This window comes from Galleria mellonella, unplaced genomic scaffold, assembly GCF_026898425.1.
Source record: "Galleria mellonella isolate WM207_F2 unplaced genomic scaffold, CSIRO_AGI_GalMel_v1 utg99, whole genome shotgun sequence".
In the NCBI taxonomy this organism is placed as follows: Eukaryota; Metazoa; Arthropoda; class Insecta; order Lepidoptera; family Pyralidae; genus Galleria; species Galleria mellonella.
The window spans coordinates 3,915,830-3,987,918 of NW_026442184.1; the positions used below are offsets into that span (position 1 = coordinate 3,915,830).

General features: G+C 32.6%; 1 protein-coding gene and 1 non-coding gene across 2 annotated transcripts; both read right to left on the minus strand.

The window, feature by feature from the left end:
• Positions 1-13,030: 13,030 nt before the first annotated feature.
• On the minus strand, positions 13,031-15,350 carry LOC116413453 (uncharacterized). Its single transcript, XM_031912814.2, has one exon. The coding sequence runs from the start codon at positions 15,348-15,350 to the stop codon at positions 13,218-13,220; it is 2,133 nt and encodes a 710-aa protein (XP_031768674.2). The 3' UTR covers positions 13,031-13,217.
• Positions 15,351-33,650: 18,300 nt separating this feature from the next.
• On the minus strand, positions 33,651-33,723 carry Trnav-cac (transfer RNA valine (anticodon CAC)). The gene has a single exon. It is a non-coding gene; the product is annotated as a tRNA-Val (tRNA).
• Positions 33,724-72,089: the final 38,366 nt, after the last annotated feature.

Sequence of the window (72,089 nt, forward strand, 5' to 3'; positions counted from 1 at the left end):
CGTATGATACACTGTAGGAACTTCATACCGTGCTCTTGGGTTTGCCAAACGTCTACGTTATGTCTACAACTATAGAAGAATTGAAGAAAGAAGATTTCAAGAAACATATTCTAATTATTATTTAGTTTTAATTTAATTTAATTTAGGGTACATAATGAACGTAATTTTACAACTCTGAGATTTTTCTTCTATTTCTAATGTGATATTAACTTTTCTTCATACAACGCCATCTAACGGTCATAATTGTATTTATGATTCATAAAGTGTCTATCTTTAGTTTTTTTTTTGATGGATGAAAATGGTATGGTAACCCTGCCTGCGCTAACGGGATACGCTGGCGGAGCACCAGTGAAGGGTGATAGTTGAGAATGAAAACAGGTCAGTTAGCCCATCATGATGAATTCATCAGGAATTAGCCATGATAGTTTCCAGAGAGAACCGCGAGGATATCGACCTGGTTGGGTATATTGCTAGCAATGGGATTCTCAGTCTCCATTACTAACAATCCCTTTCGCCCGACCATCTTTAGTTACAAATAAAATAATTTCAAAGATGATCTCTTTCTCAAAAGAAAAGGGACAAAAAATCTTGAGCCTCTTCTACTAATATGGCGTTTGCAGCCGTGAACTTAGGTTGAGAGACTCAAAAAATTTCTGTCGTTTTTCGACATTTTTTTTTTTGCTGATACGTTCAGTGTCTCTTATCGAATGCAACTTTCAAATTATATTCTATTCTGTATAATCTAAAAACTTTTAAATGAATATACAAAATTATATGAACTGTGTCTCACCGATAGATCGATATATATATATATATATTAGATTATAACAGATTTTTTTTTATATACAACAGAATGGCAAACAAGCTGACGGTCCACCTGATGGAAAGTGGTAACCGTCGCCTATAGACATGAGCAGTACCATGGACATAACAGAGTATACTGTTTCGCCCACGATACCCCCCGTGCGTTGCCATTCCTGAGGACTCAGGTGTTATTCCTCTGTACCCAGTAAATTCACAAATACACAGGCGGATATATCCAACTTTATCATCATCATATCAGCCTTTCTCAGTTCACTGCTGAACATGACTCCCCCTTAGGGGATTTTACCAGTAGTTGCAACGCTTGGCAGACAGATTGGCAACTGCAATTATCCTTTGGAGATGTTTTAAAAGGGAAGCTGTTGCCCATCCCTCGTCCTTCCTTAGTTAATATATTCCATTTAGTTATATATATGTATTACTGTACAGATGCTTTCCTGGTTGAGCGTATTGGGAGACTGTGAACCTCACACAGTTGATTGAATAAATAAATATACTTACACGTGTAGGTAGGTGCTTAATTTAATAAATTATTAATAACATATTGACTCGTTATGCTAACCAGTAATTATCACACGTCCGTGTAAACATAGAAACAAGATAATTATTGTTTACTCTTTAGTTTATGTGTGGGTGTGGGTGTGCAAGTGTGTTTCATTTATTTACTAAATTAGTAATGTTGTAACGTCGGGTAAATAATTACGACCATAATAAAACTTTACTACTTAATATTATAAATGTAAAAGTGAATTTGTTTATCTCTAATTGCTTTAGCAGTTCGACCAATCGTAAAGATGATTGGACGACCCCGTACGGGCAAACGCTGTGTGGGACGACCCACCACTGGATGGAGTGAGGACCCCTGATACATGGTAGGGAGTCAGTGGTGCAGTGACTCAGGACCGTTCCTTATTTGTGGCAGTCTATAGGGGAGGCCTATGTTGAACAGTGGACAGTGTGGCCGCGGCATAGAATAGACCATTATTACTAGCAATTGGGCTTTTAAACTCAACAATTCCTTTCCCCCCAGCAATGTAGTGTTACATACTAAGTACTAATCATTCAGTCGTTGTACAAAATATGTGCTATAATAATGAAACACGACATTGTGTATCTTTAACCCTTCTTTGCATGATTTTTTTATTGATAAAATAATTCAAGGTTATATAATTCATGATCAAAATTAAAGGAAACATGGTTAAAAAAATAAATTTGACAGCTATGTTTTTTTTTCTGCAGTGAACATTAAAAAGGTATCCAGATACGATCAGTTTAAAGTGAACTTGATCTTTTATATAATTTTTGGGCATTTAATATTGTATAATATAATAATATATGATGGAAATTTCCATCATTATGCAAAAAAGGATTAAGAAGTATAAAACAAAGTCTCTCTCACTTCTTGTAAACCATGATAGTAATTTTGATATGCGTTTCATGGTGTTTACATGTTTTTTTTTTCTTTTACGGAAGATCAGTATATGTAATACCTACATCCTAATTAAAGTTTTATAAGAATAGAATGTTTTGTTTTATAATAGATTTCATCCATGTAAAACTGGAGTGCTAGTTTTATGCTAATTAAGTAAAAACTACTGCACTAAGAAAATAACGGCTATAAAAAAAAATAATACATTAATATTTATGTCGCTTTTAGCGATAAGGCCGCTCATTGTTTTCTCAGTGTCATCTTTTCTTGTAATTGTTTATCTACATATATATATATTAATACGTGAAGCAAAAACTTTATACCCTTATTTACGAAAATTGCGCCGACGGAGGAGTATGAAATTTGACACACTTATAGTTTATATAGAGGAGTGCAGAATACTATTATTCTTTTTTTAAATTATATATATATATATATATATATATATATATATATATATATATATATATATATATATATATATATATATATATATAATTATTAGATACTATTCTAAATACAAGACCACGATACGACTTGTTTTCTATAGATCTGAATTCTGGCCCATAAAAATGATGGATGAAAGACGACTTCATACAACTGAGATGTAAATGTTACGACGGATGTGTGAATAAGATTAAGAATGATTATATGAGACAGAGTTTGAAATTAGCACCAGTAATAGAGAAGTTGAGAAGTAGTCATTTGTATGTATGGGCACGTGATGCACAGGGAAGAAGAGAATGTGGTAAGAAAGATATTATGTATGAATATGGATAGTTATAAGTGCAAGGGAAGATCCAGAAAGAGATGGACTGTGTGAAAGATGACATGGCTAGAAAGAGAGCAACTAGTGAGATGACTGGAAATAGAGTTGAATGGATGGAGAAAACATTACGCCGACCCCAAATAGGTATAGAAAAAGACCTGTATGTAAGCATTAATTTAAAATGAAATAAATTGTATTATTAATATGTAAGATAAAAAGTGGTAGTTTATATATAAATGTGTGAAGTATACCTGTTTTGGACTCCCTATCAAAAATCAATCAAATGTAACTATTTTAGAAATACTTTATTTTTCAAAATGTGTGGGCTAACGTTGTCTAAGTGTATATACTTCAAATCAACAGGATTATTAATATTTGCCGAGATAAAGCGCTGTAATAGACAGACAGATTAACGGACAGATGGACAAAGTCGTACCATAATGCTGGAGCTACACTATAATGCCGATATCGGTTCGATCTCGGTCTGGTAAAATATTAATGCGTACAAAACAATAGGATCGACTTTGAGGCGTCGTTCCAATGAACCTATCTCTACAATTAAAGTTTCAATTTGATATCACAGCGAAATCTTTATTGTAAGGACCTATATGAAATAATTTACTATAGATAATGTTATTTAAAACTATATACTTGTAGTTTATGATGTCCATAAAATAGTAATTTCGAGAATTTATAAAATTAAAACATTAGATTAAGAGTCATATTGAGAGAAATGGTACTTCAAAATCGGCTCCAATGTGTATGTTCATACTACAGTCCAGTTCCGTTCCGTTTTAGTCACGTACAATCTTGAACTATTTCTACTGTTCTAACTGTACCATACCGAGATCAGACCGAGATCGAACCGAGACCGGCATTACGAGTACAGTGTGTACCCAGCCTAAACACTCCATTGTACCATTTTGATATGGAACGTTAAAAATAACTAAATACAAGTAATAACCATCCAAATATTGAAAAGTATTTTTAATTATATTGTTTCGATTATTTACTAAATACACTAACTAAAAAAAACAGATGATGAAATAGTAACCAGTAACCTAAATTCCGGTATTTTTATAAGAAAGTATTAAAGCTATAAAATGTACAAAAAATGACTCGTTACAGTCGTTTTTCACACAAATAATGTAAAAGATTATATACTTTACGCACGCAAGCGTATACGGGCAGAATACTTCTAGAGTAATTCTACGGTATGAAGACTTTTCAAGTTTGGAAAAACAAAAATAATTACGCTTCCAGAATATTTCCGAACTTTAAAAAACAAACTTGTGAAATGTTATTTCTGTTTGAGAAGGATGATAGTCATTTCTTATCTGTGATGTTTCGCACACGCGAAAGAATGATCAGAATCGGTTCAGAATTAATGAAAATATTGCATCACATAATCATAGTAAAGAAATAAAAGCCTTCTCTTTTAATATCTTACTAATATAATAAAATTGTAACTAGATGAGGTCTGTACGTGGAAGATATTTAAATAAAATTTATATGAGCTATAAAGCAACAGTAAACAAAACAACAATTTTCAGAAACTTCAATTTTCAGAAATTTTTGTCTGTCTGTCTGTTTGTCTGTATGTTTGTTCCGGCACCATATAAAAACTATTGCCACAGTAAACAAACTAACAATTTTTAGAAAGTTTTGTTTATCTGTCTGTCTGTATGTTTGTTCCGGCAACATATAAAAACTATTATGCAAAATTAGATACAGTTTTCACTGTTATGCTCCTGAAGGTGTAACTTAAAAACTGATGTGTTTTATTTTGATACGCCATCTAAAAGTGCAATATTTTATTAGTTTTCCCATTTCAGAAATCCACGCGTACAAAGTAAGGGGCAAAAACTAGTCATATTATAAAATGTTAAAAACTATAATATAATGAACGATTCGCTGTCTACAAATGAGATAAAAATTTTGGAGAAAACTATAAAAAATCATATTCTTATGGTAAAACCATAGAAACATCTACAATATCTATAAGTTACTAAGATCGCCTTTTGTACTTCTTGAGTATATATATATAAAACCGGTTCCCAAATTGAACAAGAAACTGTGATGAAAAACAACAATTAACGGTCACCCATCCAATTTGACAAGCCCAAAAGCGGTAAAATGTACAAACAGCTCATTAACAATTTTGATTTTTGATATTGACTCGATTAAATTAAAAACACAATTTTAAAGCAATAAACATGTAATTATACAAAGGTCGTCACTAATTAAAATTGTTTATGACAGCTTGTAACTAACGTCAAAAAAAATTTAACAAGAACACTTTGCAAACAAGAAGATTCAGTTCCACACAATTAAAAAGTGTGTTCCATAAAAAAACTGACTTTTGACAGTTCGACTGACACAATTGTGGGGCAAAACAGGATTTTTTTTTCGAAACCAGGCTACTGAACCGATTTTGATAAATTTTTTGTGAAACTGATCTATAAAAAAAAAAGAAATTTCCCAAATCTGTTTAGAACTAACGCTAACTGTGTTAGTTGTAAACCGATAAGTATAGTTCTAAGGTAGCAAACGTAAATAAATACAACCGAACTGAGTATCTCCTTTTTTTAGCTTCGTTAAAAAATAGAGACGTTAGTTGCGGCAAAATCAGTTATTAAGATTTAAAAACCATACTACTAAATTGATTTTGGTGGAATTTCTATGGCACTAACCTTAACCATTCAAATTAAAAAAAAATCGTTTAAAAAATTATACTAATAATTTGACTCATTTAGAAATATGGTATGGAAAACAAAAAAAAAATTGCTATAATTGAAAGATAATATATAATTTAAAAACTATGAATAGTAAATAGATGAAAAATTGTAAAAAAGCAAAAACTAAAAAAATAAAATGCATTTAACACCTTAGACCACAGACATAAGTAGTAGGCACAATTACTAGGATAGTACTACTACTATATATAGTATCTTCTATGGTACTATTAAAAGAATCTTTATAATAATATAAGCTAATACTTTGTTGCCATGTCGTAAACATTTTGTTTTTTAAAGTGACGCTAGATGTCGTTAAACAAATATGTCTCTATGGAAGTTTTTAAAAACGGTCAAAAATACATTTTGAATATAAACCGTAGATAAAAAGCTCTAAAAGAACTGTATAATAATTATAACTAGCTTTATATGTTAATTGACCAGGATAAAAAATAATCTTTGCCCTTCACCCCATACAGTACCTGTATAACAAATATTTGTCAAGCTGTTAAAGCTTCAAGAGGTAATAAACAAACTCAAACAAACACTAATATATGGGCATAAACAAATATACATAAATAAATAATAAAAGAATATTTATAAATTGAGTGACAGTAAAGTTGGGCCCAGCAAACGATGGAAAATTCTATTCAGAACTTCCTCGTTTTGACGTCTCATTCGAATTAGGTTTACCGCGTCGCCACTGACCGGTTCACATGCGAATTTGAACAGAAATAGACGAATAACAAGCGTATTTTTAATTAGCATACAGATGGGTTACACTTGGACCGTTTTAATATTTAAAATTCTATTTAAATATGATAATTGCCGGACCTGTGTTTTAACTTGTAGACCATTTTAAATAAAGCCGCTCGCTAGATCATATATCTCTAGATAGAGTATCTGAATACAAACGCTTTGCTTTGGCAAATCAACAGTTTAATGTTTTTGTTTTTGTGTAACTGAATAAGAATAATGGAATGTATAATTAATTAAATAAAATGTAGGAAACGTGTATGTGGGAGAAATGTATATTGTATGGTTAAGATGTAAATGAAAAACAATACGAAATTCTCATGTTTATATTTAATAGAAAAGGTTAAACAAAGCATAATTATTCGTAATTGCTTATCTTTACCGAACTATTTTGATCGATAATTCGGTAAAGATAAGCATTTACTTATTACTTTGATCGGTATCGGAGAATAGGCTTGAAATCTGTAATCAATATCAGAATCATTAAAAGTGATCACCATTCTGATTAATACAACCATAATGTCAAATAAATATTATTATTATTATTTTTAATACTAATATATCAATTTATTATACAATATATACATTGATATGTTACATAATTTTTCTCATGTAAACATATTACGATCAAGAAATTAGTTTGTATATCAGTTTGAAAGGTCCACGTGATCAGGGGAATTTTCATTCGAATTACTGGCAACACAAAGAAAAGATTATTATTCTGGAGCGTATTTGACACTCGACGCTCCATCTTCACTTATTTAATCCACGCCGCTAGTGATAGGCATAATACATAGTTAGTAATAATAAAATTAAGGATGTATCTGATTATACACATTCCAACCTGTAATATTATAGAAATGTAGTCGCATATGTACATGTTTTATGTTAATACCGCAAGTCGACGAACTATTTTTCTAGGAAATTAATTCATTGTGTTAATAGTGATTATAATAATGATTACAGTAGGCAATAAAAATAGTTAAAAACTAACACATTCCAGTGAGTGGCATTGACACGTAAACGGAAAATGTTAAATAATTGCAATATCGTTATATACCATACGTTTCTTTTGTTAAATAACGTAAATGTAATTTTATTATTATTATTATTATATTAGCTATAAACTGTCCACTGCTGAGCATAAGTCTCTACCATAAGGGGGTAGTTGCCATCTTGACAGGCGGGTTGATATCCGCAGTATATTTTTTAAATCACAAAGGTGGCAAACATGTAGTAATGTGAGAAATGGCAATGCATGGGGTGTATCATGGCGAAACAGTATGTGTGTGTACTGTTATGTCCATGGTACTGCTCATGTCTATAGGCGACGGTTACCACTTTCCATCAGGTGGGCCCGTCAGCTTGTTCGCCATTCTAAGTCGTATAAAAAAAATAAATAAAAAAAAAACATTAAAGTCGACTAAGAGAGGGCGTGGGATGGGCAGCAATGTCTCCCTTAAAACATATCTAAAGCATAACTGCGGTTGCCAATTCACTTGCCAAGCGTAGCAACTACTGGCAAAACCCTCCAAGGGGGAGGCGTATGTTCAGCAGTGGACAGTTAAAGGCTGATATGATGATGGTGATGAAAAAATAAATAAATAACTTCAACCTATATTCACTATTACTAGCGGATGAAGCAAAGTCAACGAGTATAGAAGAGTTTACGACAGTTTCTCTACGTTCTCTCTCTACCTTCTAGTTAAACTTTATTACAGTGTTAAAATGGTTCTGTTTGTTTGTATGATTACGTAATAAACGCTGTTATTCCTTTTACCGTATTGTTAATAAAGTATTTAACTAGTATACGTTACTTATAATCGTATATTTTATTTCTCTCGCAACAAAGGTTAGAATTAAATTTATATTATATAAACAATCTAAATTAGAAAATAGGATATTTGGTTTTTGCGAGAGATTGAGTTTTATACTAGGTTACAGAATCACCAAGACCTCATCCTGTTTATTTTCTGAAACATTTATTTATTTATATGCTTTTGTGCATTCTCTTATAGTATGGATTTTTTTTAATCTTTATTTTATCGTTGCCTTAATATGTACAGTAAGGATTTTTGGACCATGGACATAACAGAGTATACTGTTTCGCCCATGATACCCCCCCATGCGTTGCCATTCCTGAGGACTCAGGTGTTATTCCTCTGTACCCAGTAAATTCACGCCATATCCCACCTTTCAAACCAAAACTCAGACATGCAAACACAACTGCTTCACGGTTGAAACACGAATGGGACAGAGGTACCCAAGCAATCGACTTTTGTAAGAGAACTGTGTATTTTTGTATTAAATAAAAATGAATAAAATATAAACTGCGACATCACCTCTTTATATTTTTAAAATGTAACCGAGGCGACTAGAGAAACAAAGCATAAATACATCCGTGCATGACATGGATATAATGAATTGGATATAATATAATAATAAAATACTTATCCTAAGCCGCCGAGTCATCGTGGTAATCCTTACTAATATTACAAATGTGAAAATGAGTTTGTTTGTATATTGTCTCTCAGCGCCTTAAAGATTTAACTGATCACTTTGATATTTTTTACACACATAGTATATGGGATGGAGAAGGACATAGGCACCTTTTTATTACGGCCAATGAACATATCTTGGCCATACAAATATGTATAATCAATGTTAATTTATATAATGTTTGTTGATTTATATTTATATATATATAAATCCTACTCCTAAGAGGGCCTACAACTACAACTGAAAGTGGGAGATTAATACTTGTTAAGACGAATAAGGCTAGTTAATAAACCTAACCACCTAACTTGAACTTTATAATAAAATATATTTTTGGTTTAATATTTTTATTTTTTTGATATATATTTTCTACTTTTTTAACCGACATCAAAAGAAGTGTATTCTTAACTTATTAATTTAAATTGTGGAATGATTATAGACAATAGAAAAGGCAAAATGCTGGACCGCCTTACACAAAATGACGACTTTTTTAAAGAGCGTACTAGAAGGAAAAATAGAGGGCAAAAGAGGAAGGGGAAAACCGAGAAATAACTATATGGGACAGATAAAGGAAACACTAGGTATAATGTCATATAGGGAGGTCAAAGATAAGGCCTGGAATAGAGCTGGCTGGAAGAGAATACATGAATGCCCCGACAAGAGCAAACTCTTAAATGGGAAAAAGGATCGATCCCATATTAGTTCGGTCAATATTTGAAATGTCTTTAAAAAAATCTCATTCGATTTGAAAATATACAAAAGACGACATTTTTATTATTCCCTTTTAGAGAAGGGTCATAAATATTATTGGTATACCATTGTATATTTTATAGACCCGCCTAGGGAACCCTAAAACTACCAAAGACCAAAACTGGTCAGGTTCAACGTTCTCCACTCATTAGTTTTTGATCACACCCATAACAAAACCATAAGGTCGTATCCTTTTCACGAGAGCCGACCAAAAATACTTCGAATAGTCAAGGGGCTACGGTACACTTTAATTTGTACGCAGACGAGAATTTTTTTGTTACAAGCGTACTACAACTGGTTTTCTACTTTTAGACGGTTAAAATGATAAAATTCCTCGGTCGGGTATAGCTATAGATTAGGAAATACCTTCTAACTTGCGTTGAAATGTTTATAGAGTTAAAGCCGGTTTTTGTGACCATTGCATGTCGATAATTTCGTTTAGTTTAGATATACAGATTTGTAGAAAACTCATTCTTACAGTTTTGTATTTGAGTGTCAAATTAATTAATTAGTTTTTAATTTTCAATCTACGACAAGAAATACATTTAAAACTAAACATTACAATGTAAAACGTCATTGATAGTGAAGGTGGAATCTATTTAGTTGCATATATAAAAGATCAAACATGATTTGAACTTATATTAGGCGAGTATATGTATACACATCTTAAAAGAAGAAAAGTGATTGCTAATTTTGCTCAATAAAAAGAAAAAAAAAATTAAAACTATTTATTTTATATTTTTCTTCATAGTAAATGTTAAGATTCCCAAATAATACTTATTAGGTTTAAAAATTACATATCTATTGTTTTCCTATTTATCATATCATCCGTTAACTGTCCACTGTTAAACATAGGCCTCCCTCTATTGGGGGCTTTAACTTGTATTTGCCATGCTTGGCAGATGAGTTGGCAACCGCTGTTAGGCTTTTGGTGATGATAAGAGGGATGGTCCTTCCCACACCTTGACTATTAAGTTTCCTTAATCCCTTCTTACGACACCCTCGTCAAGTTTTGCCAGTAGTTGTCAAATTTTACCAGTTACTTGGTGACAAGCGTGGCAACTACTGGCTAAAGCCCTCTTGTATGAGAGGTCATTTAGCAGTGGACAATTAATAACTGATATGATGATGATGATGATGATATCAATTTATCTTTTTAAGGAACGGAATTAAAAAAAAGATCTAAGTTTACGTTTACTATAATAATGTTCTACCAGAGAGAAACTTTGTACAAAAGTCGTTTGCTTGGATATCTCTGTCTCATTCGTGTTTCAACCGTAAAGCAGTCGTGTTTGTACGGCTGTGTTTCGGTTTGAAAGGTGGGATATGGCGTGAATTTACAGGGTACAGAGGAATAACATCTAAGTCCTCAGGAATTGCAACGCATGGGGGGTATCATGAGCGAAACAGTATACTCTGTTATGTCCAACATGTTGACGGTTACCACTTTCCATCAGGTGGGCTGTCAGCTTGTTTGCCATCCTAAGTCTTATCTTATCCTAAGTCATGCTATTGCTTGTCTCCATCTCATCTAAAATCTTCTTCGATTGAAGTAGATGTAACACTGACTCTTATATTATGAATAATAAAGTATATTGATGAATCTAATTCATAAAGCTGAAGGTCCTTCAAGAAGCATAGACAAAAATGTGAAAAAAAATTTTAACTCGCCATATATAGTAACGCTGATAAGAAACTTAATTAATCCAAATGACTGCGTGAGGCTCGCCCCCCTGCCACGTTGGATTCTAATATGTTTGCTAAAATGTGGGCAAGTCGAGTATTATGCTCGTTATAATAGTAAGAAACGATGAATATTAGATAATGTCGAGTAGTTTAGATTTACAAGTATCAAGACTAAATATTTTAGAAGAGTACAAATGAAAAAATTTAATACTAGCTGAAACCTTTTTTTTTAACGTCTGGAAAATGCTTTATTCAGACTCATACACCTTGTTGGAGGTGATTGGGTACTGTGGGAATCCCCCCTTAAGGTGGGGGTGTACCCACCAAAAACCAGACGATATACCCTCGAGGTGTCATATGCCAGAGACATGGGTTCGCTTTTGCACTCACCACATCTCCGACGGCATACTACCTGAAACCTGAATTCTTACTAATGTTGTCTATATGAAAGTGAGTTTGTTTGTTACCTCTTAGCGTTTTAATTTTTAAATTAAATATACCTACACATACTATTTGGAATGGAAATGGACTAAGGTACGATATATCCAGGTCCATAAATATACGAGTATCTTGATCATTGTGTATCGGATATCGCGTATAAAAACTAGTTTAAACAGGCATAATTTTAATATAGTATATATTCTTTGTACCGAATCATTAGTATAACACACGTACGATGGTAGCCTTATCATCATCTTAAACAGATTTTCCATTATAATATACTTATACCCGTGTAAGGTAACAGTTTGAAAAGCTTGTTAGTACAAATTAACATACCAATCAGAATTAATTCAATAATAGCCCTCACTCGAACTAGTTTCCATGGTAGGAAAGTGCTGTACCCCAATCGTGGGATTATCTGTGTATGCTATATAATTGCTTAATAAAATCTAACCCTAATATTATAAATGCAAAAACGAGTTTGTATATTTGTTATCTCTCGGCACCTAAACGACTCAACCAATCATAATAAAATTTGATATACAAGTACTATTTAGGGCGAAGGACATAAGTCATTTATCCTAGTCAATCACCAGGGGGTCCACCATGAAATGAAATTCCGAATTTTTCGACTCAATTTCGTATTTTTGTTCATACGGAAATCGGCTCAATAATTGGAGCTTAATATCTTGCTCATCATAAATTCTACCATGGTAGTCAAAATAGAAATATCCTTCATATTTGAACCTCTATAATATTTAAACGGTATGTATTATGTATTTTTAACATCAAATTTGAATTTTGTTCGGCTCCGAAATTTCAGAAAGTGTTTCATGGTAGCCTCCAGATCTCAGTCACGTAGACGAAATTTCAAAAGCTAGTTCTACATACTGATATAATTAAAACAAATTCTCTGACCAACGACGCATTTAATGGCACTTATCACATTATACATTATATTAATACATTTAACTCTTCACTTCTGCGTAATAAGTGTCGCTTAAATCGTTTGTATATTTCTGAAAATTTTATTATGATACGTTTGTTCATCGGCATCTAAAAAGTAAGAGTGGAAAAAGTATAACATATTGCAGTAGAAATTTTAAAAATATTTATCGAACTTAATTACAAGCAAAGCGCAATAACACATTGATCACATTAACGTAAAATTATATTAATAAGTCGACTCAAAGATCATATCGTTACGTACAAACCATGATAACTATATTCGAATACTGTATGATAAATTAGATTTCGATCGTTTCAATCGTTTAATTACTTTGCAATACATACATAAAAATGATATTGATATTCGTAAAATACATTCCATCTCTTAGACTATACGACAAGGCGCAGGATACTGGGAGTAAACAGATACCATTTTGGGAGGTTTTCTACCGCAGGCTGGTATTAATTCACACATTGGCTCGTGAATGCAGTTTGGAATAGCATCATATGGAAAATAACTTTCATTCATGAGCCGACCAAGACATTTGGGTATCATAATACACGGCGGGACATGTCGACATATCATCTTCGTTCTAGGCTTAACTTGAGTACCTATATTGTCCTTTGCAGTCAATATGAGATACTTGTTCCTACATAAAGGTACTTCCATGCATTTAGGTGTATGCTCACATGATCTAACATAAATTTTCTCGTTATTTAACAAACATTCAGGTATTTTTTGACACATAGGTACGTGAATACAAGAGTTCTCAAGTTTTGGATCGTATTTAGCTTTGTAGCAACGCCTCACGATCTCACAAGGAGGTTTGTGGTTACAAATACTTTGTGTCACTTTCTCAGTTTTCTCCTCTATCTGATACTGTCGCTGTTCAGCTAATGGGTATTGAGCCGATTGATTGCTGTTTCTTTTCAGACTTTTAAATCTCTGACACAGTTTGTAGAAACTAGGCTTTATTTCTTGAGTCATAGACCAGGCCGGTACTGTTTGTACATTATGCGAAGATAAATTAAAACAACCGTTAATTAAAATACACGGTGGATTATGGATACAAAGGATTTCGCCATTATATTTGTTAGCTAATTCTTGAGTAATTTTATCGTGTGGTTCTTGACATGGTCTATTTACATCGTCTGCTGGAGGTATCAATGATGACGTAAAATCTTTAGGTATTTTTAGAGCTATTTTCTTTTGTAAACATTTACATTGGACAGTTTTCGATTTAATATCTTCCTTGTCTTTCGAAGATGATAAACGAGAAATTTCTGGCGGATTTTCATCACGTAGTTTGTCAAAAATATCTTGTTCTGTATTAGTGTTACAAGTACATGATCTATCAGATGTACCTTTATCACATTTTGTACAACAATATGTAGTCGCGTTTTTAGTCTGTACGTTATACTGTGAACATTGTGAACTAATATTATTATCGTAAGGTGTCTTATTGCTATCTGTTTTATGTATATGATAACGTTTGCTTATTTTGTCAAAGACATATTCCCAAAATGCAGATGAATTTGAAATCGCGATACTCTGACTAGGGCTCCCGACACAATCACTCCCTGTCGCTGTACTTTGATAATTTTCTGGTGTTGACAATACTTGGTATCCATATTTGGACGAACATGGCTCATTTTCCTCGAGGGAATAGTTTTTAGACTGAGTTTTTAATTCTTCTTTCACTATATTGCATTGAGTTTTAAAAGATTTTCCTCTTGTAGGAATAATTTGACGACGTTCATTTTCAAGTGATGTAAGACTAAAACTGGTGTTAGAATGTACATTTCTAGTAACTTTAACTGTACCTTGCGGAATTCTAGTCTGAAAAAATCTTTTTTTATAATAAGGGACAGTACTTGTATCATATTCTTTACATCCCTCGGCGATATACACTGGTTGGACTAAATAACTTTGATGGGTTTTATTGTATTTCCTCAATTGTTTGTGTTTGCAAAAAGTACAATATACTTGACAACTGTTATCTCTGTATGTGTTTTTGGTGCGGTTTTCCGTGTTCGTATGTTTCGAGCTATTATTAGTACGAGTGAAGATATTGGACAAGCACAGTATTAGTTTGTGCCGCATCAGTGAACATTTTGATTTCGTTTGTTTTATTTCTTTGCAATTCATTTGATCACCTCTGTTATTTGTCGAAATATTTCCACTGTAATCATTGTGATTATTTCTTCTATTCGCCTTTAATTTAGTTTCATTAATTTCAGTTGTGTCATTAATACTCGCGTAATGTTGCTGTCTCCACATATAATCATCGTTATCATTTCTATATAATTTATTGTATTCATGCCCAGGATTAGCACTTCGATGAATAATGTTATCTTCCATTTTATACCATTTCTTAAGCAATGTTTCATGTAATTTAGTACAGTCTCTTCTAGAGTTTACAAGTTTACCAGGTTCATCGAACTCCGAACTGTCCGAATGTTCTTCAATGCAGCCGGGGTCATATGTCATTAGAAATGCGGCAGGATTATAATTCATTTCGAGGCTAACTGCCTAACAACTCGTCTTCCTTAGATGGCATCGTTTTTATGGTTTCCACGAAAATTACGGTGTTCTTAGTCGCATCTTTTTAATTTAGAATAATGATTTTTTTTATTATGTCCGTCAGTCAATGAGATGTCAAATTTGATTTATGTCACATTGTCACAAATAGATAAGTTCTTAAATCTCTAATTATTAACCTTCTTTTGAAAATATTGTAAAATTGTGACGTATATTTAGCTCTATGTATTATACATATACTCTAAATTGATTTCAATAGATATTTCCAATATTATTAATCAAGTTAAAATTCAATTAAAGTCATTGTACCAGAGAGAGACTTCGTACAAAAAAAACATGTCTATTTGGGTATCTCTGTCTCACTCGTTTTTCTTTCTTCACTTCAAAATTTTCAATATTCTATCACTGCAGTAGCTATGCTTACCTTTTTTTTTCAGTTTAAATGTTGGTAAATTACTGGACACGCAGGAATTTTTTATGCAACTTAGAATGGTAAACAAGCTGACGAGCAACCTGATGCAAAACGGTAACTGTCGCCTATAGATATGAACAGTACCATGGACATAATAGAGTATACTGTTTCGCCCATGATATCCCCCATGTGTTGCCATTCTTGAGGACTCAGATGTTATTCCTCTGTATCCTCTAAATTCTCTGCCATATATAATTATAGTACCGTAGTCCTCTGATATAGCAACACATGTGTGGTATATCACCATAGTGTATGTGTGTGTGTGTAGTGGTGTGTCATGTCAAGAAGTGATAGTTACCACTTTCTAAGAAATGACTTGTTTGCCATTCTAAGTAGCATAAAAAAATCAACACGTCCAGTATAGATTATTTTAATTGTAGACTGATAATACTTTTTAATTGTAATGATGATGACAATGATAACGATGATGATGACCTGTAACAAACAGATCAACAGATTAATTTTTCCATTAATAATATTCGACTATTTATATTGATACTTCAGTAAGTCAAATGACAGATGGATAAGTAGGGACGATCGTTTTGATACGAAACATTTGCAGCGGGCCACAGTGTAACGTTCTAAAACAAAGCTCCATTATTATTATTTATAGATATTAAATGCTGAATTAATATGCAGAGGTGATACGTCATGGTGGCACCGTTGCGCATTGGACTCAAGGGGCTGTGTATCGCGACGCACAGGGGTTGATCGTTTAAATTTTTTATTTTAGTTTTCATAAAGCTGACCTAATAATCATTGTTTTTCCCCCTATAGGTTACTTATCGAATCAAAAATTATCACTAATTGGAGAAAACTATATACATTTACAAAATTTCATTAAAATCCGTTGTTTGTTGTAGAGAACAACAAAGAGTTTTCGTTCATTCATTCATTCATTCATTCATTCATTCAGTCTGTTGAGCAGTTTCAGAGATTAGCGTGACACAGTTTTTAGATATTGAGATTATTTGTTAAATAAAGACTAAATCTTTAATAATTGCTAATGAACTATTTATGAGTCTAATTAAACCCCTATAATTTGCGAATATGTATAGATTTATTATTTCGTTGTCGTATTATTATTCTTGTCGACTATGTTATTTTTCCCCAATTTGTTGTATATAAAATCTGTGAACTGTAAAACTTGTTTGTATGCTTATAGTAATTTATAATAGATTTGTATAATATTTTACATTTAAAAGGTGGTCCAATAACAGTAAAAATTTATATTTTTAGTTTATAAAGTATGCTATAATTACTATGTATATTATTTCATGAATATAATAATAAATAATAATTTAGGTGTAAGTGTTAAGAAGTGATTACAAATTTAGAACAATCCTATGTTATATTCTTTATAAATAACTTATAATAAAAGTGTTTTAATGTTTCAAATTTATTATTGATATATTTGCGAAGTGGTACAAATAGATACTAAAGTAAAAACCTTGTTTCACAAGGTTAACAAGACCTGACGAGCCTAGAGTTGCAGGTGTTCATGGCCTATACGCAATTTGTGGTGTATAACACCATCAGATAGGTTACATCGTTTGTCATGTCCATAGTATAAAAATACATTTAAATATATTTATTTTTTATGACATCTATAACAGAAATTTTAATGTTCAGTTTAACGACTATCTAAATCTTATATCTTGGTACTTCATTTTATTTTAGTGTCAAGTATTATTCGATAAAGAAACCATGTCACTCATATAAATATATTTATAAAATTCAACACGTACATACCTATTTACATATCAGGTTCATCACGAAGTAGGTAGAGATTACTATAGTAGGAATTTACTTTGTAATTGTTATATTTTTTCTGATTAATTAAAAGATGACTTGAATACTTATCGGATAATAATATATACAAATACAAATGTGCTAAAATATTTATTTTCTCAATTGAAAAAAAAAATATCCTATGCAAAACGTAGGAATATGGACTACTACGTTTACTACAACAGCAGTAGTCTACAAATATCTATGACTGCTCCATCAAGAATTACAATCAAGAATGTATGTTTTTTTTTAATAATCAACTTGATTATTACATCGAACTTTTTGTAAATATAAATGAACCGAATAATTGACTAATTGGTTTCGCTGAGGATTCGTTAAGGTCTATTAAGTTCCTTCAAATATATTCCTAAATATTTTGTATCATTTTTATTATTCAACTTAACTTTACATTATAAATATATACTTAGTAATAAATACAAATTCTTGTATCCCAATTTAGACAAAACAGTTGACCTGTTTTTTGTAAAGCATTTATATTTTAGACATGGAGACCATCATATAATCTACCCCTCTTATTTATACAAACTAAAACGTCCTACAAGCCTATTTTAATTATTAATGCTTTGTCACTGTCTTTCAAATTGAGAAACTAATGTAAAAGAAAAGGACAAAATACTTGTATAGTTAAAATAGGTTTTTAAAAGGTTTGTTGTTTTTATACAATAAATAAGGGAGTAAGATAATAATTAAAAGGACTATCTACCAGTTCTTCTGGGTGAAAGTATCAAGATTAGTGAATCGCAGTACAGAACTATAAGTAACGCGTCACACTGTAAAATAATAGGAGCAGAATGAAAAAATTGAACCGAGGTGAATGCCGGAGCACGTAGGTGCGTTTTAGAAATAATGAATCGGCCGAAAGGGTTCAGAATTTTAATGTAATGGGGGTGCAACCCTCCGTAATCATAGGTGATCTACGCCGGCCGTCTTTGTCCTTTTTTTTTTATTCTAAATCCAACAGCTATTAAGTTTCGGCCAGTGGTTTCGTCCTGATATTTCTTTGTTGCATTAACATTCAAAAACTTACTTTAATTACTTATCTTTTTTTTTTTTGTATAAACGACTTCATTTAAAAGGGTCAATTCCTCTTTTTGAGTATAATTTAATCTATAACATTGCAAAATCTAAATTTTGATAATAGTTCTTGTATTCGACAGAGTTGTCTCCTGTATACCTATGTATGTATTATATTAAAATAAAATAGGACAAAATAATGAAAATATGTCTATAAAAATGCTTAAATCTAAGTTTGCTTGAATAAAAATATTTCTTCTTTCTTCTTGTCTATTATATTTATAATTATTTAGTAGCTTAATATTAAAATTATTATTTTTACAAATTTATTTTAAGCGATACATTACGAATATTTTTACAATTTTTCATTTATTTTGAAAATAATTGATAAATTTATGTACTTAAACATTTAATAATAAATATGATTAAGCGATATATCTACATTTATATCTTTTACGATGAATTATATCTTATATGACGATGATAATATCTTTTACTATGCGTTTTATAATAGACTCGCAAAATCTACAAAATTAAAATATAAAAAGTATAAAAATCATAAAATATTATAAAACTGAAACTTGTCCATACTTTTTTCTATATACACTTTAAAAATATATTCTTTCATTAATTTTATTTTATAGTAAAAAATATTGACAACAACATTTCGGAGAGCCACGTGCAAACGTATTAAAAATGAAGTACAGTTTAAACAATTCAGCTTTTTTGGTCCCCTGCAATGATCCCCGTTGTCCTCCAAAACAGATCTTGCAAGATTATAACGTGCCGATCAGTTATGGAAAAATTAACTTTATCGCCTATGTAATAAGTGTTATTTTGCTATAGTAAAATCAGCTATTATTATAGAAATTTATATAACTACTCTGGAAAGTGTCTACAATAATATAAACAAAAAGAAACACCACTAAGATAACAGAAGATTCGTTTGTACTAAAATAACTAGCGAAAAATAATTAGTTTTATTACAAACCTAATCGTTCATCTATAAAAAAATAACATATAAGTACTGGCGACTATATTTTAAGAAAATTAGAACCGCATTAAAAATACAATTCGAATTTGGAACGTCGAAACGTCAATCGTGAATTAAATTTGATTGGTCGGATCCCAGGGGGCACTGAGAAACGAGGGAAATCAGGGGAAAATAAAACTTTTATTACGTCATATGTGTTCTACGACCAAATCAAGTTGAGCTTGCGCGCCCTAGTTGTTAAGTAGGAATGTGAACCGTTTTTTCTTGCACTAGGGGTTATTTTATGTTGGTTATTTGTTGGGACGTGCAGGGTAACCAATCATGAGTCGATGTCGCGATTGATTGGCAAAAAGGGCGATTTGCGAATGCTCCCGTACCTACGTGGGGGCGCGATCCGATAATTTTTGGCATGTGCGCCATGTGGGTGGGACTTGTGGCGAATATGTAGGTTTTAACATAGAAAAAAAAAGTATTATTTTTTTATCTATGGTTTTAACTTGTTACTTTTTTAATTTTATTAATCAGCTATGGAAACAATACTATGAATTTATATAACTTTTTTAATGGTTTAGAATGGAATGGTAACCCCGCCTGCGCTATCTGTATACACTTTGGTGGCACCAGTGAGAGATAATAGGTAAGAATGAAAGCAGATCAGTCCATCGTGATGAATTGCACAAGAATAAAATTCTTACGGACGAACGGAGGGGCAAAGTCGCATCATAAGAGTTCCTTTGTACATTCTGAGTACGGAACCTTTAAAAGCACTAGAATACTAGAATCTTACTTGTTACGTATATCGTGTTATGTTACAGTAATATTCAATATTTGTAATAAAACATTAGTCTTTTTCACATCACTATTTATAAAAATGGCGGCCGTCACCGCAGCACCTACGCAACTTAAGCGTTGTTTACACGGGCTACCGTTAGTAAATAAATAAGAACTTGTGGGCGCCTTTCACAATTCAAATGTCACTCCAATCCCACTTTCCCACGAGTGATACTGTGGCCGTAAAACTGGAATGTAGTGAATTATGGATTCGTATTTTTTCAAGTGTAAATCGTAAAGCACATATACTTTTAAATAGTATTATTATGAAGGAACTATAATTTTATTGGATAAGATTGAGAATTTTTAGAACAAAAGTAAGAATATGTTTTTGTGCTTGTTGATATTTAAAATATGAACAAACGTGAGATGATCCGTTATAATATTTTAAAATGTAAAAAATGCATCGTATAACCACAAGAGTAAAAAAGTCTTTTATAATTTAAAAATGGACTTAAAGTACCGCATTTTTTATTTAGTAAAAACAAAATCCATGCTTTAAATATTAATTGATCTAAAAGCTTGTTCTTACTTTACACTAAAAGATAACATTAATTTAAAAAAAAAGGGTATAATTTTATTTTTATTACCTACTAGCTTTTACCCGCGACTTCTTCCACATGACTGAGATATGTTTACTGACCAAAATAAAAAGTAGCCTATAACCTTATCTATCCAATATAAACGTACGTACGTGCGTGTAAACCAAATTTCATAGCGATTGGATAAGCTGTTAAAACGCTATATGGTGACAGTAACGAACAAATAAACAATCTCACTTTCACATTTATAATAATAGTAAGGATATTAAAATGTTTTGAAATATAAATAAATAAATATGAAGACCTATAGTAGATAGGCATAGTCTAAAGATCTTACACTGCAGTATAGTATTGTCAAATAATTCCCACGAATTATTATTATCTCTAAATTCGAAATGTTGCGATACTGGTAATCTTAAGTTTAGAATACGCTACTACATTATTGATGACCGAAATCTATGTATAGTAAGGTTTTGCATATCAATGTAATAACATGAATTGTGCTATGCATATAAATAAATAAATCGATTGCGAAAGTAAATTTTTTTACACAATAGAACGATTTGAGTCGCAAAATTTCTCACGTCCCGTGCGGCGTATGCAAATCGCAACATCTCAGTTCCCAATGTGAACGAGGCCGGTAGCTCAGATATTCAAATATGGAACACAATGTTTCTTTTAAAAATAAATTTGCATTTTTAACAAAAGTATTGTGAGAGTCGTCAGGGCTACTAAATTTACGGTAAATCTACATTGCAACATTTTTATACAGTTATACTTAGTACTATAAATACAGTAAAGTGTGTGGTAAAAACTTGTACAAAACCACTGATAATGAACAATAGACGCTTTTGTACGTAAAATTGTTATTAGTAATTCAAATGGTAAATATCTGAATTTGATTTTGATTTTTACACGTCACGTGACTAACAATCTTGTAAACTATACGAGTATAGAAGTGTTTAACTTTTTAGTTTTTTTCTTAATATGTTAAAATTGGAGAAAGGGGGAATAAGGACTCTGTTAGGTGGACCTACACGTCATCGCTCCTATAAGACGTCTTGTTAGAAAATTCGACAAGATAGGTCAAATGGCCTAACTGCAGGTTCCTCCGCTAGCGTAAATCTGTAGCATTGGACGTCAATAATCAACCCTACTAGGTCAACCTCCATGCGGTTGGTTCCCTGGAAACTATTGTAGTTCTTGTAAAATTCAACAGGATGGGCTAACGGGCCTGCTGCCAGCCTCATTTATCATCTCTCACTAGAGCTCCGCCATTTTCATTCCATTAAAAAAAAATAGGGCCGGACACAGATACTATTCCATTTTCATTGTAAAAAAGAATAAAAAAAAATTATTTTAAATCTACATACAGAAATATGTTCTTTTTTCAAATACGTCACATTGTTGTACTCTTGAATTTGTTTTATAAAAGACCCAATAAAATTAATCGTAATTTTACGATATACCGTAAGTATTTTGAAATACGAAATTATTTTTTCTAACTTTATTCCCTTCATTAATCGTAAATCTTAACATGGCTATATAATTTAAATCTTAATGCTTAGTAAAATTCAAAAAGTTGATGGGAACCAATAAAACTAGATAGGAACCGGTTAAAACCGGTATACACACGGTATTGTGATGGGCGCAACTTACGGTAAAGTAATAAAAGGCGATTAAGCTCCGACTTAGTATTTGGTACACGAGCTTTATGGCGTTCTCTTATAATAATAAATTATTTATATGCATAAATAACTATGTGGCTATGTAATTAAAGTAGTATGCGAGCCCAGGACTAGAAATAAAAATTTATAGGAGATTATGTCTAGACTAGCTTCTAACTATCACTTGGTCTGCGTAGAACTAGTTAATGTTTTGGTAATTATTTAAAAAAGTAATATATATTATCAAAAGTATCAGAAGAATTCAAAAAATAATAGGAAACAAATTTTCGAGGCAAATTTTCTGCGATTAAATAACAAATTTACAAAATAAAAAAAAAAAATCGTCTATATGATACTACTTGTATATTATCATATTAGCTGTTAACTGTTAAACATAGGCCTCACCCATTTTTTTGCCAATAGTTGCCACGCTTGGCGGGCGAATTGGCGACCGCAGTTAAACTTTGGTAATGTTTTAAGAGGGGCGCTGCTGCTCAACCCTCGACCGTTAGGGTGGAGGGATTGTTAATAATGGAGACTGAGGAACCCCATTGCTAGCAATATACCCAATCAAGTCGTCCACGTGGTCCTCCCTAGAAACCATCATGCTGAATTCCAAGTGTATTCATCACGATGAACTAACTGACCTATCTTTTCATCCTCACCTATCATCACTCACTGGTGCCCCGCCAGTGTATACCGATAGCGTAGGCAGAGATACTATTCCATCATTACCCATTAACAAAAAAACCTCAATTGTTAAGTTCTCTTAGTCGCCTCTTACGACACCTGCGGTAAAGGAAAGGATATCACATTTATTATAGATTTTTTTAGACAAGATTAATATCCTAAAGCATATTAACACAACATGAATAATACACAATTTAATTAAAGTAATACAATGACAACTATTAAAATAAATAAATTAAAATTAATTATTAATATATATAATAGTAACCGCGTGGTCCCGGCATAGAATAGGCCACCCCTTCCTTTCCAGTGGAAGTCGTAAGAGGCGACTAAGTAAGGGCGAGGGACGGGTAGTAGTGTCCCTCTTAAAACATCTCCAAAGTCTAACTGCGCTTGCCAATCCGCCTGCCAAACGTGGCAACTACTGGCAACCTCCCCCCCAGTAGACAGCTAAAAGTTAATATAATGATGAATAGGTTTTTTTTTAATTTTCCCAATGGATTCTGAACATTGTATTCTGCTGATCTGATGTGACCTGTAACTTAATAATAAATACACCAACATATATATAAATAATATTATTATTGTTTTATAAGCAGATGTTATTACATTGCAATAATTTTCTAATAATAGGATGCACAATATGTAAATTTGCAACTTGAATCATAAAGCGTTCATTAAAAAAAATCACCATCACAAAAAAGGGCAGATGCTTGCACGACGAGAAAAAACCCTTTATTTATAGATTTTCTTCAATTTCATTGTAAATGACAATAATTTTTTAGTATTAGAAAAAAAAAAACGTTAACCCTTGCTATTTGTTTTTTTCGAGTTAATTTCGACTGTCTAGAAAAAATACGGGTTCGAATTAACGCTGCGTATGCAAATAAGGAATTCGTGCACGAGATATTGTATTAAAAACAACGGCAGTGAAGGGTTAGATCAGGGGTCAGGGTTCGGTTTGCGAGCATGCATGAGTTTTTTTTTTTTAACAAAAATATTATTATTAAATGTATTGATTTTTTTATGTTTGCCACACGTAACGTAAGGCATAATATTAATTTTGTGATCCTTCGAAAGTTACAATGAGTCAATTTTTTTTTATATATTTGTTTTTTATATTATGTTAATAATATTAATTATGCATTATGAAATTTAAGGTACTTCGAAATTAATAATGACTTAAATCATATATTAATATTTGTTAATAAATAATGGTCATAATATAATGAGTTAAATTATTTACATATTTATTATTTCATACTGTTAATATTAATTGTGCATTATATATATATATATATATATATATATATATATATATATATATATATATATATATATATATATATATATATATATATATATATATATATATATATATATATATATATATATATATATATATATATATATATATATTTGAGATACTTCAGAGGTAATAATGATTAAAATAATTTATATTTAGTTTTCTTTACATAATATTAATACTATTAATGTTGGATTATAAATTTTGAGATAACTCGAAATTTATAATTAGTTAAATTATTAACATTGTTTTTACAAAATTATATTAAAATAATCAAATATTATTTATGTAATTCATAGATCATTAAATAAATAAATAATAAATAATAATAAACTTTATTAACAAATACAGGGTTGCACAGTTACATGTTTTTTGCCCTAGCTTACAAATTAGGGTAACCTGTGCCTTGTAAGCTAGTTCCTTCCAACTTATAGCTTATATAGTACCGACTATTTTATTAATACTAAATAATTAAATTGTGTTTTTAAAACAATTGTGACAAAACTAGTTATTGTGATTTAAAAACTAAGCTACTGAACCGATTTTGATAAAATTTCTATTTTCTTTCACATAAAAATAAATATTTTTCAAATCGGTTTACAGTTGACGGAGTTATATTAAAAAAAATGGATCCAAATTTAGAATCTCCTTCTTTTTGAAGTCAGTTAAAAATAAATATGCGTGAACTTAATTAAAGTTACTTAAGTATACAAATACCATTTTTGAATATTCTTTTTTTATTATATTTCATTAATTCGAAATTAATTTTTGTTCCTATAATGGAAACTTTGACGTTGTGTCAATTCACTTTTTAATAAAAAAATATTTCATCATCATTGCCATCAGTCTTTAACTGTCCACTGCTGAATAAAAAATAAATGTTTGTTATTTGTAAGTAATAGTACTGGCCTCCCCCTTAGGGGGTTGGGCCAGTACTATTACTTACAAATAACAAACATTAAAAATTAAAATACCTACTTATCTATATTTTTATAAGAAATAAATAATTTATTTTGCGTGCAACGTTTAAACGAGTTTCTATCGACATATATAAAGCGTCCGGTTTGACAGGACAATGCGAGAGTTCTGAAATTCAATCGGTTAATTTCAATAGTGCTAGTAGACATGTTTTATTTATTAATTGTTATAAAAACTAAGAAATAGTTCTTCGGAGGCCACAGACTCTGTAATAGTCGCCCGATTGGGTACCTCTGTCCCACTTGCATTTCTGCCGCCAAACGGGTATGCTTTGACGGCTGTTTTTTCGTTAAGTTAATAAAATAAAATTACCTGCAATGCAATTACAGAGAGGTAATATACTACCATCAGGGGGAAAGGGATTGTTTGTAATGTAGACTGTGTGTGTGCAATATACTCTGTCAGGTCGACCTCCACGTGGTCCCTCCTGGAAACCATGGTGCTTAATTCCAAGTGTATGCATTACGATGGGCTAACTGACCTGCTTTTTCATTCTAACTTATCATCCTTCACTGGTGCTTCTATTATCATCTATTAAAATAAATATCCTACCATCACACATACTATGCTATGTCACCATAGTCCGTGGCATTGTCCATTAATTCATTCCGTTTCTATTATTCTGTTTTATCATTAACCTACGATGTCCCACTGCTGGGCAAAAGTTTCCTAATCTTTTTCCAAAACTTTCTGCTCAGCGCCATCTCAAACCCTTTCAAGTCTAAGTCGCCACATCATCACTTCCTGGGCTGGCGACACTGTATTTGTATGTGGGGTATTTTGTAAAAAAACCTTAATATATAATATATTTCACTATGATATATTTTTTACGCGACCATACACAACTTACACACACACACACACAAGGTGATGGAAAAGCACACACACACACACACACACACACACACACACACACACACACACACACACACAAAAAACACACACACGCACACACATACATTCGTATTTTACAATTACTCATGTAAAGGACTCTATCTAGATTTTGAATATATATAGATAGTGACGTCATGCTTCTTGTAAAAAAGATCATCTATCTATACGAACTAGTTATATATTAACATGGTGTTGTACCTAATTTTTTTATACAACTTAGAATGACAAACAAGCTGACAGCCCACCTGATGGAAAGTGGTAACCGTCGCCTATAGACATGAGCAGTACCATGGACAGAGTATACTGTTTCGCCCATGATACCCCCATGCGTTGCCATTCCTGAGGACTCAGGTGTTATTCCTCCGTACCCAGTAAATTCACGCCATATCCCACCCTTCAAACTGAAACAGCCATGCAAACAAAACTGCTTTACGGTTGAAACATGAATGGGACAGAGGTCTCCAAGCAATCGACTTTTGTACAAAGTCTCTCTCTGGGAAGTCAGTACATACATCAAGTGATTTATTTCACGCCCATAATTAAATTTTGAATATATATATATATATATATATATATATATATATATATATATATATACATTTATATATATATATATATATATATATATATATATATATATATATATATATATATATATATATATATATATATATATATATATATCTGGATGAGTGGCGGTCTTCCACCGTGCGTTTTTCAAGACACTTTCTCCCACGCACAACCATTCTTTGGAATCAACTTCCAGCAGCAGTATTTCCGAACCGAAACGACAACATAACCTTCAAGAAAAGAGTATATTCCTTCTTAAAAGGCCGGCAGCACACCTGCAATGCTGCTGGTGTTGTGGGTGATCATGGGCGGCGGTAGTAATTTACCATCAGGTGAGCCGCATGTTCGTTTGCCCCCTGCGTTGTAAAAAAAAATCAAAATCTAAGATGTCAAATATATGGTAAGATAAAGTCCGGGGAGGGTGAAGATAAGTAATAGGCTCTAACTGCTGCCATTAGTAGCAATAGGGTATCAGGTCGAACTTCATGCGGATCGCTCTGGAAATCATCTTGGTTAACATTTGCCGAATTCGTCAAAATGAGCAAACTAACCAGCGTTCATCCTCACCTATCCTCTTTCATTGGTACCCCACCAGCGTATTTTGATAGTACAGGCAGGTTAACATTCCATTTTCACAGGTTAGTCAGGCAGGTTAACATTTTCATTACATTAAAAAAAATACCTCCGTTGTGGGGGGAAAGGGATTGTTAGTAATGGAGACTGAGAATCTCATTACTAGCAATATATCCAACCAGATCGACCTCTTCGCGGTTCCCCCTGGAAACTATCATGATTAATTCCTAATGAATTTATCATGATAGGCCTGTTTTCATTCTCATCTATCACCCTTCACTGGTGCTCCGCCAGCGTATCCCATTAGCGCAGGCGGGGTTACCATTCCAATTTCACCCATCAACAAAAAAAAAATACCTCCTTTGTAACAAATTCGTCATAGAGCTCAATTTCAACCAAATAGTTTTATTATGAATCATTCAATGATTGTATTTAATCATAACAAAAAATATACTATCAGAAATTTTAATTAATAAATAGGTAGGTATATTAAAAACACCGTTGATTGGACAAAAAAAAAATGTTTTCTATAAATCGACGTATACAGCTTTAAGCATTCCGCCCTTTGTCTATCTCATTCGCTTTAAGAGAGACAAAGACGGGACGATACGTTGACGTGTTCGGATATTATACAGAGCAGTAATTAGGTACCAATAAGGAAAATGACTACAGAGTACATCGTGAATCACAGATACACGTGTATGAGAGACAGAACAAGATTTATGTAGTGTAATTAAATTCAAATTGTACACACACCTACCTATTGTTCTTCTGATTTAGGTATCTTGTTGTTTTATAATATAATATATACATACATATATATGTACGTAATTCTGAGAAACAAAACAAAAATTATCTATTTTGATATACATTAATACGGAAATGGTAATGTAAAGATAACATATTTAATGCGTTAATATCCTAAATATTAATACATTAATGATAATAATATCTACTTATCCTTATTTAATATGAAAGTGCGTTTTTTTTTTTTATTATGGGTGATAATGAAATAATAACCCCGCCCGCGCTATCGGTATACACCGGCGGGGCACCAGTGAACGATGATAGATGAGGATGAAGCGGGTCAGTAAGCCCATCGTGACGAATTAAAAAAGAATTCTTCACGATGGTTTCTAGGGGGAACCACGTGGAGTCGACCCGATAGGGCATACCGCCAGCAATGGGGCCGTCAAACTCCATTGCTAACAATCCCTTTTCCCCCTGAAAGTGCGTTTGTTTGTTACTTCTTGGCGCCTTAACGGCCGGACCAATCGTTATGAACATACATACATGTAGTGTTTATTATGGTGTTGGCATATGCTAATATTTATCTCGGTAAATAAACTTATTTCAGTTACGTGGACGAAGTCGGGATTAAAAACTAGTATGATGATAATTAAGGGATGGGCAGCAGAGTCCATCTTAAAACATCTAAAGTCTAATTGCGGTTGCCAACATTTGATATAGTCAGCAGTGGATAGTTAAAGATATGGTGATGATAAAAATTTACACAATTAAACTATGAGAAAAAAAAAGTTCCTCAAGGAAACAAGAAATTAGTAATGAAAATCAGACAAAATTTGATATAGTCTGAGAAAGTTCCTCCAAAATGTGTTAGAAGAAGGAAAAAACAAACGATAGGGTTTTATTTAGATTTTTTCCTTCTTTTGTGTTAATATATTATGCATTCGACAAGCCCTCATGCTTTCAGTCGTCTAGTACGAAATATACATGACATGATAAAAAGTATGTTTTTCGCGGTTCCCCCTGGAAACTATCATGGTTAATATATATATATATATATATATATATATATATATATATATATATATATATATATATATATATATATATATATATATATATATATATATATATATATAAGATTTCTTTATATTTCGACAGGACTACAAATAGATATTTTATGCACATACACATATATACATTTTTTTTAAGTTTTTAATCAATAAATAACTATAATACATTTGAGATACACCTATCTGTCAGAGACTAATAAACAGGTAATATCAATTAGTGATACCATAAATCAGTTTTATCTAAGGTGAAAAATGGATTTTCGACGTTACGAGGTGACTTCAAACAACGCCCGTGCTATGGTTATTTCACATTATCACCTCTGTCCACCCACGCTGTGGTACAAAGCGTGAAATTCTTTAAATAATACCTATAATAAATATCAGAGCAATTTTTCACATCAAACAATTATTTTATTTATTAATTAATTTACATATCTGAGAAATAAATCTTATATTAATAAGTTTAAACTTTTTTTCGACATTTTTATACATTGAGCTTAATTTAGTGTTAAAAATTGTAAATAGATCTATTTAAATTCATATCTGTGGAGTCAACTCTAGTACAATTTATGTAAAAAAATCACAATCGTAACCCAATAAAAAAAAAGAACGTTAAAATTGCCAGTTATGTATCTGGTTATCCAAAAATCGTTTATAAACCCAAAATATTTATTTAAATCACAGTATATTACTAATAAATCGTAATTAACGAAGTTCAAAACTTGTTTTATAGGTTTTTTTATAGATACATTGGTATTTATATTAGTTTGTCAGTTAAATTTTTTTTTTATTTTAAATTTGAGACTAATAATTGAAAAGGGAAACAAATTGATACTCGTGTTTCTACCCTAAAACAGTTGCGTTTGCATAGCTATGTTTCGATTTGAAGGATGGGATATTGCAGTGAATTTACAGGGTACAGAGGCATAACACCTAAATTCTCAGGAATAGCAACGCATGGAGGGTATCATGGGCGAAACCAATATACTCTGTTATGTCCATGGTACTGCTCATATCTATAGGCGACGGTTACCACTTTCTATTAGGTGGACCGTCAGTTTGTTTGCCATTCAAAGTTGAATAAAAATAATATTTTTATTGTAATTTATATTTAAGTCTGGAAAAATAATTCAGCGCCATCTAGCCGATAAGCTAGAACTTTGTGGTACTGGATATTCAATAGACATACTTTTTGTATAATTGTTAATTAAAATTGTATTAGCACAATAGTATTACACAAAATATTATTTCTAATTCACATTAAATTATATGTAAATGAAACTTGAGGTTCGGTTCTTAAAATACTAGAATTGAAATGTGTAAATAGGTTTAAAATATGACAATAATGTTGGTATAATCACATGACTGTATAGGCATAATCCCTTTGCCTTGGATCAAACAATTAAAATAAAATAGATTTTGTCCAATGTAATAGAAAAGGCAGATCTTCCTACATCTTCTATAGCACTAATATAATACGTTAGAGTGGGAAAGGGATTGTTAGCAATGGAGTTTGATAGCCCCATTACTAGCAATATGCTTTATTAGATCGACCTCCACGTGGTTCCCCTAGAAACCATCGTGAACAATTCTTGTTAAATTCGTCACGATGGGCTAACTGACCTACCTCATCTTCATCTATCATCCTTCAGTGGTGCCCCGCCAGTGTATACCGATAGCGCGGGTGGGGTTACCATTCCATTATCACCCATAAAAAAAATATAGTACGTTAGGGTGGGAAAGGTATTGTTAGTAATGGAGACTAAAAATCTCATTGCTAGCAATATACCTAACCAGGTCGACCTCCACGCGGTTTCCCCTGAAAACTATCATGGTTAATTCCTGATGAATTCATCATGATGGTCTAACTGACCTGTTTTCATTCTCATCTATCAACCTTCACTGCCAAGCATCAATCCATTTTCATTCAACAAAAAAATTACGTTATTATAAGTACATGATTTTTTTTATTTATACCGAAGGTATATTTATTTCTATTTTACCATACTTTACCTAATCTAAAAAATTCAGAAATATTTCTCAAGGAATCAATTACACGTATTAGAACTTAGAGTAATAACAAAATGAAACCGGAGCAATATTTAACCCTAAAACTATCTTATTACACATTTTATTCGGCAACGGTTAAAATAAAGGGCCCGCATAAGTGCGCCGTCCAAAACCGGTGCACACTGTGCATTCTTTTGTTTTATAATGTTGTAAAGAGCACCAAAAACAATAGAATAATTGTTCAGGCGCCCCGCCAAGCAGACTTCTATTATTTTATGCAAATTATTTTCATTTCGTACTATTTTAGTATTGTTTAAACGATGCGGGCTTTGTGCGCACGTGTGTACGACGCTATTACGTTGAAGTAATCGAATCGTGAACTATTATTATTACTTACTAGCTATATTCCGCGGCTTCGCCCGCATTATTTGGTATATAGGGTATTAAATGTGCTAAGGTAGGATATAATCTACCCGTGTACCAAATTTCGTTCAAATCCATTGAGTAGTTTTTACGTGAAAGATTAACAAATATCTATCCATCATTACAGACTTTCGCATTTATAATACTATCTTATCATTTTAATACAATAATATTGTAACTCGATGTCGTCTGTACTTACATGGTAGATATTTATAGAATTAGCAATATAATGGACATAACAGAATAGACTGTTTAAATAATCATATAGAAATGCGTTGCCATTCCTGAGGACTTTTACAAAGGTGATTCTTCCGTACTTGTAAATTCACGCCATATTGTGTTTCAAACCGAAACACAGTTGTGCAAACACAACTGCTTTACAGTTGAAACACGAATGGGACAGAGGTACCCAAGCAATCGACTTTTGTACAAAGTCTCCCTCTGGTGAGACTTTCGCATTTATAATATTTACCTTAGAATTAATATACTAACATTGTAACTCGACATTGTCTGTACTTACATGGGAGATATTTAAGAAAAATCAATATAAGTATTAATAAGAACAATTGAAGCCAAAATAAACATTTATAGAAATTTTGTTTGTCTGTATGTTTGTTCCTGTATCACGTAAAAACTACTACACTAATTTAAATGTAGTTTCTACAATTATGTTCCAGAAGATGTAGTTTAAAATCTGAGGGCTTACCATGAAATGTTTTTCAAAATTTCAGAGCCAAACGAAACACAAATTTAATGTAATAATTACATAATACTTACCATTTAAAAACATTAAAATATTATTCCTTTGGACTTTTATGGTAGGATTTATGACGAACGAAATGTTTAGCTTCATTTACTGGACCGTATTAAGTATGAACGAAAACACGAATTTGAGTCCGAAACTTCGGATTTTCATTTCATGGTAGGCCCCCTTGTATCTGTTTTATCTTCGTACACACTAGTACGTACGAAGAATCTACGTGTACGAAGTAAAGGACAAAAAGCTAATCAGGACTTAAAATTTCAGGGTCGGCAACGCACACTAATACCCCTGGTATTGCAGGCGTTCATAGGCTACGGTAACCGCTTACCATCAGGTGGGACGTATGCGTGTTTGCCACATCAGTGGTATAAAAATACGTTCCATAACGACGATAACATCACCTTCCTTCAGGCGGGCTGTCAGTTTGTTTGATATTCTAAGTAGCATAAAAAACAATAGAATTAGTTGTGGTAATTTCTAGTGGCAACTGCGTGGAGGTCGACCTGACAAATTATAGTACTACGAGGCCCCTAATCCTCGCTACTAACAATTTCTTATCCTACCCAATAAATATGGTTTCTGAAAAGATTTCTTCCATGAAAACTCAAATTGTAGAATGAATTTCCTTCCCATAATTTTTCAGTATTATCTAAAAATAGTAAATATATTTGTGTTAGATTTAACTATATATAAGTCGTTATATGTATATATGTATTATAACTATTTATACTTTATATTATATGTAACTGTAAGTAGTTATATATAATATAAAGATGGTGTATCTATAATTATCGTCTAAACGCAGTAATAATTAAAATAAAAAAATTGTGGCCCAAACCAGCTATTAATTATTAATGAAATATTAATAAATTTTAATTGTCACTAAAGAACAAGTTAAATAAAAGGGCAAAAAGTACTGTTTCCGCCCGGGATCGAACCGGGGACCTTGTGCGTGTGAAGCACACGTGATAACCGCTACACTACGGAAACTTGATATCAAGCGTTGAAATATTGAAACATGTACTTATCACTTTATATTTTATATATCATGTTAAATTTATAAAATAAATACGCAGAATTTAGTACAGAAAAAATTGCAATTACATTGGTGATACAATTTATATTAATTATAATAATAATCTATTATTATTTTAAGAGGAATAATAATTCTAAACGATTAAGATAAGCCACTTGTTCAAAGTTTTATTGCGCAATAAAGAATAAATAATAATAATAATAAAGATAATTTAGTGATAAAAACCAAAAAGGGATGTTGCGTTGATTTGGCTATTTGGATAGGATAGAAGAAATTAGAATTGCAAAGGATCCCAATTGGAAATAAGCGTGACAGATCTATACTCGTATGTATACGTATCAATACAATCAAGATTTTGTTGTAACAAAACTAGAATCGATTTTGATAAAGTTTCTATGAAACTAATCTGTAAAGAATTTGTCAAATAATAAAAATATAAACACGAAGAAAAATCAAACGAATTAAGAATTTTTTTTTTCAAAAATCGCTTAAAACCAGCACGTGGTCCGGCCATCAAAGCCGCGAGGAACAGCTTACGTCCAATAATTTAATCAACGTCATTTTAGCGCTCCCAAATCGTATATAATTTTGACGAGTATACATTTTTAAACCGCTGCGCCGTTAAAATGACGATTTATTGTTACCAACGCAATGATTACTTATTTTAGAACGGGACACGTAAAAACATTACTTTTTTAATACCTTAATACACTATAAATGTAAGAATGCTAATTTGAGTTTTATGTGAAGTTTTGTGTGATTTTATTGCAGTTATAAAAAATAAAATAAACAAAATACTTAAAAAAAAAAACTCCTTTGTGCAGCAAGAGTTGCATATTTTTTTTTTTAGTACGTTTGTTCCGTTGTGGAACAGGCTAAGGTCGGAGACCATGCTGCCTAGAGTGGCATAATTTAAAACGTTAAGTGTAACAGTTTTTTTTGTAATAGGCTTACGGCTTTGGATACCTTTTAGGCCATATTTAATTTCTATTATATTCATTACAGCGAATATTTTTCTTAAAAAATGAATATAATTGAATTCATCTTGATGTAATTATAGTGTTTTAATAGTGTGGAGGATAAATTCATAGATAATTGGATATGTTTCTGTGTTTTGAAGGGTAGATGGCAGGAGGCGGGGTATTTCTTAATTTTTATATAAACTTATTAAGCCATCTACTAATACAAGACTTTGTAAAGCAAAGGTCGGACATTGCATAATTATACGTGTAACAGTTGTGTTTGCTTGGTTGTGTTTTAGTTTGAAATATAAGATATGGCAATAAAATTACAGAGTATAGAGGCCTTAGTCGTCAGGTATAGCAACTTATGAGGGGTATCATGTGCGACACAGTATACCCGGTTTTTTTTATGGGTGAAAATGGAATGGTAACCTCGCCTGCGCTAACGGGATACGCTGGCGGAACATCAGTGAAGGGTGGTAGATGAGAATGAAAACAGGCCAGTTAGCCCATCATGATGAATTCATCAGGAATTAACCATGATAGTTTCCAGGTGGAACCGCGAGGAGGTCGACCTGGTTGGTATATTTCTAGCAATGGGATTCTCAGTCTTTAAGTACAATCCTTTCCCCCCAGTATAAAAGTTACGTCCATGGTACTATTCATATTTATAGGTAATAGTTGTTACTTCGTGTTACTTAGTTATTACGTGGGTCGTCAGCTTATTTGTCATTTTAAATTGTATAAAAAACTTTCGTGTATTACGTTCATTGTACAAATTCACATGAACCATTATCTATGTGCAGTATTTTTTTTTTATTTTTTTAAATTTAGAATTTTATCCTAACGAGTTGTCGCGCTTATTTTTACATTTAACCTACAATGCTGTTTAGTACGACGTTACTTTTTTTTTTAAATAAGTGATGATGAAATAGCAACACTGTTAGTTTCCTCTGTCACGGTGTCAATGAGAGATGATGTATGAGGATTTTTTTTATACAACTAAGAATGGCAAAAACAACTGCTTCACGGTAGAAATACGAATGGGACAGAGGTATCCAAGCAATCGACTTTTGTACAAAGTCTCCCACAAAAGGCGGTTTTATTGCTAAGCAATCTCTTTCAGACAACCTTTGGGTAGAAAGAATTAAAGAATAAATAGGTATATTCCACATTATATTTCTTTTTGTCAGTCATATAAATCAATAAATACATAATTTATTACAGTAAACAGAAAATAAAACCTTAGAGCAAAAGCAGCAATTGCATCTCCATTATAGGTTGTCAAGTACATTTGTTTTTTTATTCAGTAAAATATTTTATCAATGACATGAAAATTTTATAAAATTTTAGAGCGTCATTACAAGAAATAGCATTTTTTTTTATTGCATTCACTATTCCAATCTACGCATGCTTGTATACCTACTTTATTTTTAGGCAAAGACCGTATAGTCATACTGCTAAATGTGCATCTACTTAATTAATGTGAGAATACTATGTCGTCACTGTTGTCACATGGAAATTTATATTGAGTCCTACATAAAATTAAGTGACACTTTAAAACCTATCATTTGTCTTCGTTAACTTTTAACGCACCCAATGTTTATGGACCTCTCGCTACTGACTGATCCATTACATTGCACAGTTCTTGTTACAGTGGTTATTGACAGAATTGTTAATTTCAATTATGTGAGATACAAACGTTGTGTATTCTGGGGGCATTTTATTAACGTACATGTATAGAAATAGCTTATTACCTTCTTTTACGACTAGTGAATGTTTTACATATAATTCTTACTGGCGATTAGATTGTCTAATTAGATTTTAAATATCGATAGAAAGCGCCATAAGGAAGTGTCTACCTAATTGGTATAAATATTTATGGGTACTATTGTTTTTATTTATGTGATAGTTGACTACAATCGATTAGACTTTAAACAGATCGCCAGACCCTTATTTTACGATTGTAAAGGTGTGTGATGTTTTTCATTTATTTCTTTTTTTTTTATACACATGTCTAAATGTGTTTGCGCTTCTCTTGTCTCACCTGATGGTGAATGATGATAAGATCTAAGACGGAGCGTGCTTACCCATAATTAAAACTGCTTATTTAATATCGAATTGATGGGAGAAGGGATTGTTAGTAATGCGGACTACCAATACTATCAAGTCGACCTCCACGTAGCCGAATTCCAATGATGAATATATCATCATGATAGGCTAACTGACCCGTTTTCGGGGGGAAAGGGGTTGTTAGTAATGGAGCCTGTGAATCCTATTGCTAGCAATATACCCAACCAGGTCGACCTTCTCGCGGTTCTCCCTGGGAACTATCATGGTTAATTCCTGATGAATTCATCATGATAGGTTAACTGACCTGTTTTCATTCTCATCTATCACCCTTCACTGATGCTCCGCCAGCGTATCCCGTTAGCGCAGGCGGGGTTACAATACCATTTTCACCAATCAAAAAAAAACTGACCCGTTTTCATTCTCACCTAACATCCTTCAGTGGTGCCCCACCAGCGTATACTGTTAGTGCAGATGGGGTTACCATAACATTATCATACATTAAAAAAAAATCGAATTGAAGAGTCTCAAGTCATATTGTACCAGGAACACAGAAGCAGGAAGAGCATGCTATTCCTTAACAGTTAGTATTAGAAATAATAAACCAAAGTACTTCCTGTGAATTTCGGGAATTTTTACCGCATAGGAATAGATAGCTGGTGTTCGATGGTAGAAGGGAGGTGACAATATCAGATAATGCAGATTCTGGGTGCACTCTCTAAAGTGTAACCTGTAAAACACCTATAAGCGACGACGTTCCAAAGTCTGAAATCTGGACTTGATAAGTATTTTTTTTTTATACAACTTAGAATGACAAACAAGCTGACGGCCCACCTAATGGAGAGTGGTAACCGTCGCCTATAGACATGAGTAGTACCATGGACACAACAGAGTATACTGTTTCGCCCATGATACCTCCATGCGTTGCCATTCCTGAGGACTCAGGTGATATTCCTCTGTACCCTGTAAATTCACGCCATATCCCACCCTTCAAACCGAAACACAGCCATGCAAACACAACTGTTTCACGGTTGAAACAAGTATGCAATCATTTCACAGCCTCAAAGCTGGACGCTGAGTCGAGTCAAAGACGTCTAGTTGATACTTGGCAGGTCCGTCTCAAAAATGATTCTATGTAAGACCAAACTTCAACTTGGTATCAGAAACTATTTTAATGTAAAGTACTGCTATTTTTGAAGTTATTTTGATAATAATGCTCAGCTTCTTAACAATTACTGCTATCCTCTCAATTGTTATTAATTGAAGGAGATTTTGTGTAATGTGCACATAAAAAATACAGATAAATTTAGAATCTTCTTTTTTTAATTTCTAAAAAAGCCTTTTCTTTCCAACCAATATTTTTTTAAAAAAACACTGGCTGAAAAGAATCCTATTTATCATCCGATAATTATATTTAAATTTATACCTGTCACGTAATTATGTCACAGTGTTTTGGTAAAGAGTGAAGAAACACTGTAAAGGGCATTATTTTAATTAGTACAATTTATAGCCCATTGCTTACCATAAACAAACGAAAGATGCGCCGTAAATACCATTTGTTGCATACGCCTGTCCACCCTCTATATTGACATGTAGGCGTGAAAGCGCCTTCAACGGCACGCGTGAGTGTATTTTTAAATAATGTAATTTATTTCTCAGCTGGTGCTATAAATGTAATAAAATATACCGTGTAGTTAATTTATTTCTTTCAATTTAGATAATTACTAAGGTTTGATTTCTCTGAATTTGTTAACTAATCTAATGGAGGGCAAGCTGGGATAATGCTCAAGAAGGCATAAGTATAGGACGGCAAAATTGAGGTCTGCTGAACGTTAAAAAGGAGGGCAAATACTTTGATATGCAAAAATCCCGTGTCACAATGTTAATTTACGTAAATTTTCCAAAACCATGCAATCGATTTTAATGAACTAATGTATTGTTTGCTCCCAACTTAAGAGATAAAATGATTTATATTCCGTAAAGAATTAAAGATTGTGTTATTTAAAAAAAAAAAAAACGAATTTAGTCGTGTCAAAACCATATGATTTAAAAACTAAACTATTGAACCGATTTTGATAAAATTTCTATAGGACCAATCTGAACGTACATCTTTTCAGATAAAATAATTTTCCGAATCGATTTATAATTAACGGTATTATGAAGTAACAAGCATAAAAAAAAAAGAAAAGGAAATACAACCGAATTGAGAACTACCCTCTGTTTGAAGTCTGTTAATATACATATAGCTCATTATAACTCTAAGCGGTTATTTACCGATTATGATAATTTAAACAGTCACAAATAATCATAACATATCCTCACGCTATGTACAAGTAGAGTGAACAATTATATTTGTCCGTTTTATAATATTTATCGCTAATGGAATTTACCTTATCGCTTACACTTTACGAACTTAATTCCTTTGGTCATTTACATTTTTGGACGATAATGATCTCTATACGCCTTATATTAAAGTATTTTCTCCCCTCAAGGGCTGTATAATATTATTTTGAATAATGATATTGATATGGCGATTACGTATCTTATTGGAAACTTAGACGTTTTAATTAAAGTGTTGCCAGTGAAATTTATATTAGACACCATTAAACTGGAATAGCAGCGGGGTTGCCATTTGCAAACCTATTCTATAGTAATAGTCCTTTAAAAGGACATAAGAAACAGTCATTATGTATTTTATTCCTACCCATTTTTAATTTAAATATTATTTTAAACTATCTAAATGAAAATTGTTATATTTCCATTATATATATATATATATTTTAAATATTTGGTATTTAAACAGCGATATTTCCGAACCTATACGACTTCGTTACCTTCAAGAAAAGAGCATATTCCTTTTTAAAAGGCCGGCAGCACACCTGCAACACCTTTGGTATTGTGGGTGATCATGGGCGGCCGTAGTCACTTACCATCAGGTGAGCCGCATGCTCGTTTGCCTCCTGTGTTATGAAAAAAAAAACTTGTATAACTTATTCGTTACTATATTATTATATTGTTTATCTTACATAAATTTTTAAGTTTAAAATCAAAAATATTTCCTATTTCTGCTTAATAGTTCTTAAATGTTTTGTTTTATTTTCATAGTAGATTCAAACTTCACTATACCACGTTTTTATAGTACATCATTATAGTATGTTTTATACATAGACTTAATCCGATATAGATGACGTAAATATATCAATATAAATATAAACAAAGCGTGTCATGTATTTATCCAAAAATAGAGGCAAAAAAGACCATTTAAACAATTAACTCCAATTTAATACTATGCTGTTACAACCCTAAACATCTATTACAAGAGTGATACGTAAAATATTTATTAATTGGTTGGAATCCGGAAAAAATATCATTTTCAAGATATTGTTAAAAAAAAGGGCAATTCGTGATACAAACATGAGTTATGGCTACAGAGGTATTTCTTTATTACTTTGTCACTTTTGCTTGATATAATAATTTATGGGCAGTTCATTAAAAATAATAGGCACCATTTTAATGGCGTTGAAAAATGTTGTGTATTTTTCAAATTGAATAAGCACGATATGTTAACGAATAGATGGGTTATTGGTAGTTCTGAATATTTATTTTATTGAAATCCTTTTAATATTATGCATGCGAAATTTTATAATGATAAATGGATGGATAGATTTTTTTTTATACCACTGAGGTGGCAAACAAGCATACGGCCCACCTGATGGTAAGTGGTTACCGTAGCCTATGAACACCTGCAATATCAGAGGTATTACGCGCGCGTTGCCGACCCTGAAGAAACCACTTTACCCCCCTTTTGAAGAACCCCATGCTGTAGTCTCATGGGAAAACCTCGGCAGAGAGCTCATTCCACAACCTGAATGTTCGTGAGAGGAAACATCTGAAACCGCGCAATACGCGACCATTGAGGCTGTAGGACATGAGGATGAACTCCCTGTCGATGGCGAGCCGTACGATGGTAGAAAGTGGCTGTGGGCATCATATTGAAATAGATGGATGTTTATTACTCTTTCACGCAAAAACTACGGTACGTATTTAATAAAATTTGGTACATGGGTAGGTTATATCCTTATTTAGCTCATAGGATACTTTATATACCAATTCATGCGAATGAAGCCGCGGAATACAGCTAGTATACAATACGAAGTTGGATGGATGAAACCGGCGATCCAAAAGTCTCCAAGAAACGGCAAACAAGAGATGTATGTAAAGATAGAATATAGATAAAGCCTATTGTATTCGATTCTCATACTGCCTACTCCGTATGAGGCTCGGTATGAAGATGGATAAATATAATTGTATCTTACGCCTAATTTCATTTATAAAAAATATATAAATATATTTGTAAATCAAAAGTTTATAGGTTAATGGTTGATCCAACAATTATTACTAAACCCAAAGGTTAAAGATGAGATAAAAGCTAAAGAAAGCGAAGTGTCTGTCTCGATTTTTAACAAGTTCGAATCATTCCGACAAATACTTGGCGTGTTAATTCAAAATTCTATTAAATTTTCAATGATGAAAAACACCGTTAACAAAACTATTACAGTATCACGTTGTATTCAACTATAATAATAATAATAACATTTCCACAACAGTAAACAGATGCCTTATATTAATCGAATACACTTATCCGACCAGTTTGAGGCATTTATACATGTGTGGTTCATTCAGTCGTGACTAATATTTATTTTTCTTTTTTATAAAAAAAAACAAAACCATTTTCAAGTTTCCTAATTGATAACAAGATATAATATTACCAATTATACTTAATTTTTAGGTTATCCAACATGCCAAAATGCTTTTACGCTAACTTCAAGCACGAACAACCGAGCGTTAACAAAATGGCGATCGGATTCGAAATTCGAACAACATTGGAATTCGTAAATCGAAGTGTCCCTGATATGGCGCGCAATCGGCATACGGATTTCGCGTCCGATAATTTAGGTCAGAGCAATTGCTTTGACAGCCGACGCCCCCAGCGATCACATTACCGCTCCACGTCTTTATTTGGATGGTCAATTCTGTATTTCTGTACGAATTCGTTTTATTTGAGCTCTCAATAATATATGGCGAGCGCGTCCCTGTATTTTGTTGGTTAAATGTTTTATTTTCTTATCGTAAATTGTGAAGGCTGTTGATTTCACGTCAGTAAGTTATCATTGAAAACAATTCTTGTGTGCAGTCGTGTTTAGCAAGGTCGTTGAGGGAAACGATTAGTATGGATGTTGACGATGTGTTGTTCACTGTTTTTCCATCGAGAATTCATATATTTATATCTTATATTATATATATATATATAGAGTCTCGATCCGCAAAACGGGTCAATTATTGTCAACTAATTGGCAAATTAGTTGACTCGTTTTTTTATCAATGTTCTATATATTTACGGATAAAATGTATCTTGACGTGTTATTAAAGAATAAAATGAGCGTTTATGCATTAAAAAGATGCAGAATTAATATAACAAAATAAATATAGATGTTATAAAGGAATCACTCATAACTATTTATCATGCAAAATTGTATGAAAAAGTTGACCCGTTTTTCTCGAAGCATTTCTATGAAGACACTCTATCTATATAAGCTAAGATTTATATCTATATGTATACCTATCTACAAGCAAGTAATTTACTAATTCGGCACACTCACGAAAAATTATGTTACCACTTTTATGTACTTTCTTTTTTTTCTTTTTGTTTTGTATATGTAATCTTTTATTTCCTTTTTTAAGTATGTACCAATATCTGATGTTATGTCTGTGCTGTAAGTGATGTAAATAAATTACAAATGTATTCATCTATCTAATGCAATTGTTATATGTAGTAACAACTGTAACTCATTAAGCTTAATTTGTATAATTTTATAATAAACTAGCCGCCCGTCCCGGCTTCGCACGGATTTCTTTACATTTTAAAAAGTGCCTATTAAGGTTGCACACGCGACGGAAGCTTAAAAATGGAGTAACCTCTCCCATTTTCCCAACATTTCTCTTCACTGCTCTGCTCCTATTGATCGTAGCGTGATGAAAAGTATACTATAATCTGCCCAGGAGTATGAAGAATAATTGTACCAAGTTTTGTTAAAATCCATTCAGCTGTTTAACTGTAATTAAGTTATTCATTTGGATATCCGCGTATGCGGATACCCGGCACCTCAGGGGCGAAAAGAATTGTTAGCAATGGAGTTTGACAGCCCCATTGCTAGCAATACGCCTTATTAAGTCAACCTTCACGTGGTTCCCCATGGAAACCATCGTGAACCAAGGTTATGTTGTCGTATCGGTTCAATACCATTCAAGAAAAGAGTATATTCCTTTTTAAAAGGCCGGCAGCACACCTGCAATGCCATGGTATTGTGGGTGATCATGGGCGGCGGTAATAACTTATCATCAGGTGAGCCGCATGCTCGTTTGCCCCCTGTGTTGTAAAAAAAAAAAATAAAAAAAAGAACAATTCTTGTTGAATTCGTCACGATGGGCTAACTGACCTACTCCATCCTCACCTATCATCCTTCACTGGTGCCCCGCCAACATATACCGATAGTGCAGAGTATACTTATATTATATACGTAGACACAGTGTCTCCATACAAATGCTTCGAGAAAAACGGGTCAACTTTTTCATACAATTTTGCGTGACAAATAGTTATGAGTAATTGCTTTATAACGTTTTTGTTTATTTTATCCTATAAATTCTGCACCTTTTTAATGAGCAAGAACTTATTTTATTTATTAAATAATTAAATATCGATACGTCAAGATACATTACGTGCATAGGTATATAGAACACTGATAAAAAACCGAGTCAGCTAATTTGACAATTAGCTGACAAAAAGTTGATCCGTTTTTGAGACTTGATGTTCTATCTATATAATCTAAGTCAATAAAGTTTATTTTATTAAGTCAGATTATATAAGATAGTTTATTAATAAATAAATATAACATTTTTATAAACTTTCACATTTCTAATATTATTAAGAAGCCAAGAAAGAAGAATTTTTATTTTTCTGTAATAAGCAATAAATAGTACATCGATGCCCATAATATCCAATTTCTATATTCAAAAGGTTTTTTTTTAGATTCTTATCGAACTTATCAAATTTCCTAATAAGATTCAAAATATATAGAATCCATCTTTACATCACCAAGAGCTACGGATTTATGTCTGTTGAAACTATGATTTACAATACAAACACGATTAAATGTCAATATCTTAAAATACTCAAATTTCAAGTTAACTTTACATTTATAATTACTAAAGTTGTAAATTTATGTAGTTAAAATGTAATATAGATGCGTATATTTTTTATAGATATACATTTTCATTTTGTAACAAAATTTAAGAAGAAACTAAGAAATTCTATTTTTAAAAAATGAGATTGGGTTCCATGAAAAAGACCGATTTTAATTGTGACAAAACCACAAATTTTGATTTTAAAACTAAACTATTACTGATTAATATATTAAGTACTTTATTAACTTCTAACTTACTAATATCTATTTATATAGTTTTTTTTTTTTTACAACACAGGGGGCAAACGTGCATGCGGCTCACCTGATGGTAAGTGACTACCGCCGCCCAAATTTATTTAAAGACTAATTTAAAAGTATATTTTTTTAGATAAAAAATAATTTTCCAAGTAGACTTATAACTGATCGAACTGTGAGGTAGTAAATATAAAAAAAAAATAATAGAATCGATAACCTGCTTCTTTTTTTTAATTTAATTAGGAAAATTAAGTTTTATAAAAATATTTGTTTTGGAATAATCCTGTTTTCCAGTGCGTGTGTGGCGTTCACGAGCTGTGTAGCGGCGTGTTGCTCACTGATCGGGCATCGCGTCGTGACGCCGCGCGTCATTATTTTAATCGCTAGCTACACAGAAAGCTATGCTAAGCCAACATACTTCGATTAGCTGTGGAGATTACATAATCTTCAAGAAAAGAGCATATATATATATATATATATATATATATATATATATATATATATATATATAATATAGATTGTTGCGCGGACTATTAGTTCCCCTGCTAGCATATATACCCTGTCAAATCGACCTCCGTGTGGTTCTAACTATCGCGATTAATTCTTGGTGAATTCGCCATGATAAGCCCATTTACGTTCCCATCCACCCATCCACCTTCATAGCCCGCTAGCATAAATCGATAGAGCAAACAGTGTTACACTTTTCTTCTATTAAAATAACTTAGTTTAGATTAGCATATTTATGTAACTGCAAAGTCTCTTCAAACTTTAGTTCAGACTATAAACTACAGAGCTAAACTAAAAAAACTAACTGAACTAAGGTTACCCGCTAACCGTGGCCCTTTGCATAGATGTGAAAAAAGTTTCTTACATGTAAAGATGAATGACAATTGGCGACAACTATCTCGTGACTACATCTTTCCGTTATCTTTTGTTTCTAATGTGAATCTAGATAGTTTAGTTTACGTAGTTTTAATTACCTTACATATAAAGACGTTACATAAAAAAAAAACATTTGCTGTGGCTCCACAATTCCAGAGCACGTCCTTTAACACGGTTAGTAAAGTGAGTAGACGAAATTTGGGTCGCTTAGCTTATCTTTCAGTGTGACTAACTCTTTTAAAGTTACTGCGTGACCATTCCGAAAAGAGGTACATTTCGGCAATACTTAAAGGCAGTATTACACTATCATATGTTCACAATCATATTTACATAAATTTATTAAGCCTGTGATACACTTTCAGCATCTGTAGAATGTTTTACAATATTTTTTATAGTTTAGGAATAAAGGAAAGATCATATTTTGTTGCTATACTATAAAGTTAAGATATACATGAACCTATAAACAAAGATGGTGTGATAAGTCCCTTACGGTCACTTCGTGAGTCCTCGTTTCAGTAATACTAAGTACGGCAACAGATTATATCTACGATCACTTTGATGGATTATTTTGTGATAGAATAGTTGCGATATCCACAATTCTAAGAGCGTACAATTGTTACAGATAAAATTATATCATGTCACTTGAGAAGTTGCAATGAGAGCAAGGCCAGCACTTTGTTTTGTGCACAATTCCAATGCGCTTTTGTTAAGATAAATTTACTCAAATTTGAAATAAATACTGAGAACTTTATAAAGTCAAAATAATAGATTTTTTTTTAATTTAAAAAATAAATTGATTGTTGGATAAGATAAATAAATAAGTTACATTGTTTTTAAAACTTGTTAATGATTAATTTTTTAATGATATTTATATATTTATGTGTTTAATGGCAATTTTATGAACTTACTTACCTTTACAATTGTCAATTGTGGAAACAATTGTCAGTAGCGACACACACACACACACACATACACACGCGCGCACGCACGCACGCACGCATGCACGCACACGCACACGCACACACACACACACACACACACAGAGAGAGAGAGAGAGAGAGAGAGAGAGAGAGAGAGAGACACACACACACTTGTTAGTGTGAGGAATTCTATATTTTTATCGATTTCCGACTTATAAGACAACACACTCGTATATGTCTCTAGTAAAAAAATCTTATTTGACTGATAGAACACACTCTCAAAAAATACTATTTACTACTAATACTATACTGCTACTACTATATTGTTTTAGATATTAAAATTCATAGTTGAAGATATATTTGTTTGCAAATACGATCTCTTGTTACATTTTCCGATCCAGCAAATCTAAACACAAAAGTATTATGACCCTTTCTAATTCTATACAAAGGCACCATCTAATTTTGTATGAAAAACGGGGGACAATGGCCATGCTAATGTGTAAATATCTCGCTCGTGTCCATCACTGCGTATAATGTCAATGTGTGGAGATATTAAAGATTAAGGTTCAATAGATATGCCATAGAGTGCTAGTTTCAACGATGTCTGCTTGGGAACCTCTGTCTCAATCGTGTTTCTGCTGTGAATCAATTGTATTTGCATGACCATAATTTGATTTGAAGGGAGAACGTGACAATGAAATAGGAAGCTACAGAGATATAATACCTTAGTCCTCAGGAATGGCAATTTCTGTTATGTCCACGGTACTGTTCATGTTTATAGGCTACGGTTACCTTTTTCCATCAGATGGGCCGTCAGCTTGTTTACCATCCATTAACGTAATGTTACTGCCACGATATAATAGAAGAATAAAATACAAAGACATGTTCACGATATTATCGTTGAAAATTAAAAGCGTTGCGTCATATCGCATACATTTTGCACTATTACAAAAACAAGATATTATGCCTTACTACAACACACAATGTTCAATCACAACACGGTACAATACGATTGGTAACACGACATGGAGAGTAAAAATTGAAGGTATCAAAAACCCTTTTCAACCGATTTCACAAAGAAGGAGGCTCCGAATTCGTATGTTTTTTTTTTTATATCAGTTATAAACTAATTAGATTTTTTTTTAACTGAAAGAATATATCAAAATCTGTTTAATAATTTAGTTTTGAAATCAAAATAACTGGTTTTGCTACAATTAAAGTCGGTTTTATTTTGTGGAACACAGTCTTAAATTGTAATATTTTATTTGTTTTTGTTAATTGTTTTCTTCTAACATTGTCAGAATAAAAGGCAACCACTGGCAATCTGCAACATATGTATGTATAACAAATATATATAATATATTCATAAAAGAAATATATATTTTTACCAGAGGGAGACTTTGTACAAAAGTCGATTGCTTGGGTACCTCTGTCCCATTCGTGTTTCAACCGTGAAGCAGTTGTGTTTGCATGGCTGTCTTTCGGTTTGAAGGATGGGATATAGCGTGAATTTACTGAGTACAGAGGAATAACACCTAAGTTCTCAGGAGAGACAACACATGGGTGGTATCATGGGCGAAACAGTATACTCTGTTATGTCCATGGTACTGCTTATGTTTATAGGCGACGGTTACCACTTTCCATCAGGTGGACCGTCAGCTTGTTTGCCATTCTAAGTTGTATAAAAAAATATAAAATAATTAAGTACGTCTATTACTTATCTACTACGCAAACTAATAGTATAGTTAAACTAGATGGCGCTATATCGAGTAAGATCCACGATAACAATAACAGTCAACTAATGATATTCGTACTTCCAGCTACCTCATCTAGAAATATAATAAAACGTTTTTCCAGCAAAATTTTATGTCCATGTGTATGTGTGGGGTAGACGCAACGACCCGCGATAGAGTCATTTCCTGATTTTGATGTCGCAATGTAATGATTACGTTATGTATATGGTAACATCGCAGAAAGTACAGCAAGAGGACGTTATTTACAATTAGTATTTTTTTCTATTATTTCTTCAACATCCTGTGATATTCAAGGCTACTTAGAGAACTTAATATTCGCGGAATGGGCAGCAGCGCCCCTATTAAAACATCACCAAAAACCTAACTGCAGTTGCCAATCCGCCTGCCAAGCGTGGCAACTACTGGCAAAACTCCCCCGTCAGCAGCAGGCAGTACACGGCTGATATAATAATAATATTAATTCAAGTTGTGACAAGAAAATTTTTAAAATCTATTTTATGTCCTATTTTTGCCTATAAGCAAAATTTTCAAGTCAGTTCGTTCATCATGGCAAATTCCCTGAAAATTAACCATGATGATTTCCAAGAGAGGCTGCGTGGAGGTCGATCAGGCAACTAGTTTCCGTTATTGACGATCCTAGTCCTTCCCCAGGGCTAAGCCGTTGCACTCTAACAGAGAGAATAAACAGTTAAATTACAAGGTATGGAATTATAAAGTCCTCTTTATTTATGAAAACGTCAACTATTCAACTGTTTTGTCTCTTCCTTTTATGTTACATTTTTTATTTGTAAGAAAGTGACAAAATATTGTAATGATTAAAATAGGTTTGTAATAGATTTTAATTTTTATGAACTAAACGGTTAAGAATGGCAATACATTATACAATCATCATCTTTAACTGTTCACTGCCGAACATAAGCTTCCCCTTGGGGGGTTCTGCCAGTAGTTGCCACGCTTGACAGGCGGATTGGCAATTGCAGTCAGGCTTTGGAGATGTTTTAAGAGGAAAGCTGCTAGATGACAAACAGGGACGACAGTATGCAATAAGGTCTACCAATGGTGTCACAGTGTAATCTGTAATATTCATTATGCTTTGTAAATAATAGATAGAGACTACAGTATGGGTTTCTTCGAAAAGGGTACATTAAGGTTTTTTCAAGGTAGCAAAACACGCACATAACACCCCTAGCTTTGCAGATGTCCATAGATGTCCATCCATTATTTGCCACCTTCGAGGTATAAAAAGAAACAGTCAGCCAATTATACCAGAGGGAGACTTTGTACAAAAGTCGTTTGCTTGGGTACTTCTGTCCCATTCGTGTTTCAACCATGAAGCAGTTGTGTTTGCATGGCTGTGTTTCGGTATAAAGGGTGGGATATGGCTTGAATTTACAGGGTTCAGAGGAATAACACCTGAGTCCTCAGTAATAGCAACGCATGAAGGGTATCATGGGCGAATCAGTATACTCTGTTATGTCCATGGTACTGCTCATGTCTATAGGCGACGGTTACCACTTTCCATCAGGTGGGCCGTCAGCTTGTTTGCCATCCTGTCGTATAAAAAAAAAATTATGTTAAAAGTCAACCGCATTTGAGACGACATATTGCCTGTAGTTTACGCTAAGTGGAAGAAGCTATTACTAAGTTAATTTACTGGGCCAAAACAATTCTACTAATTTGGACCGACAGTATATTCATTGGCATCATAATTTCAATGGTCCATTCATACAATTGTGAACGTAATTATTTGCATAATACGAGGTTTGTCCGGAAAGTACGTATAAAAGTTTTTTAAAAATTTTATTTTACAATTATTCAGGTAAATCAATTTTATCCCCTTCAAAGTACTCCCCCTGTGACATAATGCACTTGTGCCAACGCCGTTTCCACTGTGAGAAGGCTCCTTGAAAGTCCTCTGGTTGTAGGTTTCTCAGCTGCCCCGTCGTAGCTTTTTTTATCTCATTTATGTCCCCCAAATGCCGCCCCCGAAGTACCAATTTGGTTTTTGGGAACAAGAAGAAGTCACACGGGGCCAAATCCGGCGACTAGGGGGGGTGTTCGGTCACCGTAATGGAATTTTTACTCAAAAACTCACGGACAACAAGAGATTTGTCGTGGTGAAGAATCCAACGCCCCTCTCGCGCCATTCTGGACGAACTCGTGCCACACGATTGAGGCGTTGAGCACATCGACGTAGAATTTTCCATCAACTGTCTGGTGGAGGGACGAATCTTATATATGAACATCGAAAAAAACAATCAACATTGTCTCGGCCCTCTCTGAATCTTTTTTATTGTGGACGGTTGGTTCCTTCACAGCATCATCCCCATAAACTGTTCTGAGATCGGCAAAAATTTTATTCTTATTTCGAGAGAAACTTGATTACGACGCGCTGCTCTTCAACATATATTTCGTTAGGTAACTTCACAGAGTGACAATTAACGGCGGTCAGACCAGAACTATTGTTAGGGACATAAGGAAGGGTCCTGCGCTTACCTGGCCTCCCCACTCCTCTTTCTCGCATTTTTTATATATATATATATATATATATATATATATATATATATATATATATATATATATATATATATATATATATATATATATATATATATATATATATATATATATATATATATGTGAAGGAATCTTTAAAATCGGTAAAATAGATTTTGAGTTTATCCATTATTTATAGTTTAATATTTATAAATAAAATCTATTTACTAACGTAGCAGGTAAGCGAGTACATAATAATACTAGCAGAACATCGACTTCTCCATATAAAATAAATAATTTTATTTCTTATTTTTGTTTTATTATTTTAATTCATAAAAAAATATCCATTTTTTTATGAATGCCTAGAATTAGTTACTCGGATATATTTGAGGTTAAAAAAATGTATTAATTGCCTTAGATAAATAGCATAGATGATAATGATGTATCTGTGATGATGTGTCGTATGTGTGTGTGTGTGTGTGTGTATATGCTAATCAAATCTCTCTAATAAAGAACTAGCTTTTGCCCGTGACTTCGCACGCATGGTATAGTGTTCCTATTTAAGTTGAAATTAAGTACTTATGTCATAAAATTAATATAGATATATTTCAAATGCGTTGATAGTCAGGACACACGATTTTATAAGTATAGATAATGTAATAAACGTTATAAATTTGAAATTGTTTGTGAATTCTAATTTCAAAAATATTCTTGGTTTCCAAATTTGAAAATCTGTAGTTACGTCAAATACTTGGCGTATTTACTTATTTTTATCTTTCCTATAACTGGCTTTTTGTCTACTTTGGACGCGTGCATTTCACGAATAGGATAAAAAAGATCGACCCCTTATAAATAATGTATTATAACATGAGTAAAACATAATAGTTTTTAAGTTAAACCTTCAGTATCATAACTGTTAAAATTGCATACACTTTGATAGAGTACTGTTTGCGTAATTCCGGTACAAATAGACAGGCGGTTATTTTTTTTTTATTTCTAATTATAATTATTGTTTTGGCTTCTATAGCTTTATTGAGATCTCTTAAATTATCCTACTTATTTATTGTGAACGATATAAATTAAAATTGTTTAAAGATAAATTATGTATAATTTTTGTTTTATTTTCTTATAGTTCTCTATATTTTCCATATACTGTGAGCTGGCAACAAAGTGAACGAGGATGTGTCTGGTCGGAACGACGCCTAATGTCGACTAATTTCAACCAATATATTCACACTGTCAAACTTATTGATCCTTTCAATATGTTTAATAATATTCTAGATAAAAGTAATTGCTAAATAACCACAAGTTGTACAAAAGTCGATTGCTTGGGTACCTCTGTCCCATTCGTGTTTCAACCGTGAAGCAGTTGTGTTTGCATGTCCGTGTTTCGGTTTGAAGGGTGGGATATGGCGTGAATTTACTGGGTACAGAGAAATAACACCTGAGTCCTCAGGAATGGCAACGCATGGGGGGTATCATGAGCGAAACAGTATACTCTGTTATGTCCATGGTACTGTTCATGTCTATAGACGACGGTTACCACTTTCCATGGGTGGGCCGTCAGCTTGTTTGCCATTCTAAGTTGTATAAAAAAAAAAAAAAATGTGATTTTCCTGCATTCTATTCCTGTATTCTATTTTGACTTTATTTTCAATATAATTTTACCAGCTAAATTTACCATTCGCGTGAATCACTATGTAATGTATATTGTTTGCTAATATACCAAATTTAGACACTAGAGGGAGACTGTATAAAAGTCGTTTGCTTACCTCTGTCCCATTCGTGTTTCTACCGTGAAGCAGTTGTGTTTGCATGGCTGTGTTTCGGTTTAAAGCGTGAGATATGGCCATAAATTTACAGAATACAAAGGAATAAAACTTGAGTCCTCAGGAATGGCAACGCATGGGGTGAGGGGGGGTATCATGGGCGAAACATTACTCTGTTATGTCCATGCTACTATTCTATAGGCGACGGTTACCACTTTCCATCAGGTAGGCCGTTATCTTGTTTGTCATTGTAAGTGGCATAAAAAAATTTAGGATGTAATTTATCCGTGTATCAATTTTCATTCAAATCCGTTCAGTAGTTTTTACGTGAAAGAGTAACAAACGTGCATCCATCGTTACTACTTTCGTATTATAATATAAATAAGATCTAGGACAGATAGTCTTACAAACACCAACAAGCTGATGACGCCGACCTGATAAAAATTAGTAATTATCGCCTATAAACCTCTCATGTTTTTCCATTCCTAAGAACTATGGTGTTACACTCCCATATCCTGTAATTTGCCTGCCGTATCCCACTTTTCAAACTTCAAACCGAAACAGCTTTAGTACAGTCACTGACGTTATATAATAGAAACACGAATGGAACATAGGTACCCATGCAGTCAACTTTTGTACAGTCTGCCACTGGTTAGTAAAAGAATTTTCTACAGAAGACATGTATGTGTAAGTTTGTTTGTTACCTCTTGGCCCTTTAACGTTTCAACCGATTGTCATCTAATTTATAAATGGACAAAAACAATGGCTTCATTTTATCCCGGACAATTATAATCCTCGTCACGTACACGAAGTCGCAGGTAAAAACTTGTATTTTTTATACGGAAATAAAATGTAAGCGCCTTAACCAAATTCGGGTATCGTCATCCGTAAATTTGTCGAAACTCAATAGATAATATCCGAAATCACAGTATTGTGCGTAAAATTCATGACCCGTAACATTTTTGTATCTGGAAACAATGACTTGTCATATTGCTATTCGATTTTATGTTCTATGCCCATAGCCATAAGGACGTCGTGTTCCCTACTAGTGATGTGCCAATTTGTGGACATTAACTGTTTTCGGTGATAGTTCCGTACAATTGTCTATTGTTGCTACGTTTATTGGATGTTTAATGTTATTTATGTATTGATGGTATCTATCATTCTTTATTTTGGTATGTAAATTTGTAAATCACGAAGTACTATTGTATTTTAAAGCGATTTTTTCAACTAACACTAACCAACGTCGCCATATTTATTTTATATTATCAATCATTATCTCGTCATCATCATATCAGCGGGTTATTGTCCACTGCTGAACACTACTTAGACTTAAGATTTCGCGTTAACAACAAATTCTTATTTCTACCGTGAAGCAGTTAGTGTTTGCATGGCTGTGTTTCGCTTTGAAGGGTGGGATATGGCTGTGAATTTACTGGGTACAGAGGAATAACACCTGAGTCCTCAGGAATGGCAACGCATGGGAGCGACAGTACTGCTCATGTCTATAGGCGATGGTTACCACTTTCCATCAGGTGGGCTGTCAGCTTGTTTGCCATTCTAAGTTGCATAAAAAAAAAATATATTTTAGAGATAAGTTTAGAGAAATGGTGTCACAAAATTGACGCGTATGTCCATTCTAAATACTGTGATTATGTTTGTTTGTGTTTATAGAACAATTATGAAGTCAGAATTTTGTATGCCAGATTCTGGTGAAGAGGGTGAACGGTATTTAGATATTTTATAACACTTTTCAAATAAAATAAAGTTACATAAAATAGTAAAATAATAAATGTTAAAGAGTATTTGTTTGTTACCTCTTAACGCTTTAACCACGGGGGGAAGGAATTGTTAGTAATGGGGAGTTTAGTCCTTATTGCTATCAATATACCATATCAGGTCGACCTCCACGCGGTTCCCCCTGGAAACTATCGTGACCAATTTATCATTGAATTTGTCACAATGGGCTAACTGCCTTTTCATCCTCACCTATCACCGCTCACTGGTACTCCGCTAGTGTATACCGAAAGCGCAGGCGGAGTAAACATGCCATTTTCACGCATAAAAAAAACCGCTGTAACCACAGATTAGAGTGCCCAATCACTATGAAATTTGGTATACATATATTATATGATTGTCTTAAACTGATTGCCACCTCAAAATATAGCGAATACTAGGTTTTATCCACATCTTCGTTCGCGTGATGGGGATATATTCACTGAGAGTGATAAAAAGTACCCTATGCCCTTTCAAATCCCATATACCTCAAATCATCCTCATTGCAGGCAGTCAGTGGATGCAAGTGGCTCAGGACCGTTCCTTGTGACAGTCTATGGGGGAGGCCTATATTCAGCAGTAGAGATATAGATAATGGCTGTAATGATGATGATAATGACCAATTTAAAATATTAGGTTAGGAGGTAAAAGTTTATAGAAATAGCGCTTAAAAATCTACTCTATAGGCTACTTTTCGTTTACATGGATTAAGTCACGTGTAAAACTAGTGATAAAATTATATAATTTATTATTATATCACTATTATTTAAATAGACAATAAATTTCATTTTAAAAGTATAATTATTGGTATAATAAAAAAAAATCTAGTTCCTTGGATTTTTAACTTTATAAGTTTTTGATATTTTTATAAGAGTTTTAGATACAGATTAAATACAGAAGATACCATTTATACCTAATTTAGTTTTATGCATTAGTCATAAATGCAATAAAAATGTTTTAATGGTTGTAGTAAATATAAAAAAAAATATATATATAATTTAAATTTAAAGAACATCGTATAAATAAAAATTAAATGCTATTCACTGATTAGCAGATAATTTACGAACAGTCAACCGATTCTTGAGTTTTGTTTAAACAAAAATTAAATAAAATTTTTAAACATATAAATGTTCAAAAAATGTTGTTAAAATTTTTGGGGAATGAAAAGAAATATGATATTTTAACAGGGCGTAATTGTTTAAATACTATTTTTATTTTAATAAATATGCAATAAAATTTAAACTATGTACATATTTATAGAATATTATTAGAATTTTATTGTACCTACTATGACATTTAAATATAAATTATTATTTATGAATAAATAAAATAAAAAAGTAAAATATATAGACACAGACATTAGGACAAACAGACGATATGAATGCATTTATTTGTTTTGCGGAAGGAGAATTAATTACTCGACCATCCCACAAATTAGAATTACAATAATTATAAGCATAATAAACAATGAATTTTATATTAAAATTATGATAAAGTGAATAATATAAAAAAATGTAAATTTTTTTTTTAATATTCTTAACAATAAAAATAGAAAAAGAAGATTTAAAATACATATTTTCTTTTTTTTTAATCCTAATGAATACTAATACTAATGGTTTTATAGGAATGATTAACCTTAATCAACATACTGTATTCAAAACAAAAAAGTTTAAAACACGTTATATTTTAAAATGGTATCACAGTCATAAATGGTTTCATATTTTGCATATGCCAAAAAAAGTTAAAAAATAATCAACCAAATGTTGGAATACTTTAATTGAAATTCAGTCAGTTACAATGACGTTTAGCCGACTCAATTTTGACACTTTATACTCTACCTAAATAAACTAAGCTTATAATAATATAACAAAAATTGTAACCAGAACAAAATGTGTGTTATCTCTAGTATCTTATGTTGCAGCAAAACCGGGTAGCAACTATGTAATAAACTGTGTAAATTCCTAACGGTAGATTTTCTCTAAATTATTCACGTCACTCCCCAGAATTCGTAGATAAAGCCATCGTAACACTGCGTGTGCGTACTCCATAAAGTCCAGTTTACACTCACCGACAATGCGTTGACTGCAATACGACTGAGATATTTATTTTTAAAATAACTGCCCACTCCTTTTTTAAACATTTTCTTTCATACAAACCTTGTTCTGATATATACAAAGACAGTAAAAAAGAATTAGCCAAATAAGTGCAGTCGTTCTTAAGTGATATTTATTTAGCTTTATGATAAAGAAAGTATTTTTTTTATTTATCAATTTATTTTTATTTATATATACATTTTATTAGTCAAAATATATTCACTATTTATTTATTGACCAATGTCATAAAGGAGCCATCTTAATTATAATGTACATTTTTTTTTTTTACGATACTGTAATTAATATTTTAATCAAATTTAGATAATTTTTACAACCGAAAATGTTTCCCACCCAACATGTGTAGGATAGCAGAGTGAGAGACATTAGGTTCACTTATTACCATAATATTGAAAAAAAAAGAAGTATTTTTATTCAATTAAAGTTAAATTTAAGCATTTTTGAATAGATTTTTTTTTTAAAACAATTTTTTTTGAATCGTTGACCACGAAGACGTTCCTAATTTTGCGTTAGAGTATGCAATGATTTTTTACATTTTGGGTGCTCAAAACACCTTTGTTTGGCGGGTGGTGTGCGAACTTGCATTGTCATGGTGCAGTATCATACGAAGTCTTGAATTGTTTTTTCGAAATTCGGTGATGACTTGTGGCAAACAAACAGTGGTATATCAGTCAGTGGTAACCTTTTCACCCTTTGCCACAAAAAAGTTGAATGACATAAAACTATATATGTAATATAATCTATTATAAATTTGTGTGAATACAAATTATTAAGCAGTACTCATAAAATTTAAGATACAAATTCATAAAATAAATTTCTCACGTTGAAATTCTAAATTCCAGAGTTCTACTACAGTCCTAAGATATGGTGCTGTATCACTAAATACAGAGGTGATCTCCTCAAAGCACTGAAGTCGCGATATTCCCCTTTGAACGTTATAAAAAATTATCGCGCGCAAATTTTCCAAAAATGGAAATATGTAATATTTCCATTTTTACAACCGACTGGTCACTTTTGAAATACACGACACAATAAAACTATTCCACCAATCTGAAATCATTCTTTTGTTTTCGAATTTTGAATTCAAAAAGATAATAATTCCATATGCTTTTTTTTAATAACGGCGGGAGATTGGCAAACGACACGACTTAAAAAGCAGTCTTACGTATTATTATCTTTTTTTTTTGTATGATGTCAACAGTAAGTATTCAAATATGCTGTGACGTCTATAACACTTATGAGTTACCACTCTTAAGCACTAAGGTGCCTCTGTACTTTATAATTGACACCGCCATATTCCACTCTTCAAACCGAAGTAGCAAGCATAGTTTTAATAAAGAAACACGAATGGAACAAAGAATCTTTTGCAACCAACATATTGCATATCTCTAAACAAAATAAAAGTCACTATTTACGTATACCTATTTTCTCCGTTTACTTCTTCTAAATCTAACCAAATTTTAATTTCACTGTTTTTTTTTTGGATTTCCTATACATAGTTTGTGTAGAATTTATATCCATATGAAGCCAAGGGCGGATTACAACTATTTCCTTACTTATACATATAAATAACTATTAAACTGAGTTTGGTTTGTTCTTTAGACAACAAATAGCATCTTAGCGGCTTGATTAATTGTCATGAAATTTGGTACACAGATAGTATTTGTGGCGGAGAAGAAAATAAACTAATGTTTATACCGCTCAATGAATATATTCATATAGAGAATGTGAAAATATTTGATTTTTTGTATGTATATTCGTTTGTTTGTTTGTAATGGATAAACTCAAAAATTACTTAACCAATTTAAAATTTTTAAGAAACCAATTAAAGTTTTTTTTTTTTTTACACTTGTGTAAATAAATTTTAGGCGAGGTGATAGGTAAAATCGACTTCAATTTTGACGAAATTGGTTATTTTGACTTTAAATTTAAAGTACTGCTAATAAAATTCCTATAGGGTCAATCTGTAGATCCTTTCAAATGAAAAAAAAAAAAATTCTAAACTAGTTTATAACTGACGTAGTTACGAGATAACAAACAACAAATATAAAAAAAAAATACAAACGAATTGAGAACGTCTATCTTTTTATAGTCGGTTAAAAACCGTGCGAACCCAAACCGAGTAGTTAGTAATAAAGTTACAATCGTAAAAAAAATAGTATTTGTCTATGGATATAAACAGAGCTTTAGTCTTAATTAAATAAATGAACGGTAAGTGTGATTACCATCAGTTAACCATCACGTCCATAAAGCGTAATCATACATTGTACGTATATATTTACAATCATATCTGATGGAGTTTTTCTATGGTGCGTTTAGTTAATTACGCTAGTTCGTTCGCAGGTGTTGTGTGTTATAAAATTATTGTAAGGACTTTCTTGGAGCATTTTTGCTGTATTAGTATAATGCGCCACGAACGTACTGTGAAATGAGCTCCCTGCCAAGGTTTTCCCTAGAGTCTACAGTATGGGATTCTTCGGAAAGGGTATACTCGTATTAAGATTTCTTTAAGGTCGAAAATGCGCACGTGACATCCCTAGTGATGCAGGCGTCTATAGGCTACAGTGACCGTTCACCATCAGACAGGCTGTATTATTGTTTGCCACTTTTGTGGTATAAAAAAGTTGTAATATTATACAACTTTTTCATGTATATTTTTATACTTTCTAATATTGTAAATGTGAAAGCGAGTTTGTTTGTTAATTAACTGATAGTATTTTAATGGCTCAACCAATTGTGATGAAATTTGGTATACAATATTACTTGTGATTGGGAAGAACTTGACTTATCCCGGTATCCCGCTCACGCGGAAGAAGTTACAGTTAAAAACTAGTTAAATGTAAATTAGAAAAAATTCAATCGTAAAAAAATTTCTAGTTGTATTTGGACAAAAAATATAATAGTATGAGACATGACAAATAATATATCATGTTGAATAAATAAAATTAATAAGAATTGGTTAAAAAATTTTAAGTAATTAATTGAGAACTTTGTCTATTAGAAAATCTATACTAATATTTTAAGTGATAAAAATTTATTGTTAGTTTGTTTGTTATGGATAAACTCAAAAACTATACAAGTGATTTAAAAAAAAATCACTTTTAGAAAGCTACATTATCAGCCAGTAGAATAGGCTATATATTTCCGAAAATTCTGTGCGAATTTGGGCTGGATTTTTAGTTTGGAAATATAACACGTAACTTACATATGACTAATAATAATTGATAAACAATATTACAATATAAGCTTTTACCCGCGACTTTGTCCGCCTAACCGGGATATGTTCACTGACCGGGATAAAAAGTGACTTCTAACCTTTTCCATCCCATATAGTACTCATACGTGTATACCAAATTTCATAGTGATTGGTTAAGTCATTAATACGCCATAAAGTAATAAACAAACAAACACTCTTTCACATTTTTAATATTCCTAAGTAAACAAAGTTCCACAGAGCGCCGACAACATAAGGGCATCATTTACCAACTATGTTATTTTTTGCAAACTAAACGAAGCAAAACCTATGCAAAATATACTAACTAGGTCTACGTACTTGTAAAAGTAGAGTAAATATATAATTGTTGTTCTACCTGATTACTATTATTAAAGCTGATTGTGCCAGAATATAAAATGCTACACCTACGTCGCGGGTTCGAATCCCGAGCGGAGAATGATACGGTAACAAAATGCCGGATGTGACGTGGGCGGTCCACTGAACGCATTGTCATTTAAAAGCTTGTGCTTTTGGGGTGACCACATGTTGTGTATTAGGTAGAATTTTGAAATTAATTTTTACATAACTTAGTCACCTTTAAACTTGAACATTAACATCGCTGTATTATAACGGGCTTCTTAAAAATTACACTCTTCAGTGTATTTCAGTGGCCAATCTGGAAATCACGACAACACACTTGGTAAAATGGGTTTTTCGGAAGGCCTGCGACTATGGACCGCAATTGCAGACCATGCCTCATCTTCAGTCTTGTCGTTTGTGTTCTTCATCCTGCACGACGGAAACCTGAACAAGGTGACTAACTGCATTGTGCAAATCTCTAAATTCTGATACAAATATATTTAGGCGGGGGGAAAGGGATTGTTAGTAATGAAAACTAAAAATCCCATTGCTAGCAATATACCCAATCAAGGTCGACATCCTCGGGATTCCCCCTGGAAACTATCATGGTTAATTCCTGATAAATTCATCATGATGGGCTAACTGGCCTGTTTTCATTCTCATCGATCACCCTTCACTGGTGCTCCGCCAGCGTATCCCGTTAGCGCAGGCGGGGGAGTTACCATTCCATCTTCATCCACCCAAAAAAAAAAATATTTAGGCTGTCTATTGACTCAAAAGAAAAAGAAGATTCCTGAGAACTAAGCCACTTAATCGAATCACTAAGCCTGGCAAGCAGCAACTACTTAACGTAAGGAATATGCGTTTGTACAGTTTCCCTTCAATTTGAATAATTTATTTAATACTGAGGAAAATTGTTATAATCTTTTAAATTTACCACAAGAATATTTTTTAAACTAGCCCTGTCTTCCTGTTCCACTCGCATCAAAATAAAATAAGACTCTAAAAGAAAATCAATATATCAATATTTATTTCAATAATTTTTATATAATTAAAGAAGTTTGAAGTTGGCGATCAATTAAAATAATTTATTATTTTTGAATTATACTTCCTCGTAGTAATGCACGGGAATGTCTCAAGTTTGTGACGACATATGGTCACATTGTTGGTTGGAACAAACCCTATTGTCTTGTGTGAGTGCTATTAACAAAATTATTGTTTACCTCTTCTATCTCTGTTCACCCACTTATTACGGACTCTTCCGCTCTCGTTTGTTCTGCAACAACTAATTAAATTTGTCATTAATATGCATTCGTTTTGCTATAGTAACGTTGAATTATGTTGTAATATTAAAAGCTTGATTAATGTAAAAATTATAACTAAACGACGTCTGTACATGGAAAACAGTTTAAAAAAATTAATGTGAGTGATCTTAGTAAGAGCAATGAAAGTTAAAATAATGATTTTTATAAATTTTAGTTGTCTAACTGTCTGTCTGTATATTTGTTCCGACATCACGCAGAAACTACTGCATTTCAATTGGATACGATTTTTACAGATTTGAGAGTCTAACTTAAAAACTGGTATACATTTTATCATAATATGTAATCTACAAGTAGTCTATATTCAGCAGTGGAAAGTTTTTTTTAATGGATGATAATGGAATGGTTACCCCACCTACGCTAACGGTATACACTGGCGGGGCACCAGTGAGGGGTGATAGGTGAAAATGAAAAGGCAGGTCAGTTAGCCCATCATGATGAATACACCAGGAATTCAGCACGATGGTTTCCAGGGGAGACCACGTGGAGGTCGACCTTATGGGACATATTGCATTACTAATAATCCCTTCCCCCCAGCAGTGGATAGTTAACGGCTGATATGATGACAATGATAAAAATTACAAATTAAATGAAATAACTAAATGTAAATAATAACTTTTATAATTCAATAAATACTCACAATTTAAATGTTTGTAAAGAATGGAGATTACGCAATATCATTAATAAATTTAATTCACGTAACGTAATGTTTAATATTAAATTAAAAATATATCTATAACCCGGCCACAAAATTTATCCTGGTCACATTCTATTACATTAAAAAAACAAATGTCGACTTAAATCCATTCACATAAAACTCATAATCATTATTACGTAAACACTCACAAGTTCGCTAGGGTTCAACAAACTTGACCGCTCATTTACTATGCTCTGTGCGTCAACCCTGGCCGAAATAGGCCGGACACAAACCTACAGACTACAATAGACCATAAATATTGAAGGAAAAAAAAGATAATCTATCGGTATGGCTTGATATTCCTACAAAATGACCACTTTGTATGCTTTCTAGTCAGTTCTGGTGACAGGTATGGCGCGACCAAAATGTTCACACTAAATGTGCCGTCAGTATATTCTATTGTATGTATATTTTAATAGTTACTAAGCGACGTATTTGTCTATCAATTGAGTTTATTGCGTATAATAGTGTTCTATTGTAATTAGTAATTTTTTGCACCACGACTCGACCCACTAAAACTGTGTAGGGATGTTGCATCTCTGTCCATCTTCTACCGAATTTATCGTGGGTAGTGCTCTGAGAAATTATTCGGATTGATAGTTGCTGCTGATTTTTACTACCGTACAACCCGCTACAAACTAAAGTTTCATCCCAACTACCTGGACGAGTGGCTGGAAAAACACACAGTGGAAGACCCACCGTGTGTTTCTTCCACGCACAACCACTCTTTGGAGTCAACTTCCAGCAGTAGTATTTCCGAACCGATACGACATCATAACTTGGATGAGTGGCGGTCCTCCACCATGCGTTTTACAAGGCACTTTTTTTCATATATAACCATTCTTCGGAATCAATTTCCAGCAGCAATTACGATACGACATGAAAAGAGCATATTCCTTTTCAAAAGGCCGGCAGCACACTTGCAATGTGTTTGGTGTGGGTGATTATAGGCGGCGGTAGTCACTTAACATTAAGTGAGCCGTAAGCTCGTTTGTCCCTTACGTTCGAGAAAAAAACGTAGGTGGCAAACAAGCATACAGCCCGTCTGATGGTTATGGAACAGTTACTGTAACCTGTAATGGATGCAAGACTAGGAGTATCATTTGTGCATTGGGGATCTTGAAAAAAGCTTAATATACTTTTTTCGAAAAACCCCATACTGTAGTCTCTAGGGAAAACCTGGGCAAGCTCATTCCACAGCCTGGACGTTAACAGGAGAAAATTCCTTTGAAACCTCACTGTATGTGACCATTCAGGTTCAAACATGTGAAGATGAATTTCCTGTTTAGATTGCAGTCATCGACTTGACACTAATGGGTAATATACTCCTCTTCATCGTCATCGTCATCGTCATCATCATATCAGCTTTTAACTGTCCACTCTTGAACATAAACCTCCCCCTTAGGGGTTCTCCCAGTAGTCGCCACGCTTGGCATGTGGATTGATTCAGGCTTTAGAGATGTTTTAAGAGGGTCGCTGCTGCCCATCCCTCGCCCTCTCTCAGTCGGTTCTTACGATACCTACGGGAAAGGTAGGGGTGGCCTATTCTATGCCGGGACCACACGCCACTTATTTACAGATACTCCTCTTATTTAAGTTATATTAGTAAGCAGCTTTTACCCGCGACTTCGTCCGCGTGACCGGGGTATGTTCATTTGTTTCATAATGATTGGTTTTTTTTTAATGGACGACAATAAAATGGTAACCCTATTTGTGTTAACGGTATAGGTTGGCAAGACACTAGTAAGGAACGATAGGTGAGAATGAAAAGGCAAGTCAGTTAGTCTATTGTGATGAATACACCTGGAATTCAGCACGATGCACGAGCAGCATCATGCTGATTTCACGTGGAGGTCGATCTGATTGGGTATATTGCTAGCAATAGCGTATATTGATAACGCCCCCTTGTGGGCGCTGCAGGCCTAAAGGGGGGGCGGTAAGAGATCCAGAAAAAAATGGAGGCGTTGTGTAAACGCTTGGGGGGGGGGGTGATTTGTTGATCTTGAAGTAATAGTGATTTTTAAGTAGGTGAAAAAATGGGAACGCTAAAAAATAATTTATTCTCAAAGTGGACAGTAGACAAAATAAGTTTGGAAACCCCTGCTATAAGGTAACAAATACACAAACTCACTTTCACTTTTATAATATTAGATATTTGATCAGGGTAAAAAGTAGCTTATCCCCTTCTCTAACTCAAATACTACGTGCCGTTCAGCCATTACATAAACAAATAAAAACAAACAATCATCATAATCATAACACCCGAGTCCTCAGGAATGGCAACGCATGGGGGGTATCATGGGCGAAACAGTATACTCTGTTGTATTCATGGTACTGCACATGTCTATAGACGACGGTTACCACTTTCCATCAGGTGGGCCGCCAGCTTGTTTGCCATTCTAAGTTACATAAAAAATACGTAACGTAAAAGTTTGTAAGAATGGATTGAAGGAATATATGGACCGGTGGATGGACGATTATGTGTTACTTTTTCACGCAAAAACTACTGAACAAATTGTAATAAAATTTGGTAGACGGATAGATTATGTCCTAATTAAGCATATAAGGTATTTTATAATATTGATTCACGCGGGGAAAGTCGCGGAAAGTATTAAATATCCCACATTATTTCCATCATAAAAAGACAAATGCATTGCGACATTCAAAGATAAGTTGAGTTCGCCATAAAATTTGATTGCGCTTCGTAATATAACTGGAATTGTTACTATTTTGCTATTACATATATCACAGTAAAAATCGTTAAGTACAATAAAATAGCCATAAGGAAAAATACTATATCCGTAATAAAACAAAATACCACCTTAATATTGAAATTTAAAGTTCAGAATAGCTCGACGTCTAGCATAAAACTTTATGAGGAAGACACAGGCAAAAAGGCTATGAAAATCCAACTCGACCGTTAGGCTGTTTAATTTTTGTTTTATGCCCAGTAAAAGTATTGGACATATAATCTTGTCTTTGGTCATGTAACTGGCACAGAATAAGAAATCAGATGCAGTCATAGACTAAAAATAGTCCCACTCATTCCGGAATTGATTTGTTAAGAATTAGTAATCAAAAGGCATAGATTGAGAATAGTAAATACCCTTGGCCAAAAAGAGATTACGTTGTAAGCATATAGAAAAAAAACTTTGAATCAGTGTAAACGAGATGCAAGACAACAGGAAAAATACATTGAATTAAAAAAAAAAAACGTACTAGATCATCAGGTATTTTTAAATTAAAAAAGAAATACACTATAATCAAATTTGATTTTAAATTTCTCGTTTTCGATACCTATACACTTGAATTTGCATTTATAATATTTAAATAAACTTGGCTAAGTAAACACTCAAATTACATCCATCTTATATTTTAGTCTGTCAGTCACATAGGAAAGATGAGTCGCTTCATTTACAGGCAAAAACACAATCATTAAGCCAAATATGGCGTCATGAATACACAATTCACCAAGTTTCTAATGGCGACTTGCAAATCAACACCTTCTCATTATAGAGTCTTCGATTATTTAGGTCAATAAAGTATTGTATAGCGCCGTTTTAGCACTACCCACGTTGGACACGCGCTAACTTTCTGTGCCACTGAGATGTATTTTTCGAGGTGTCATTATCATAGTTGTGAAATAGTGGTAAAATAATGGAGCATAGAAGAAATAAAAGATTTAGAGTATTTTTGAATGAATAAAATAAAAATTTAAATTTATTACAAAAGAAACAACAAAGAAATAACTTCATACATCAGATAAAAATTAAATGTTAGGTCTTATAGTATCTTGTAAATTGCAAAAATAAATAATTACGATTAAATAAATATACAATATTCCCATTCTTTAAATTTTTATTGTTTTAATTTTTAGATTGCTCGTATATTTATCTCTTTCACAGCTATCACCGAGTTTTTAACGAGTATCTTCACTACTCCTAAACATATTTTAAATAAAAAAATATACATACAAGTAGTATCTACATTTAACTACAATAAAGCTATAATTTATTATTTTAGTTGGTTATTTTGAATATACCTCTTAATTTTCTCATCCTGGACCATTCAAATTTCGCTTTTTCCTTCCCTGAGTAAATAACTCAGGGGGAAAAAGTAAATTACATAACAAAATAACATTGTATGCCTAAATAAGGCATACAATGTTAGAATATTTACTTGCAAAATCTCCTTCCAGTTACAAAGTAGGTATATAGTTATAGTTGTTATGACCTCACGCATAGAAGCGTTTTTATTTATATTCACAGTAGGAATGTTACTAAAACGAAATAAAAATAAAATTTTAAATTAGCTCTTATTTTTTATAATGATTAAGTATAGTTGTTTTTTATATACAAGTAGTCGCTCTATTAAATCCTCCTGTGTGTGACCATCGATGAATTCACCATAGGTGTTTAGGAATCTTAAGAAAACTCTCAAAAGCGTAGGAACAAAGTGAATTCTCACATATCTTACGACAGAGCGTCCATACAAAACTGAGAGCACAGTTTTGTTCCCAATGCGGCGCCATTCACTGGCTCGAGATCGGCTCGTTTACACCAACACGTTTATTCGAGTATTTTGTGTATATTTTAAAAAGACACATTGACTAAAAAGTTGGAAGACTAGTTCGGGAGCATGTTAGGAAACATTATTATAAGTTTTTTTTGCAACATAGAAACGGCAAATGTTATATAATGTTGGACGACTCCCCACTAGATGGAGTGATGACTTCAAATGCATTGCAGGGAGTCAGTGGATGCAGGTGGCTCAGGACTGTTGCTTATGGCAGTCTATGGGGGGACCTATGTGAACAGATAATGGCTGACATGATAACGATGATGTAACTTGAATAGTAAACAAGAAAATGGACATAGTCTGAACCGTAAACCTATAAATATGAACATTGCTATGGACATCTTCAAATACTCTATGATGCTCATGATAACGCTCACTCGTTGCTATTCCTGAGGACTTTGTATTATGCTTCTCCTTATGAGGCCTACGGTGTTATGCCTACATACCTGTAATTTCACCGCCATATTTCACTCCTCAAACGGAAACAGAACAAACAACCTGCTAATATATCGTGTCACGTCACGACATGGCACATTTTTTACGTTACCATATAGTATTTCCATAATAAATCAATGTGTATTCATTTGAATGAAGACAATTTTTTTATTATATATCGTTAACGACAAGGCATGAAGAGCTTTTTCCCGCGGTTTCGCCTCCGTGAATATTGAGTTTTCTATATATAAAGTTAGGATATCGCATACCAAATTTCATTTACATCTATTTGGCCGTTTAAGTACTTAAGTTTTTAAGGCTGTTAGTAGTAAGTAAGTTAAACATACAAATATCTGAATATCTTTAGAAACTTTCACATTACATACGTAACGACAAAATATTGTTTAACAATTACTAGTTGCAAAAAACTATAAAAGCGCACATTAGTTACTTGCCAACCGCACAGACCGTGTGTCACCGAAGTTAGGCAACTCTTCTCTAACTGTTGTGTGAAATAAGCGGAGTTAACAAGCAATTCGTATGCTCATTCTGAACTATTCGTTGTGAATGTAAAACTTAGTTTATGTGCCGGGCCCGGCAGGCCCACCAAATTCTTTCTCGTGTTATGCTCATTTGTATCCTGTATAATCTACATTTATAGATTAAAAAAAAGACTGTAACTGGCCAGCGTGTATAGGTAAAAAGCATGTAGGAGCTTTAATTTTAGAGAACTATTATTATTATTTATGAGTTACAAGACAATGAGGTTATAATAAAAAAAAGTTACATAGACATGATGAATATAGATTACAATGCCGAAAATGGAACGCTAATTGGCAACACTGTAATGTTTGCACTATTAGACATTTTACGAGATGGAGTATTTACCAGAGGGAGACTTTGTACAAAAGTCGATTGCTTGGGTACTTCTGTCCCATTCGTGTTTCTACCGTTAAGCAGTTGTGTTTGCATGGCTGTGTTTCAGTTTGAAGGGTGGGGTATGGTGTGAATTTACTGGGTACGGAGGAATAACACCTGAGTTCTCAGGAATGGCAATGCATGGGGGGTATCATGGGCGAAACAGTATACTCTGTTATGTCCATGGTACTGCTCATGTCTATAGGCGATGGTTACCACTTTCCATCAGGTGGGCCATTAGCTTATTTGCCATTCTAAGTGGTATAAAAAAAATATTTTTTCACTCCATCTTTTCTAAATTGTTTGACAATGTAGTGAAATACCTATGCGTGATGTCGCTGTGTTCGAAACGACTTTTTTCAGTTGTTTTCTGAGCGTATATCATTTTCTAAAGGTATATTATTTTTTATTTTTACTTTCTTTAAATTTTTATTTATTTTGAAACGATTTCCAAAAGGAGAAAATTCATTTTTTTTTATTTTATCTACATTTTTTTTAATAAATATTACGGCGATAACTTCGTAAATTATAAACTGATTTTGATGAGTCATTTAGCAATCGTTGCGTTTTAATTAAATTAACATATATTCATAATTTTTATTAGGATTTAAATATAGTTTATTCTGCTTATAAGTGCAAGTGTTAATTTTAAAAATATTATAAAATATGAATACAAATATTTTTTAAACAACTAAAGTGTTAAACAAGCATAAGGCCTGACTAATGGTAAGCGGTTACCGTAGCTTATAGACGTTTGCAATATTTTTTTATTGCAGGGGCATTGAGGACTTGTTTGGTTTGCCCCATTTTTGAAGAATCCCATGCTATAGTCCCTTGGAAAAACCTTGGCAGGGAACTTATTCTATAAACTGAGTTAGAAGAAGCACCTTTAAATCATGTTGTACGCGACCATACAGGTTCTAAGGGAAAAGGGTGTCAATGGCGAAGGATGCGATGGTAGAAGGTATAATTAAAACTCGACATTTTATGGAAAATAAAATACGAGTAAATAATTGACTGTAATTATTAATGACTTCAGTCAGCAGGTCAGTGCGGTCAGCACTTACATGTTGACTTATGACACTTGACTCTTGACTCTGACCGCATTAGTCTGTAAAGGTTAGTTGAGGGAGGTCACACTTGCAAATCAGCGTCAAGTGTGACTCATTACCAGTTAAACGAAATGTGATTTAATTGATAATAATATTATTGAAATAAACCTTAGATCACGTTATTTTATTAAATTAGAAGAAAGTATCTATCTATATGTCCGGATATATACACATACAAGTCATAATTTAAAATTATAGGTATATTACCAGAGAGAGACTTTGTACAAAAGTCGTTTGCTTGGGTACCTCTGTGCCATTCGTGTTTTAACCATAAAGCAGTTGTGTTTGCATGGCTGTGTTTCGGTTTGAAGGGTGATATATGGCGTGAATTTACAGGGTACAGAGAAATAACATCTGAGTCCTCAGGAATGGCAACGCATTGGGGGTATCATGGGCGAAACAGTAAACTCTGTTATGTCCATGGTATTGCTCATGTCTATAGGCGACGGTTACCACTTTCCATCAGGTGGGCCGTCAGCTTGTATGCCATTCTAAGTTGTATAAAAAAAATTATCTACTAGCCGTTCGCCTGCGTGAATCAGCACATAAAGAATTTTGTGTACTAAATTAGGATATAATTTACCCGTGTACCAAATTTCATTGTATTCTTTTTACTAGTTTTTGCGTGAAAGAGTAACAAACATCCATTCTTCCAAAACTTTTGTATTTAAAACATAAAAAAATATACACCACATTAAAATGTGATGGCAATGACAAAATTTATTACTCCACTACAGAAAAACGTATAATAAATGTGAAATTTTGTGAGACAGTGCTGTATGTATGGATGTTTGTTACTCAATAACACAACTAACTAAATGTTATTTAGTACACGGATAGGATACATCCTACTTGATATACATGGCCGAAGCCGTGGGATAAAGCCCGTAACTGATAAAAAATATTTGCAATGCCCTCACAGCTGTTATATAACTGTGTGGTCTTGGCATCGTCAATGTGCCAAATTTTATCTCTGTATGTAGGATGTTGTAAATAACACTAAGGGAACTTAAAGTTCACGGATGGGATACATCCCTCTTAAAACATCACTAAAGCCGTGGGATAATTGCAGTTGCTAATCTGATAAAAAATATTTGCAATTAATTTCATTAGTATATATATATATATATATATATATATATATATATATATATATATATATATATATATATATATATAATAGTATGGACACAGCTCCCTAAGATTATTAAAACATCACCAAATATAGAAAATGTTGTTTGCCTGTAAAACTTATAACGCAATTAATTTCATTAGCCGAACGTCTATATATATATGAAGATTACACAATTATATAATAACATTACTATTTTACTTTTAATTTAGAATAAAAAGAAAAACAAAAATGAATGTGTAGCAGTGTTTGTGCAAAGGACCTAACTCAGCATATGTCGCAGTTTCAAATCTGAAGCTATATAATAGTGCGCCATCTACCCTAAGATTGTTGACAGGCGGATTGGCAACTATTATATATGATTTGATTAGGTATAGAAACATATATATATATATATATATATATATATATATATGTTTAGGTAATTTATTATTACTACACTATTGCAATGTTCATTATACTCATACCTACGGCCGAGCCACAGATTACGTGAACTCCAAACACACAGCTACAAACCGGGAGCAATTGGCGGCGCAATCTCGTCCGGCAATTGATGTCATTTCAATCGGCATTCATTTGGTAAATCATTTGTTGGAGAAAGGTGCTCATCGACGCCAGGGCAATTTCCGTGTTAGGTTCGAGGCACACAACAACCAAATTAATTTTCAATCGATGTCAAAAATAAGGAGTCTTTTATTATTACTATTATGTCCATGGTACTGTTCATGTCTACAGGCGACGGTTATCACTTTCCATCAGGTGGGCCGCAGCTTGTTTGCCATTCTAAGTTGTATAAAAAAAATATTTATTTATTCTTTATTGACCATATTACAAATAAAAACGTCTGGTACAAAAGGCGAAGTTTATACAACATTTTCTCCCAATAAACCTTCAATTAGGTTGTATTTTTTGTTATGTTTTACCAACATGACAAAACAAAAGTTATGAGCTGACCCTCATAACTCCGTCAGTTCTACACTGTTTTGTAAAATTCTTTTTTTTTTATCTGAAAGGGTATTACTTTTTAGATCAAAATAACTAGCTTTGAAACAATTGAAGTCGTTTTGTTGTAGGATGCAATCAAAAAAGGATGCTTCTTTTCACTTTAAAGCTCTTTGTTAATTTAAGAAAAAAAAAATCTAATATAAAATCTAATATCAAATAAAATTCTTACTTGAAATTATAAAATTTGAAATTTGACATAAGAGACAGAAAGGGTCTCGGTTACGCAGATATTAGATTATTTGTTTAATAGAGCTATTTTTGTGAGCACAATCTTTAATAAAAAAATCACAAAAAAACTAATAATTGATGAAAATAAACATAATAAGCAAAGCAATAAATACCAGTGGGCATCTACCTTATCCATCTGTAACTAGAAACCAGCTACTTATCAACGATGATGGTTGAAACCTCGCAGATTAATTTTAGTGATAATATATCACGAGCTACGGTGAAAATGTAACGCGATACGTTGCATCTGATCTCGAATACATAAAACGATCGCTCCGATGCGGTTTCGTTTGACTAAATATGCGATAAAATCCAAATTATTCGTGAGTAATAGACTCCTAATAGTTTTTAATAATATATATATATATATATATATATATATATATATATATATATATATATATATATATATATATATATATATATATATATATATATATATATATATATATAAAGGATGCTTCTTTTCACTTTAAAGCTCTTTGTTATATATATATACATATATAATTGGAACAGTTGTGGTACTATGTTTAATCTATGACTGGAACTCACATAAAAATCTATGGCTACTAGTCGTAGAGTTTTGTTTAATGACAAGTAAAATTTTTATAATAAAATACGAGTAATATTCTTGTTTTCCATCTCAGTAGTAGATATAATAAAAAAAAAAACCAATTATTTTACAACGATCATGACCCTATTTTAGCTATTGAACTACTTTGTCTCATTCTTTTACATTAAATTCCCGATTAGAAAGAAAGTGACAAAACAGTGTAAAAGTTAAGTAAGTGGATTCGTAGAAGATTTTAGTTTTTATGAATAAAAGGGTAAGAATATTGTACCCTTGTTCTACAGACATATTTTACCGTTAAGCTAGTCATATTTTTGTTTTATGAAAAAAAATTATACCTATTATAGTATTTGTTGTAAAATTACTCGGTGTACCAACAACATTTAGGACCTTAGCACATAGAAGTCATTTGTTTAGTCTGACAATGTATGTTATTGAATACAGTTTCTCTACTGCGGGACCACACCGTCCGCTTTATAGAAAATTGCTTGTATTCACGATTTGTCCGCAAG

Excerpts from the sequence above, each read along its gene's own strand:
- LOC116413453 (XM_031912814.2), bottom strand. The coding sequence starts at position 15,350 with ATGAATTATAATCCTGCCGCATTTCTAATGACATATGACCCCGGCTGC.